This window comes from Bufo gargarizans, chromosome 2 (genome assembly GCF_014858855.1).
Source record: "Bufo gargarizans isolate SCDJY-AF-19 chromosome 2, ASM1485885v1, whole genome shotgun sequence".
NCBI lineage: Eukaryota > Metazoa > Chordata > Amphibia > Anura > Bufonidae > Bufo > Bufo gargarizans.
The window spans coordinates 244540315-244612403 of NC_058081.1; the positions used below are offsets into that span (position 1 = coordinate 244540315).

A 72089-nucleotide genomic window follows, 5' to 3' on the forward strand; every position below is an offset into this window, starting at 1 on the left:
TACGATATATCATGCATAAAACAACTAATTAATGACACGAACACAACAGGTATTCAACAGTGTTTTATTTTAGCACTTCAGGGTATGGATAACAAGGGAAGCAGCATAAGAATAACCCATATATAACAGTGCTGAATCAGAAATATAACAAAAAGATGGCGGATGCTAATGCGTGGATCTTTACTAAAAAAATAAAAATAAAAAAAAACCACAACACTTAATTCACCTACATTAAAGGGGTATTATAGTGTCAGCAAACAAAGGATATTCATTCTAAAAGTAAGGCCTCATGCACACGACTGTGCCGTTTTTTGCGGTCTGCAAAAAACAGAAGCCGCCCGTGTGCCTTCCGCAATTTGCCCATTGTAGAAATGCCTATTCTTGTCCACAAAACGGACAAGAATAGGACATGCTATATTTTTTTTTGCGGGGCCACGGAATGGTGCAGTAGATGCGGACAGCACACGGAGTGCTGTCCTCATCTTTTGCGGCCCCGTTGAAGTGAACATGCACACGACCACAAAAACGCTCATGTGCATGAGGCCTAAATGTTATGTTTTTTTCCAATATATTTTCTGTAGTAATGATATATGGCGGAGTCACCAGCATGCTGCACTCATTTCTATGGGGGTTCTGAAAACAACCACGCAAATGTGCACACTGAGAGTTGCAGTTTCACTACAGTTGGAGTGCCAAAGGTTGCTGATCCCTTCCTTATTTATAGTCTTCAATATCTCTGCTTGTTGTCGTTCAACAGTAAAGTTCATAGTTTTTTTTTGGCATGGATTTTGCCGAGGATTCTGCACCTAAAATCTGTGTGTTAAATGCGTTGATCCGCCAATGAGAAAGCTGCACGGTAATTTACATACAATGTTTCTCCCCCCCCATTTGTGGTTTGAAAAAACACACTGCAAAAAAAAAAAAAAAAAAAAGATCAAGAACTGAGCAGAATTTTGAAGCAGAGTCCATGTCCATCTTTTTCAGAGCAGAAGAAACCCTCTCAACTCAACGGGTACTACTGAATGACAACAAGCAGAGATCTTAAAACCCATGAGGAACTGATACAGAAATAATGGAGAACTGCATAACTCTTCATTAAACAATGAATAACATGTATGTGCTTAAACTGGGATAACCCTTTACGCGAGTCTAATAAACAGGTACAGACAAATAATGCATCACTAGTTGTAAAATAGAAAAGGTTCAAAGAGCGGTAAATAAAAAGCATGTGTGCAGAGCATGTCATTACAGAAAGGAATATTACAGCAGTTTGGCAATCTTAGTACAGTACATCGCAAGTTTTACACCAATTCAGCTATTTACATTAAGGCTGGAAAAGTACTTAGTGTTGCGTTAAGAATGCTATACTTATAATTAGTGTTGAGTGAATCGAGCTTCAGATCCAAGATAGAGATCCAGATCCATCTCCATACAGGATTCAAATGTATGGGCTCCGGTAAGGGAAATTTGTCATCACCGAAGTCTCCGAAGTGGTGAATAACTTTGCACTTCGATTTGCTCAACACTACTTATAATCTTTGGAAATTGGCTACAGTTTTATAATAGCCATGTTTCAAGAGAGAGGGGGAAAAAAAAGAAAGACTTCTCCACTGAGCCATCAAAATTCACTGCCCACCATAAGAAGATGGCAGGAGAGTAACAGAAAATTCCTGCAAAACGCACACTAATAGAATTACCCCTCACTGTCATTACTGGATGTAACCTATACTTTTGCATTTAAAAGATTTTCAGAGTCTAATTGGAAGTGATACGAAAAGAAAAAAAATTATGTGTGTAATATATATATATATATATATATATATATATATATATATATATATATATATATATACATACATACACACATGAACTGAGGTTTATAACATGTTAGGCAGATTACACTACAGTTGACCAGTTAGCCATTTTAGAACTGTGCTTTTCTTCTGTTATTCCTCCTGGCAATTTATAATAAACTTGTAGCAATGCCCAGTTGTGAAGAGGAATGACAGAAAAGCATACCACAGTTCACATGAATATCTGCTCCATAAGTGTCACTTATTGAGCATTGCGAGTATTTACGAAATCGGATGCGTCAGAAAAGGTGATGGGATTCATGGTGAATTCGGCCTTACACATGACCGTAATTGCTACACTCCCCACATTTTGCACACGATGTTACAAGTATTACAATTTCCATTCATTTGAAAGAACAGTTACCTGGATCATTATCTGAATCTGAGGTCTCACAAGTTACATTTTAGGTACTGATAGTGAGGGCTAGGTATTTTGACAACCTGCTGGTTTACCATGAAGACATGTACTGTACGGTATAATCACATTGTAGGCTTTTATATAAGAAGAACAAAAGTATCACAAGCCTGTAGAAAATTCCTACTTCTACCCATTTCTAGATCAACGTCTTCTTGGCTACCTGCACGTAAGAGACAAAATAGGCAGTGATAGATGGACGTCTGACTCTCTATTACTTGGAGGAAGGCGGTGGGCCTTGTTCCGGATCGGATGAGGGCGGCTGTGTATGGAGGTTTGTTTCCTTATAAACAAACCAAGCATTTCCTGCCCACAAAACCAAATTCAAGAACCCAAAAGCCTGAAAACCAAAAACAGACAATTAAAAAACTTCAGTTTAAAAAAATAAATAAAAATAATTCTTATCTGCAGCCATGTAAAATCTATATACGGTATTTAAAGCTAAGGAAAAAAATGGAGGATTCAGCCCTTACAAAGTACTGTAACAGTGGCCCACTTTGCTCTACTACTAATTTAATAGGAAACACACTGTCAGCTACAGATGACAGTGGATTGGCCTCATTTATTGAAAACAGTCAAAGTGGGAAAATGGGAATTGATAGGTGCAACTATTAAAGCGTACCGGAGTTTATTTAAAAAAAAAAAAAAAAAACTTGCATAATAATAATAATAATTTTGGGCTTTCCTAATGTATTTTCCAGCCATATAATTCTCTGTTTCAGCTGCACAGCCAGACCCAGCAGCAGGGGGGCATATCCCTTCAGCCAGCACTGTACTGCTGTGACGTCCTGCATAACGGAAGCAAGACGGATCTGTTATGCTTGGCCATAGACTTCTATTATGACGGATCAAAACGGAATGCCTCTTAAAGGCTTCCGTTCTGCATTCCATCCATGAATTCCATTATATTCCATTATAACGGAATCCATACTGAAATTTCGACACCACCCGAACCTGTAAAGTTTGGGTTCACTCATCCCTACTCATGAACTTACAGAATTTTTTAAAGTGGATATAGACATATTTTTTTTTAAATATAGTGATTTAGAAATTTTCCATTTACACTATTCTCTAGTAAATTAAATTTAGTAAAATTCAATTGACTCCAAGCCCTGCCCACTATTTTCTAATACATTAAAGGGGTTGTCCGGGTTCAGAGCTGAACCCGGACATACCCTTATTTTCACCCCGGCAGCCCCCCTGAGCCTAGCATCGGAGCATCTCATGCTCCGATGCGCTCCCGTGCCCTGCGCTAGATCACGCAGGGCACGGGCTCTTTTGTTTTCAATAACACACTGCCGGGCGGTAACTTCCGCCCAGCGGTGTGTTCGGTGACATCACCGGCTCTGAGGGGCGGGCTTTAGCTCTGCCCTAGCCGTTTTACTGGCTAGGGCAGAGCCAAATCCCGCCCATCAGTGCCGGTGACGTCACCAGGGTTCCTGTCAGCCCCATGGAGAGCCCCGGTATGTGACCGGAACTCTGAAAAATGCCTTTGCCCTGCGCGATTTAGCGCAGGGCAAAGGAGAGCATCGGAGCATGAACTGCTCCGATGCTCAAGTCAGGGGGGCTGCCTGGGTGAAAATGGAGGTATGTCCAGGTTCAGCTCTGAACCTGGACAACCCCTTTAAGGTGTGCAAAAAAAAAAAAAAAAAAAAAAAAAAAAAGAAGATGTTTAATCTATAAGGCATTTGACCAGAACAACATATTTTCCATCGCATTTATGCCAGAAAACTGTGTAAATACACAGCAAAATCCACCCCATAGTGTATAACTTATGAAATATTTCACTTTTCACACTGGCTACTAGAGCATACACAACAGACTAATATTTTCTTGTCTTCTGCAACTCACCTATGAGCTCTGGTGTGTAGCTTAGGGCAGAGTCTGCAGAGGGCATGTATGGAGTTGAAGCAAAGTGCAAACATGGTGCCAGCTCACACCCGCGTTTCAAACAGCAGAAACCTGCGGCTAATGACCGCGAACGGCAATAATGCCAAACAAGGTCGTTAAAGTCTAGATGCCATGATCAAGTGAGATCATAGCATCTAAAGGGTGTAAAACCCAGACACTTGCACATCTTGGCTTCTTACCGGCTTCCTCTGCGGCCAATGAGGATGTCGGTAATTGAATTCAATGAGCTGGGTCTCTGAGGAGACCCAGGGTATTGAAGCTGTAATTCTTATTTTGGCCACCAGGTGGCAGGCCCACATAAGAAATGAGCAATTCTGTACAGATAATAGATCCAAAAGACCCATGATTGTTCAGAATTAAAAAAAAAAAAATTAACTTAAAAATATATTTAAAAAATTAAAAATATAAAGTTAAAATCACCCCCCTTTCCCCCATTTATCTCTATACTTTGCTCTGGGAGGCAATACTGTACACTACGAGGCAGCACGACTCCTGGGATGGTTCACGGCAGTGAGCCACGCCCCTCTGCGCTGATTGGCCGTCTCGGCCAAGCCTCCCTTTTAACCTCCGTCCCTATTTAAACAGCAGAAAAAGCGTGGGTGCGTATGGCCATACCAGTGCTGGTACCGCCACATGCTCCACGTGCACTCTGACTGTTTGGCTACAATGCTATTATTATAACCGCATGCCCGACAAGCTTCTGATGAAAAGCCCGCAATAGGGTCTTAGAAACGTGTTGAGTAGGGTTAGCTGTTATTAGCCAGACTAGAGCTTAGTGAAAGGTAGGGCCCTTAATTGATCAGTGTATGATGTAAAATATCATAGGGATACAAGGAATAGGGCCCCTAGTGTTTATTTTTAATACCGCTCATCAATATCAGTGACTGTAGGTCACCCCCTTGCCGTAGGATAAAATAAATATATTTTTTTTATTTATGTATTTTTTTTATTCTACGGAAAGGGGGTGACCTACAAATGAAAATAATAAATCTTTATTACTATTCGGATTAAAAATTAGTTAATATAACTACAAAAAAAGAATATGGGGATGCAAAAAAAAATCCTTTTCTTCAAAGTTTACATTTAATTTTTCACTATTTAGACATAAAAACCTATACATATGTGTAGGGCTGCAGTAAACGAATATTTTTGTAATCGAGTATTCTATCGATTATATTTCTCGATTCATCGAGTAATCTAATAAGAAAAAGCTACTTAAAATAACATACGTAATTAGGTATGTATAAAGTTATTGGTTTAGAGGGGTTAATGAAGGCACCTCCAAGGTGCTTCCATTAACCCCTCCAAACCAATAACTTTATACATGCCCATTGGGTTTGGAGGGATTAATGGAAGCACCTTGGCATTAGGCATGTATAAAGTTATTGGTTTGAAGAGGTTAATGAAAGCACCTTGGAGGTGCCTTCATTAACCCCTCTCTAAACCAATAACTTTATACATACCAAGGTGGTGCCTGCAGCCTCCATTAACCACTCTCTCCATCTCCCTGCCCCCAGCCTCTGATCTGCCTCCCCCCCTCCAGCCTCTGATCTGCCTCCCCCCCCTCCAGCCTCTGATCTGCCTCCCCCCCCTCCAGCCTCTGATCTGCCTCCCCCCCCTCCAGCCTCTGATCTGCCTCCCCCCCCTCCAGCCTCTGATCTGCCTCCCCCCCCTCCAGCCTCTGATCTGCCTCCCCCCCCTCCAGCCTCTGATCTGCCTCCCCCCCCTCCAGCCTCTGATCTGCCTCCCCCCCTCCAGCCTCTGATCTGCCTCCCCCCCCTCCAGCCTCTGATCTGCCTCCCCCCCCCCTCCAGCCTCTGATCTGCCTCCCCCCCCCCTCCAGCCTCTGATCTGCCTCCCCCCCCCCTCCAGCCTCTGATCTGCCTCCCCCCCCCCTCCAGCCTCTGATCTGCCTCCCCCCCCCCCCTCCAGCCTCTGATCTGCCTCCCCCCCCCCCTCCAGCCTCTGATCTGCCTCCCCCCCCCCTCCAGCCTCTGATCTGCCTCCCCCCCCCCTCCAGCCTCTGATCTGCCTCCCCCCCCCTCCAGCCTCTGATCTGCCTCCCCCCCCCCTCCAGCCTCTGATCTGCCTCCCCCCCCCCCTCCAGCCTCTGATCTGCCTCCCCCCCCTCCAGCCTCTGATCTGCCTCCCCCCCCCCTCCAGCCTCTGATCTTGCCTCCCCCCCCTCCAGCCTCTGATCTGCCTCCCCCCTCCCCCAGCCTCTGATCTGCCTCCCCCCTCCCCCCAGCCTCTGATCTGCCTCCCCCCTCCCCCCAGCCTCTGATCTGCCTCCCCCCTCCCCCCCAGCCTCTGATCTGCCTCCCCCCCTCCCCCCAGCCTCTGATCTGCCTCCCCCCTCCCCCCAGCCTCTGATCTGCCTCCCCCCCTCCCCCCAGCCTCTGATCTGCCTCCCCCCCTCCCCCCAGCCTCTGATCTGCCTCCCCCCCTCCCCCCAGCCTCTGATCTGCCTCCCCCCCTCCCCCCAGCCTCTGATCTGCCTCCCCCCCCCCCCCCCCCATCATTGGTGGCAGTTTGCAGTTACGATCGGAGCCCCAGCAGTGTAATGCTGGGGCTCCGATCGGTTACCATGGCAGCCAGGAGTCACGCTACTTAAGCCCTGGCTGCCATGGTATGTTAGTGAGCAGAGAGCAGCGCATTATACTCACGTGCGCTGTGGCCGCCGGTCGCCCCTTCTCATAGGTCTGTGCGGCGCATTGCTAATGCTGTAAGCATTAGCAATCCGCCGCACAGACAGAAGAAGGAGCGACCGGCGGCCACAGCGCACGCGAGTATAATGCGCTGCTCTCTGCTCACTAACATACCATGACAGCCAGGACTTCAGTAGCGTCCTGACTGCCATGGTAACCGAACGGAGCCCCAGCATTACACTGCTGGGGCTCCGATCGGAACTGCAAACTGCCACCAATGATGGGGGGGGGGGAGGGGGACCCTGTGGGATATGGCCGGCAGATTCATTGGTAGTGCAGTGGCCACAGTCCCTCCCCTCCTCCTACTCCTACTCTGTCCTCATTGGTGTTCAGCGGCAGTCGCGCACAGTGGGGAGGGAGGGACTCCCTCCTCCTCCCTCCTCTGTGCCGGCCGGCTTAGTCCTGCCTCTCTGACCTCCGGAGGACACGGAAGCGGTGAGTGAGACGCTTAATTTCACTCCCGCTCCGTGATCACGTGGTGTAAACGATTCCTCGATGCAGGGAAACTGCATCGATGAATTTTTTGACTCGATTTAATCGAGTTATTCGAATAATCGTTTCAGCCCTACATATGTGGTATTGTTGTAATTCTACTGACCCAGAGAATGAAGGGCACGCAAAGGGAACAAAACCTGGAAAACGATGGAGGAATTACATTTTGTTTTCCAATTCCACCCCATTTGGAATTTCTTTCCTGTTCCCACTATATTGTATGCCATATTAGGCTACTTTCACACTAGCGTTCGGAGCGGGTCCGTCTGATGTTTCACCAGACGGATCCGCTCCTATAATGCAGACGTTTGCATCCGTTCAGAACGGATCCGTCTGCATTATAACTTAGAAAAATTTGTAAGTGTGAAAGTAGCCTGAGCGGATCCGTTCAGACTTTACATTGAAAGTCAATGGGGGACGGATCCGCTTGAAGATTGAGCCATATGGTGTCATCTTCAAGCGGATCCGTCCCCATTGACTTCCATTATAAGTCTGGACGGATCCGCTCGCCTCCGCATGGCCAGGCGGACACCCGAACGCCGCTTGCAGTGTTCAGGTGTCCGCTCACTGAGCGGAGCGGAGGCTGAGCGCTGGCAAACGGATGCATTCTCAGTGGATCTGCCTCCACTGAGAATGCATTAGGGCCAGGCGGCTGCGTTCAGGGCCGCTTGTGAGCCCCGTCAAACGGAGCTCACGAGCGGACACCTGAACGCAGGTGTGAAAGTAGCCTTAAATGGTGGCATTAGAAAGTACAACTTGTCCAGTAAAAAATAAGCCCCCATACAGATATGTGTACGGAAAAATAAAAAAGTTATGTCTCAAGGAAGATAGTGAAGAAAAATGAAAACACAAAACCTCAGATATCCTAAGGGTTAAAGAAATTAGCAGCTTCTTTTTTTCCTTTTATATTGAAAATCTGTTGAAAAATTGCTCATTGTTCGATTAGTCTGGAAAAGGTCTCAGTGCATCCCTATCCTAATCTGTATGCTCATAGTGTATGCCAGCATCTCTAAAAGACTGCTTTCCGCCACTCTTAACATGAAAAATTACAAACTCAATCCACATAAACATGAACCAATTAACATGTAATGGCTACTTTTTTTTTCAGATTTTTTTGGGCTCCAACGGGATTGTCCAAGATTTAAAGGGTTTCTACCACTTTGATTTCACATAATTAGGTGTCAGACACTAGCGATCCGCTAGTGTCTGCTCTGCCAAACAATCCTGCTATAATAGCTTTTGGGGCAGCCGTTTACCTAAAAAAAGAACTTATATTAATATGCTAATGACCCTCTAGGTGCTATGGGGGCGTCATTAGCACCTAGAGGATCGGTATACCGTCACAAGATGCCGCCGCCCAGCGCGTCCCTCCAGCCCGCCCATCTCCTCCGGAATGCGATCAAACGGACACTTCACGCGCATGCGCGGCTGTATTCGGCGCATGCGCAGTGAATGTCCGACCGCTTCCCTGCTCAGACATCTCCACTGCGCCGATGGAGCACTGTGACGTCATCGGCGCAGGCGCAGTGAAGATGTCTGAGCAGGGAAGCGGTCGGACATTCACTGCGCATGCGCTGAATACAGCCGCGCACGGCGCATGCGCGTGAAGTGTCCGTTTGATCGCATTCCGGAGGAGATGGGCGGGCTGGAGGGACGCGCTGGGCGGCGGCATCTTGTGACGGTAGACCGATCCTCTAGGTGCTAATGACGCCCCCATAGCACCTAGAGGGTCATTAGCATATTAATATAAGTTCTTTTTTTAGGTAAACGGCTGCCCCAAAAGCTATTATAGCAGGATTGTTTGGCAGAGCAGACACTAGCGGATCGCTAGTGTCTGACACCTAATTATGTGAAATCAAAGTGGTAGAAACCCTTTAAAAGGGTCTCATGTAAATGCAGCTGAAATGTTATACCAGACAGCCAATGGCCAAGAATAGTGCCGTTTCTGCAAACTACAAAAATAAACAGATACCAGGTGTGTGCGAACGGCCGGCCCTATTATAGAAATGCCTTTTCTTGTCCTCAATTGCGGACAAGAATAGGACATGTTCTATCTTTTTTGCGGGCAGCGGAACAGAAGTACAGATGTGCACAGCACACAGTGTATTATCCGCATCTTTTGCGGCCCCATTGAAAGGAGTGTGAATGGCCCTTAAACTGACTCCAGCTCAGTTTGCTTGTATATATATTCATTGCCTGCCTGGCTGCTGGTTTCTAAGAAGAAATTCCAGTCTCACAACTACCCAAAACCTTCACAAGCCTCAATCACAAGTGCTGCTCTCATAATAAGGAAAGCAAGAGTATAAAGTAAAAGCAACTAAACCACCAATGGAAACAAGGAATGGAGATAGATATTTCTATTTATGCAGGGTCCTCAAACTGCAGCCCTCCAGCTGTTGGAAAACGACAACTCCCACAATGCCCTGCTGTAGGCTGATACCAGTAGGCTGTTCGGGCATGTGCTGGGAGTTGTAGTTTTGCAACAGCTGGAGGGCTGTAGTTTGAGGATGCCCGCTATGCTAGCAGGTTTTATTTTCTGCCTAATCTTATCCAATAAAGCATGTTAGCTATCTACTTTCCCTCCCTGCACATTTACTAGGCTGGTGGTGGCAGCCACAGCACAGCATTATAAATGTAACTTTTGGGCTCAGAAACTAAGCATGCCCAATCCAGAGTAGATATAAGCTGTAACATAATCACAGACACCCCACTACAAGGGTCGGATCAGAGCTAACTCCAATCCTCGCCATTGAACGCCTTTGATGCTGCAGGCAATAGTGATCACAGCGCCTATACCGTTTTACAATCAGAAATTCCCCTGGCAACCCCACAGCACAACTCCGGAATGCCCATGAGTTGCGGTGGCAGCTGAGGTCCTAATAAAAGGCCTCCAGGTCTGCCATAGACATCGGCTTGTTTTTTGCAGGACAAGTTGTACTTTTTAATGCCACCACTTAATATGGAATACAATGTAGTGGGAAACAGGAAAAAAAAAAATTATGGGCTTTGTCCCTATGTGGCAAAACGGACCTGTGCCTTCCATTCTTTGGGCAGTTTGTGTTTTAATAAAAAAAAAAAATAAAAAAAATAGAATTAGCTTTTTTATGTTGCCATATTCTTAGTTTACTTTCACACTTGCGTTCGGAGCGGATCCGTCTGGTGTCTGCACAGACGGATCCGTTCAGAATGGATCAGTCTGCATTATATTTCATAAAAAAATCTAAGTCTAAAAGTTAGTCAGACGGATCCGTCCAGACTTTACATTGAAAGTCAATGGGGGACGGATCCGTTTGAAATTGCACCATATTGTGTCAATATCAAACGGATCCGTCCCCATTGACTTACATTGTAAGTCTGGACGGATCAGTTTGGCTCCGCACGGCCAGGCAGACACCCGAACGCTGCAAGCTGCGTTCGGGTGTCCGCCTGCTGAGCGGAACGGAGGCCAAACGGTGCCAGACTGAGGCATTCTGAGCGGATCCGCATCCACTCAGAATGCATTGGGGCTGTACAGATCCGTTCGGGGCCGCTTGTGAGAGCCTTCAAACGGAACTCGCAAGAGGAACCCCGAACGCAAGTGTGAAAGTAGCCTACCGCAATGTGTAGGGGTTCATTTTTGAGGGAGAATTTTTTTGGGGGGATAAGTTTGTTTTTTTTCCCCTCATTATGCCATTCGGCGTATGGGATAAATATTTATTTATTTTAATAGTATGTCTGTTTTTAGGCACGGGGATGCCCATAATGTGTATATTTTCATTATTTATGTATTTTGTTTTTATTCTAGGGAAAGGGGCACGATTTAAATGTTTATATTTTTTTTAAAACTTTTTGTTAGACCCTATAGGAGGCTACAATATTCACTAGATTGATTTTTCCCATAGAACTACAGTCCAAGCTGAATTTATTATTATCCTATGTTGGCCTGCAGGCCAACATAGAAACTGCAGCTCTAATACGCTGGGTGTCTTCAGAAAAACTCAGCTTATTAGATCAAAGGACCGGCTTCCCCCGATAGCCACACGGGGAAGCTGGTCTTAACCTATTCAGATTCCGTGGTTGGGCTTGACCATAGCATCTAAAGGGTTAAAGGCCTGCGATCAGCATTATTGCCGGTCGCAGACATTAGCCACAAGCCTTTGCCGTTTGAAACTGCAGAGGCCCGTCGGCTATGCACAAGCGGGCACTATGTTTAAAGCCCCTCCTAGAGCCATACATGTACAGCTGGGAGCCTAAGCGGTAAAGGGCATCTAGTAAAGGACAGATTTGCACTTAAAACTTGCTGACCTGTTACATGTGCGATTGGCAGTTGAAAGCATCTGTGTTGGACTCATGTACATATGTGCGCCTATTGCTGAGAAAAATTATGTTTTAATATATGCAAATGAGCCTCTGGGAGCAAAGAGTGTTGGCCTTACACCTAAAGACTCTGCCCTTTCTGCAACTGCTATGCCCTCGCCACTTTAATTGAAAGGGCCAGGCAGTGAAAACACATGTCAAAGTAGAGAGGGAGCAGCATTGGCAGAGAGAGCTGAGCCTCTAGGTGTAATGGAAATTCCCCACTTGCTTCTAGAGGTTCATTTCCATATATTAAAACCTTTTTTTTTCTCAGCAATTCAGACACATATGAACAGATGCCCTTTAAGTGTTTTCATTGTGTAAAAGGAATAAAACATGACAAGAACTATATACCTTTGATGTCCCTGTAATCATACTGACCCTAGGTATAAACTTATGTAATTTATACTTCACGGAGAACACTTTAAAAACAAAACAAAAACTGGATTTGCTGCCCCCCCACTAAGAAAAGCAAGCCCTCATATGGCAAACTTAAGAGCAAACTTCCAGCGGCACACATGCACTAGCGGCAGCACGGAGAAGGCTGCCGCTAATGTGAAAGTAGCCTAAAATAAAAATGTTATGACTATAGGAGATAGGAAAAATGTTTGCAACATTATCAAGTACAGAAATAGCTGCATCCCTAAGGGGTTAATATGCATTTCAAGACCACTTCTCAAATCCGCACTAAATATACATACCACAGAAGTGTTTAGACGTCCCATGTGCAATTCTGGACCTGGAGAACAGTAGAATTCTTTTGGGCATGTGACTGATGCTAGAATGCTTGGGCTGGTCACAGATTTAATATCAGTCAATCCTTTAGCCCAGGCAGATGAACTCACAAGCCACAAAAAGGTGAAAATGAGCGTTATGACAAAGTCCTAGAAAAGAAAGGTTCAACAACTGAAATTCATTTTTTCTTTTCAAGAGCACAGTACACCAAGCAATCTTGGATAAAGGGACATTTTAATATTTTTTTTCAATGTAGCAAACTATACGAGGCTATTATAGGTCAATTTTAAGGGACTATTCATACAACCTTATCAGTTTTTGAGAAATCAGAAATTGCAGATTCATAAAACACGGATATCAGACATGTGCGTTCCGCATGTTTAACCAGTATTTAGGGGTGGTGACTCAAATAGGGTACCAGGCCTCAACTATTTATGAGAATATGGTGAAGTGCTGCACTATCGCTACCTTTCTGATAGCAGGTCATACCCAAGCAATGATCAGTCGACTGTTGGATCTTCCATATGACCAATACCACCATCAACACTGTAGACTAAACCAGCTGACCAGGGAGGTTTTTTTTGGGGGGACTTCCATGGCAAATGTCAAATTTGATCAATGCTATTGAACATAATGCAGTTTCGACTGACAAAATACAAAAGCTTTTAGGCTACTTTCACATTAGCGTTTTCAATTCCGCTAATAAGACCCGTCATAGGATCTCAATAGCGGAAGAAAACGCTTCCGCTTTGTCCCTATTCATTGTCAATGGGGACAAAACTGAACTGAACGAAACAGAATGCACCAAAATGCATTCTGTTCCATTGCATCCCCATCACGGACAGAAAAACGCTGCTTGCAGCAGTTTTCTGTCCGCGATGTGGTGCGGGGCAAGATGGATTCTAACACAATTTAAGTCAATGGGGACATATCAGTTTTCTCTGACACAATAGAAAACGGATGCGTCCTGCATTGACTTTCAATGGTGGTCAAGACGGATCTGTCATGGCTATAGAAGACATAATACAACCGGATCCGTTCATGACGGATGCATGCGGTTGTATTATTGTAACTGAAGCGTTTTTGCAGATCAATGAAAAACCACTAACATAGCCTTAATCACAAAAAACACTAATGTAGCCTTAATCACATTTTTCAGCATACAAAAGACTGCCATTGGCCATGGCAAACAATTGGTTAATTTAGTATTTTAAAGGGAGTCTGTCACCAGCATTTCACTTTAACCTTTCCCACTGCTCTCTAGCATGCTTACAGTTAATAAAAACGTTACCTCTGGCATCTTTCCTGCTCTTATAAATCCGTCAAAAACGATCTTTAGAAGATATGCAAATGAGGGCTCGCAAGTGCCCAGGGGCGGCGTTACTCTCTTAGGTGCCCTGCTTGCTTAGCCTTTTCATTGCGTGCCGCCGCACCTTCCACCCGCCCATCCTTTCCCTCTGACCGTCTTTCTTATAGCTTGTAATTCCGTCGAGATCCCGCGCCTGCTCACTCCGTCCGGCGCATGCGCACTGCGATGCCCATTCCTTGTATGGCATCACAGTAACTATTGCGCATGCTCCGGCTAACATCAGCGCATGCGCATAAATTACTGTGATTCCATACAAGGAATGGGCATCACAGTGCACATGCGCCGGCCGACGGACAGAGTGCGCAGGCACGGGATCTTGACGGAATTACAAGCTATGAGAAAGATGGTCAGAAGGAAAGGATGGGCGGGTGGAAGGTGCGGGGGGACGCAATGAAAAGGCTGAGCAAGCAGGGCACCTAAGAGAGTAACGCCGCCCCTAGGCACTTGCGAGTCCTCATTTGCATATCTTCTAAAGATCGTTTTTGACGGATTTATAAGAGCAGGAAAGATGCCAGAGGTAACGTTTTGATTAACTGTAAGCATGCAAGAGAGCAGTGGGAAAGGTTAAAGTGAAATGCTGGTGACAGACTCCCTTTAAGTGACAGTTGATCTAAAAAGGCAGTTTTGTCAGACTTTAATCTGTTGGATGGCCAGCTGGTGTCTTTTGTCCCAAGCTCTAAACTGCTTACTGCTGCTCTCTGTATCCTGTGTATTTTCTTGTATATCCTGCGCATTTTGCTAATAGGAGTATGGACGTGTGTGCTGCCCGCACAAAAAGGTCATCCTATTCAGGTGACAGATCCATGTTAACAGGTAACAGCTAGTCTATTACATCATTTAGTTTCTTCTTTCATAGGAAATGTTAATAAAACACTTCGGCATTCAGTTCTTACTTACCACTGATATCCGTCATACAATCCATGCAGCAATAAGAAGGATGTAGATAATTAGTTTTATTTTAATTGTATAGGACCACTAAATATAGAAAACTCACAAATAATAAAAACACTACCCCACCAATGCCTCCTTCAATCTTCTCCGATGCTTGTTCGTCCCAAGTTGCAACTAATACTCAAAAATAAATAAAAATTGTCCATATTTGTTCAAGGACAACAACCATTAGCCCCTCTGTCTCCTGGCTGTAAGACAACTGGTTCCTGCCTTGCTGTGCCCCATCTGCAGAAGGGCTAAATGACTGGCAAGCCCCACCCCTCACCAGCCCAGAACGGAAGCGACTTGCAGAAAATTAATCCATGAAGCCTGTGAAGAATTTCTCTCCTCCAAAACTATTTATTTTCAAAGACATGCAGAAAATGCTACAGGGCGGCAAACAATGGGGGAGATTTATCAAACTGGTGTAAAGTAGAACTGGCTTAGTTGCCCATAGCAGCCAATCAGATTTCACCTTTCATTTTCTAAAGGAGCTCTGAAAAATGACAGGTGGAATCTGACTGGTTGCTACTTTAGACCAGATTGATAAATCTCCCCCAATGTGTTTACAGTTACTATCTTTTCTAGGTTTAGTGCAGTCCCATAGAAGTGAATGGAGATGTAAGCATGCATGTGTCCCACCGTTCAATTGTCATGAAGCAATTCAGGATCTCCTACTGCTGAGGGACCCAGAAGTTGGACTTATCACCTATGCTGTGTGAAAACTTAAAGGCATCTGTCAGCAGATTTGTACCTATGAGACTGGCTGACCTGTTACATGTGCACTTGGCAGCTGAAGGCATATGTGCTGGTCCCATGTTCATATGTGCCCATATTGCTGGGAGAATATATGTTTTAATATATGCAAATCAGCCTCTGGGAGCAACAGGAGTGTTGCTGTTACACCTAGAGGCTCTGCTCTCTCTGCACCTCTGGACTCTGACCAGGCCGGGTGTGATGACACTTTTACTGCCTGACCCTGTGCAGAGGGTGCTGCAGTTGCAGAGAGAGCTGAGCGTCTAGGAGTAACGTCAAAGCCCCCGTTGCTCCTAGAAGCTCATTTGCATATATTAAAACTTAATTTTTCTCAGCAATGCGGCACATATGAACATGGCACCAACACAGATGCCTTCAGCTGCCAAGTGCACACATGTAACAGGTTAGCAAGATTCATAGGTACAAATCTGCTGACAGATGCCCTTTAATATTAGCAGTCTACACATTCAGAGACTGTATGGGCTATTTGATGGTTTATGACTGTGCCAAATTACAAACATGGTGGCATGAGGACTGCTCTTATCCACGCATTTTACTTGATGATAAAACAATACAATTGATGGGTAAAAGCAATTTGTACTTCAAGGCTATGTACACCTTTGGGGGCATTTTTTTTTGTTTGCATTTGACTAATTTTGAGCTAAAAATCCTTTTTTCCAATTGGTCTTTATTAAAACATATTGAGCCGTCCTGGCAACATACCAAAAAAGAGAGAGAGATGGAAACAAGGTGGTGGCGCTCCTCGACAGGTGTTTAACGTGTGATCGCTTCCTCAGGCGGAGGAAGCGATCACACACGAAACGCGCGTCGAGGAGCGCCACCACCTTGTTTCAATCTTTCTCTTTATTGGTATGTTGCCATTCATGCTGCATGTGTAATTTAGCAAGTAAACCTGTTCGTTATTTTGCTGCTCTTGTTATGTACAGGTCACTTTCTGGGATACTTACCAATGCATACACACATAGAGATATAGATAGAGATATAGATAGAGATATATATATATATCTCTATCTATCCGTTTTTACCCTGTTATGGGATATGTTTTTTACATCTTCTGAGGTCGTTTTTCATTGCCGATTGCTATAGTCTAGAGACCATTAGAGAGGTGGTGTGCCACTGTGTTTTTGTCCCTACTTGTTCCCAAGTTTGTATTGTGGATAATATTTTTATTATTGCTATAAATATCATTTTATTATTCATTGATGGGGTGTTTTTGCACTCTTCCTTGTTGTAATTCTGGTTTTCTAGCTGGGTGAATCCTACTTTCATTTTCACTTTGTGTCAGTAATCTAATAACCCTCATCTCTAAATTACTAAAGGTAGATTTAGATGGGCCAACTGAACGAGCAGCCAACTGTCGGGAAGGAATGCTTCATCCCGACAGTCAGCTGCTCGTTCAGTGAAAGAGACTGCGCATTTCCATGTAGAGATCTCCTTCACTGTATGAGGATGGGGATCGTTCTAGTGATCCCTCGTCCTCGTACAGAATCATCGTTTCCGAGCAGCAGACCGCTGTTTAGACCGCACTTTCTGCTGCTCAGAAGCCATGATCGGTGGTGCGTGCATGAAAGACAGGATAACCCGATGAATGAGCGTTTCTCTTATTCATCGGGTGATCGGCTGCACATTTAGACGGCTGGATGACTGGGAACGAAAAATCCAGATAATCTGGGCGATTACTGGTGTATCTAAATGCACCTTAAGAGGTCATAAACACTTAGGAAGGCCACATTCTTATCAGTAAGATAGGGATTGAGCTTTAATGACTGTTTATAATGTCACAGAGCAGAGATAAGGAGCCCATCAGCTCTCCAACTGATGGAAAAATTAGAAAATCCAAATGCTGCCACTAGAACATCTGAGCTATATACAGAAAAAGGGGCTCCATATTTTTAATACAGACCAATTGAAAAAAAATAAGTACAATGCAATAAAAAAAATTAAATAAAATTGCCCCCAACGGTGTATATAGTCTTTAAAGAACTCTCACAAGATCTAAAGGCATACCACATTGCTGGTCTAATCTGAATCCAAGTTTATACTATGAAAACCTGCAATAAGAACTAATCTTAAGCTTTTTCACATTTTCATTTTGTAGGAGTGGAGACTAATGGAAGGAGAAGTATAAATCACATATTTAGTCTTCTCTTATGTGGATCCATTTCCAGACTTGGCTTTTAAAAAGAAAATCAAAACACTTGTATGTAAGAATAGCATCAAACTAGTAAATGTGAACTGGGCCATAACTGTTAAACATTTAAAAAATGTAACCAGTTCACAACCTTTGAAAAATGTATATGTTCTATATATTCAAATAACCCCCTTTCCCCAAAACAAAAGTACATAACCAATAAAAAACAAAAAAATAAAATAAAATACACATCTTGGGCATCACAGCGTGCGAAAACACCCGTACCAATAAAATATAACAATATTAAATCACATATGGTGAATGGCGTAATGGAAAAACAGCCCCACATTGTTGTAATTTCAACACTCCTACGTTTTTTTTTAAATAATAAGTGACAAAAAAAGTCACATACACTTCAAAATGGTATCACTGATAAGTACACATTGCCCTGTAAAAAGTGAGCCCTCACACAGCTCCTAACACATAACTCCAAAAAAAAGTTAAAGGGGTATGGTGATAAATACTTTTTTCAGTTTTTCCAGTATTAAAACACAAGAAAAACTATACAAGTGTGGTAATTGTTGTAAACGGGCTGACTTGGAGAATTAAGGTAACAGGTCAATTTTACCGCATAGTGAACCGTGTGAAAAAAATAATAATTTAAATACAAAATAAAACTGTGAAAGAATTGCGTTTTTCCCAATTCCACCCCATCTGGAATTTTTTTCCCCACGCTTTCCACTACATTGTATGCAACCGTAAATGGTGCCATTAGAAACTACAACTAGTCCACAAAATACAGGTCCTTCTAAAAAAAATTGCATATTGTGATAAAGTTCATTCTTTTCTGTAATGTACTGATAAACATTAGACTTTCATATATTTTAGATTAATTACACACCAACTGAAGTAGTTCAAGCCTTGTATTGTTTTAATATTGTTGATTTTGGCATACAGCTCATAAAAACCCAAAATTCCTATCTAAAAAAATTAGCATATTTCATCCAACCAATAAAAGAAAAGTGTTTTTAATACAAAAAAAGTCAACCTTCAAATAATTATGTTCAGTTATGCACTCAATACTTGGTCGGGAATCCTTTTGCAGAAATGACTGCTTCAATGCGGCGTGGCATGGAGGCAATCAGCCTGTGGCACTGCTGAGGTGTTATGGAGGCCCAGGATGCTTCGATAGCGGCCTTAAGCTCATCCAGAGTGTTGGGTCTTGTGTCTCTCAACTTTCTCTTCCCAATATCCCACAGATTCTCTATGGGGTTCAGGTCAGGAGAGTTGGCAGGCCAATTGAGCACAGTGATACCATGGTCAGTAAACCATTTACCAGTGGTTTTGGCACTGTGAGCAGGTGCCAGGTCGTGCTGAAAAATGAAATCTTCATCTCCATAAAGCTTTTCAGCAGATGGAAGCATGAAGTGCTCCAAAATCTCCTGATAGCTAGCTGCATTGACCCTGCCCTTGATAAAACACAGTGGACCAACACCAGCAGCTGACATGGCACCCCAGACCATCACTGACTGTGGGTACTTGACACTGGACTTCAGGCATTTTGGCATTTCCCTCTCCCCAGTCTTCCTCCAGACTCTGGCACCTTGATTTCCGAATGACATGCAAAATTTGCTTTCATCCGAAAAAAGTACTTTGGACCACTGAGCAACAGTCCAGTGCTGCTTCTCTGTAGCCCAGGTCAGGTGCTTCTGCCGCTGTTTCTGGTTCAAAAGTGGCTTGACCTGGGGAATGCGGCACCTGTAGCCCATTTCCTGCACACGCCTGTACACAGTGGCTCTGGATGTTTCTACTCCAGACTCAGTCCACTGCTTCCGCAGGTCCCCCAAGGTCTGGAATCGGTCCTTCTCCACAATCTTCCTCAGGGTCCGGTCACCTCTTCTCGTTGTGCAGCGTTTTCTGCCCCACTTTTTCCTTCCCACAGACTTCCCACTGAGGTGCCTTGATACAGCACTCTGGGAACAGCCTATTCGTTTAGAAATTTCTTTCTGTGTCTTACCCTCTTGCTTGAGGGTGTCAATGATGGCCTTCTGGACAGCAGTCAGGTCGGCAGTCTTACCCATGATTGCGGTTTTGAGTAATGAACCAGGCTGGGAGTTTTTAAAAGCCTCAGGAATCTTTTGCAGGTGTTTAGAGTTAATTAGTTGATTCAGATGATTAGGTTAATAGCTTGTTTAGAAAACCTTTTCATGATATGCTAATTTTTTTAGATAGGAATTTTGGGTTTTCATGAGCTGTATGCCAAAATCATCAATATTAAAAACAATAAAAGGCTTGAACTACTTCAGTTGTGTGTAATGAATCTAAAATATATGAAAGTCTAATGTTTATCAGTACATTACAGAAAAGAATGAACTTTATCACAATATGCAAATTTTTTTAGAAGGACCTGTACAAGCCCTCATAAGGCAATGTGAAAGGATAAATAAAAAGTTATGACTCTAGGAAGGCAGGGAGTGAAAAACGAAAACGCAAAAGCGGAAAATCGCAAGGGTCTCTAAGGGTTAAAAAAGAAATTGATTTGTCCAGTGGAGCAAAATGTTTAGTTAAGTGCTCACAGTGGTTTTATAAAAGTATCGGTAATCACCTCCACACCGATCCCCCGCAGATGCCATTTTGATGATTAATTGGGTTCCATGCTGGTCTATCCTTCTTTGTCTGGTTTCGACATGTAGGAAAAGTCAGAAAAGGCCAACTCAGCCAATCACTGATTGAAGAAAGTCATTCAGTAGTTTCTTGAACGTTCATCTACGGTCATTTCATATGTGACAGGACCAGGAAGCCTAGATTAGCGGTGACCTGGTAAGTGTTAAAATAGTGCAGTGGCCGGGTTTGGGGGTCATCCGGACACCGTCAAGGTGTCACGTGTTCCTGCTCTCCGGAAGGGTAGGTAAGGCGTGGTGCACCCCAGAGAGTCGGGGTCTGCAGTTAACCAGAGTGCTCGTTTACTGGAGGAATTCAGGTGAAACCACCTATATTAGAAAACCTAAAGCACACTGCAGATACAAATATTCAAGGTATTCCAAAATATATCTTTATTAGAATCTTAAAAAGTACATGGTAAAAAAACAACATGTAAAATGGCACTGACAAACACCACAAGAAGGTGCCGAAATGTAAGTATACACAAGTCAAATGAAGCAAGGATATACGTGCATAAGAGTATTCTACCTGCCATGTGGCGCACCCCAACAAAAAAGGAAAAAATATATCATCCAGAGAATGTAAAATACAAACCCAGATGGACGGCACCTCCAAGACAGCTGACCCCATTTCGGCACCTTCTTATGGTGTTAGTCAGTGCCATTTTACATGTTTTTTTACTATGTACTTTTTAACCCCTTAGGGACACAGCCTTTTTACACCTTAGGACCAGGCCATTTTTTGCAAATCTGACCAGTGTCACTTTAAGTGATGATAACTTTAAAACGCTTTGACTTATCCAGGCCATTCTGAGATTGTTTTTTCGTCACATATTGTACTTCATGACACTGGTAAAATAAAGTAAAAAAAAATTTTTTTTTTTGCATAAAAAAAATGTCAAATTTACCAAAAATTGGGAAAAATTAGCAAATTTCAAAGTTTCAGTTTCTCTACTTCTGTAATACATAGTAATACCCCTAAAAATTGTGATGACTTTACATTCCCCATATGTCTACTTCATGTTTGAATTATTTTGGGAATGATATTTTATTTTTTGGGGATGTTACAAGGCTTAGAAGCAAATCTTGAAATTTTTCTGAAATTTACAAAAACCCAATTTTTAGGGACCACTACAGCTCTGAAGTCACTTTGCGAGGCTTACATAATAGAAACCACCCAAAAATGACCCAATTCTATAAACTACACCCCTCAAGGTATTCAAAACTGATTTTACAAACTTTGTTAACCCTTTAGGTGTTGCACAAGAGTTATTGGCAAATGGGGATGAAATTTGAGAATTTCATTTTATTGCCTAATTTTCCATTTTAACCAATTTTTTCCACTAACAAAGCAAGGGTTAACAGCCAAACAAGACTGTATCTTTATTGCCCTGACTCAGCAGTTTACAGAAACACCCCATATGTGGCCGTAAACTACTGTACGGCCACACATCGGGGCGTAGAGTGAAAGGTGCGCCGTTTGGTTTTTGGAAGGCAGGTTTTGCTGGACTGGTTTTTTGACACCATGTCCCATTCGAAGCCCCCTGATGCACCCCTAGAGTAGAAACTCCATAAAAGTGACCCCATCTAAGAAACTACACCCCTCAAGGTATTCAAAACTGATTTTACAAACTTTGTTAACCCTTTAGGTGTTGCACAAGATTTAATGGAAAATAGAGATACAATTTCAAAATTTCACTTTTTTGGCAGATTTTCCATTTTAATATTTTTTTTCCAGTTACAAAGCAAGGGTTAACAGCCAAACAAAACTCAATATTTATGGCCCTGATTCTGTAGTTTACAGAAACACCTCATATGTGGTCATAAACTGCTGTACGGGCACACGGCAGGGCGCAGAAGGAAAGGAATGCCATACGGTTTTTGGAAGGCAGATTTTGCTGAACTGGTTTTTTTGACACCATGTCCCTTTTGAAGCCCCCTGATGCACCCCTAGAGTAGAAACTCCATAAAAGTGACCCCATCTAAGAAACTACACCCCTCAAGGTATACAAAACTGATTTTACAAACTTTGTTAACCCTTTAGGTGTTGCACAAGATTTAATGGAAAATAGAGATACAATTTCAAAATTTCGCTTTTTTGGCAGATTTTCCATTTTAATATTTTTTTTCCAGTTACAAAGCAAGGGTTAACAGCCAAACAAAACTCAATATTTATGGCCCCGATTCTGTAGTTTACAGAAACACCTCATATGTGGTCGTAAACCGCTGTACGGTCACACGGCAGGGCGCAGAAGGAAAGGAATGCCATACGGTTTTTGGAAGGCAGATTTTGCTGGACTGGTTTTTTTGACACCATGTCCCATTTGAAGCCCCCTGATGCACCCCTAGAGTAGAAACTCCCAAAAAGTGACCCCGTTTTAGAAACTACAGGATAGGGTGGCAGTTTGGTTGGTACAAGTTTAGGGTACATATGATTTTTGGTTGCTCTATATTACACTTTTTGTGCGGCAAGGTAACAAGAAATTGCTTTTTTGGCATCGTTTTTTTTTTTGTTATTTACACCATTCATCTGACAGGTTAGATCATGTGGTAATTTTATAGAGCAGGTTGTCACGGACGCGGCGATACCTAATATGTATACAATTTTTTTTATTTATGTACGTTTTACACAATAATTTCATTTTTAAAACAAAAAAAATGTTTTAGTGTCTCCATAGTCTAAGAGACATAGTTTTTTTCAATTTTTGGGCGATTATCTTAAGTAGGGTCTCATTTTTTGTGGGATGAGATGACGGTTTGATTGGCACTATTTTGGGGTGCACATGACTTTTTGATTGCTTGCTATTACACTTTTTGTGACGGAAGATGACAAAAAATTGCTTTTTTACACCGTTTTTATTTTTATTTTTTTACGGTGGTCATCTGAGGGGTTAGGTCATGTGATACTTTTATAGAGTCGGTCAATACGGACGCGGCGATACCCAATATGTATACTTTTTTTTTTATTTATGTAAGTTTTACACAATGATTTCATTTTTGAAACAAAAGAAATCATGTTTTAGTGTTTCCATAGTCTAAGAGCCATAACTTTTTCAGTTTTTGGGCGATTATCTTGGGTAGGGTATGATTTTTGCGGGATGAGATAACGGTTTGATTGTTACAATTTTGGCGTAGATGCGACTTTTTTGATCACTTTTATTACCTTTTTTTGGGAAGTAAGGTGGGCAAAATTCCAATTGCATCATCGTTTTTATTTTTATGGCGTTCACCGTTCGGCTAAAGTAACATTACCGTTTTATAGATCAGGTCGTTACGGATGCGGCGATACCAAACATGTGTAGGGAATTTAATTTTTTTCATTTTTAATCAGTGATAAATGTGTTTTTTGATTTTTACTTTATTTTCACTTTTTTCACTTTTTTTTTGGACCCAGACCCACTTGGTTCTTGAAGATCCAGTGGGTCTGATGTCTGCATAATACAGTACAGTACAATATATATAGTACTGTACTGTATTTTACTTACACTTTGTCTGAACAGATCTCTGCTTTCAGCACAGATCTGTTCAGAACCATGGACAGCAGGACGCCTGAGAAGGCGTCCTGTTGCCATGGGAACCTTCCCCGTCTGCTCAGTAGTGGCCAGAACTGCGCAGACGGGGAAGGGTAAGGACGGGGCTTGGGGGGCTGCCTGGAAGCTCTCTCCCTCTCCATTCGGGGGACTGCAAAGGCACAGCAGCCCCCCGATGGGAGAGGGAGGGAGCCCCCTGAGCTGTTAACCTTTTCCATACAGCGGTCCGTACGGACCGCTGTATGGAAAGGGTTAAACGGCTGACATCGCATCACCGATGTCAGCCGTTTATACCAGGGTGCCAGCAATGTGCTGGCACCCTGGTATACCCACTAGACGCCAACGATTACGCAATGGGAGGCGGGCGGGGGATCGCGATCCCGCCTACCGCACCGCCCGCCTCCCGCACCGCCCGCAACCCTCCCCCTGCACCTCCCACCATGCTCAAATAACTCAGGGGTGCAGGGGGGAGGGATACTGGAAACAATTTTTAATCCTAAAGTTTCTGATCCCCGCGGTCAGGGACCGCGGGGATCAGAAACTGCAGAAATCGCAGCAAACCGCAGGTCTGAATTGACCTGCGGTTTGCCGCGATCGCCGACATGGGGGGGTCACGGGACCCCCCCGCGCATTTAGCCTAGGTGCCTGCTCAATGATTTGAGCAGGCACCGGGTTCCGATCACTGCCAGCCGCACGGCAGTGATCGAAAATGCACAGGGCGTACATGTACGCCCTGTGTCCTTAAGTACCAGGGCACAAGGGCGTACCTGTACGCCCTGTGTCCTTAAGGGGTTAAGATTCCAATAAACAAAAAACACAAAAAGTGACAAAATGGGGTCAGCTGTCTTGGAGGTGCAGTCCATCTGGGTCTGTATTTTACATGCTCTGGATAATATATTTTTTTTTCCTTTTTGGGGGGGGGAGTGCACCACATGGCAGGTAGAATACTGCTGTTATGCACTTATCCCCTTGCTTCATTTGTCTTATGTATACTTACAGCTGACCCCATTTTGACACCTTCTTGTGGTTTTTTGTCAGTGCCAATTTACATGGTTTTTACTATGTATTTTTTAAGATTCTATCAAAGATATATTTTGGAATACCTTGAATATTTGTGTGTGCAGTGTGCTTTAGGTTTTCTAATATAGGTGGGTTTTAGCTTCTTAAGCACCTGTTGTTACTTTTTGTTTTATATTTTGGCCCTTTCTAAGATAGGTGTATTGGAGGAATTCAGGTCCAAAACAATACAGGCGAGGCATAGGGCTGGCTTCTCCAGTCTCCTCCCTGGCAGAAGAAGGGTTTGATGCTGAGGAAAGGCTAGCTTGCAAATACAGTGCAAATGAACAGGAGATATAGATTATATATCACAGCATACATATTAAATGCTGTGACACTGTATTAAACAGTGCAAGTTAACCCTTTCAAGTGAAATAAAGTAAGAAGCTTATAATTTTACATAGGGGAAACAGGAGCAAATAGGCAAATATCCACAAACGTCCAAACTTCTCAGTAACCCTACTCCACGGCACTACAATAGCAGCGGGGCAGGCGAGTTTAAAAAAAAATTATTTTAACCCGTTTGCGGCTTGTGCCATAAACACTTTATTCCCCCCTGTGCGATCAGCCCAAGTGCATCAGTTCCCCCCAGGGCCATCAGCTCCACTATCCCCTAGTGCCATCAGCTGCCCCCCTAGTGCCATCAGCTTGCCCCCGAAATGCCATCAGCTTGCCCCCTCAGTGAGCATGGAGTGCTGCTCTGGGTGACAGCCCCACTGGGAGCCGTGACATCAGCCACACAGGGCTGACACAGGGGTGTGCCAGGCCGGGGACACGGACCGGCTGCAGAGTACCCTGCCCCATCAGCCCCCTCATCACTTACTGTCCATGCCCGGGAAGGGGAGAGGTTGTGCCCCCAACTACTACTCTACAGCCAGCTCCAGGTCAAAGCGAATGTGATCCACACAAGCGATGAGCTCCTACATGGTGACCGAAGCGCAGATCTACCATCACACCGGGAACCAGCATCAGCCCTGCCTGGGACTCCGCAGATAATCGCTGTGCAGTGGCTGAATGGGCTATTGCAAGGCACTGTGGGAAGAGGAAAGCTACGGCGGTGCATCCTAGGTAACGTGACCTGTGACGGAGGACAGATGGCCGAGCGGCTGCAGGTACAGGACGCTGTGCACACTGGAGCCTAATGTTCTGCCGTTATCTGCCACAGTGACAACGTAAATTTGCATCGAGAATTTTTTTGTGTCGAATTACTCGATTTAATCGAGTAATTGTTTCTGCCCTAGGTATAATTATAAAAATACTACTATAAAAACAACCCAATTTGTTATTTCAATTATACATTGAATTTCAGTAGCAAGTCAGTTGAATGAATATTATATTTATAAAAAGAAAAATTATACTTACAATTAAAGCCCATTTCCTAGATTCCTCATAAACATGCCTGAATCCAAGATAGAAAACAAGTGCACCGATACAGTAAAGAAAGGCAAAAACTGCAATCGTAACATAAAATTCAGCTGATGAAGAATAGTCGCCAGTGAGGTGCCATTCTTCTTTTGTTCCACAGTAGTTGATATCGATTCCATTGAATTTGACATTATTTAACCTAAGGACACAAACATCAAACCAGATAAAAAGAGGAAAATATTGTAGCATTTAAAATACATACAACTAAAAATCTTGCTTACTACAAAGTTAGCATAAAAGCATTTACCGTAAATTGGCCTCTGATAATGTCACTGGATGGACAATCTGGTTATTAGCCATGTAGATCATTTCAAGAGTCTATAATAATTGGGGCCTTCACTCCTATATATGTATTACTGTATTGCGGCGGCAGCAGGGAGCGCACGGCGTCATAGCAACCAATAACACTGTGCGCTCCTGCTCTCGGCAGGAATCCAGCCCGTGGTTCCACGGACCGCTCACGGCCGTGAAAAACGGCAGTGTGCATTCGGCCTAAGGGTGTGTATGTTTAATTTTTGGGGTAAATAAAATTCCATTAATCCATTCACCATGTCATGCTCTTCCAGAAGTTTTTGCAAGATTATTGGTCAGTTTCTCTGCCTACAAGATATCACAGATGCTTGGTTTACTTTTTCAGTTCTCAAAACTGAATTTGAGATCACATGCCTCTTCTTCACAGCAAAAATGTTACAACATGAACAGAGTTGAGAAAAAGACCTTAAAGGGGTTCTGCACTTTGTTTTAACTGATGATCTAGCTTCTGGATAGATCATCAGCTTCTGATTGGCAGGGGTCCGACACCCGGGACCCCCGCCAATCAACAGTTTGAGAAGGCAACAGCGCCGCTGCCTTCTCACTGGTTAACGCCGGCCCAATGATGTCACGACTAGTATCCACTAGCGTTGGCGGGGCTAAACTCTGTTCACTTGAAGGGAGCTTAGCCGCGCCCACGCTAGTTTAAACTAGTCGTGACGTCACTGGGCCAGCGGTAAACAGTGAGAAGGCCACGGCGCTGCTGGAGCGCCACTGCCTTCTCAAACAGCTGATCGGCGGGGGTCCCGGGTGTAGGACTCCCGCCGATCAGAAGCTGATGATCTATCCAGAGGATAGATCATCAGTTAAAACAAAGTGCATAACCCCCTTAATCCTAACTTCTACAAACCCATGAATACAGAATCAACCTAATCAAACTAATAAGAAAAGTTGTTATTCTAAAAATCTTCATCTACTTGCATATTATAAGCTATACCAGCAAGAATTTGTCTTTATGTAGAAAACTATGATTCAAATCAAGCCTTACTGACTAGCGATTTAAATCGTTATTTAAATCAGTTTGATTTAAATCAAATCCACCCTGCTCTTACTAGTTTATGCTGTCTTCAGATGGGGCAACATTTTTTTGCACTGGATGATTTTCCAAAAAATAAACCCAAGATTGATTAATTTTACATTTCTTGATTTATTAATTTTCTGGCCATGAGCAGCTCCCACAGTTTCATTGTCCACCATCCAGACACTGGTGAAACGTTTTTTTACACACCCATCTCTGCCTGGACCATTTCAAGGCAGGAGGAAGTTTCGCCATTTATGTTTCCTGCATACCAGCCGTAACCTCTATTTGCAGTGGCGCAATGAACAAGAAAACCAGACTGCTATACAGACTGAAAACATATTGGACCTAATTTCTAATGTCTTTACTCCAAAATTCTGGCATCAAAAAGTCGCAAAATAGGGCTTTTGTGATTTTCTGGGCTCACTTGCGCTAAAATGTCTCACTCCAGTTTAGAAATGTAGGTGGGGAAATGGGTGTGGCTAGCTATGTTAATGAGTTTCATTTCAGATTTAACATTGAGATTTTTATAAAAGGAGCAAAAAATGTCTCAGTCCAGTAAAGGGCTCATGCACACGAACGTATTTTTTCCCTGTGTCTGCGCCATTTTGTTTGTGGCTCTATGCAAAACCTCACACTTCAATAGGCTGGCCCGTAAAAAATCCCCCAAAAAACGGAATTTACTTGTGCATTCCGTTTCCGTATGGCCACTCCGCAAAAGGATAAAACATGTACTATTATTGTCCGTATTACGGGCAAGGATAAAACAGGTCTATTATGGGCCGGCATCCGTGTTTTGCGGTTCCGCCTTTAAAACTGCCCATCGGTGGCTCAGTGGTTGACACTGGTGCCTTGCAGCGCTGGGGTCCTAGGTTCGAATCTGACCAAGGACAACATTTGCATGGAGTTTGGATGTTCTCCCTGTGTTTGCGTGGGTTTCCTCCTACACTCCAAAGACATACTGATAGGGACCTTAGATTGTGAGCCCCATTGGGGACATCTGTAAAGCGCTGCGGAATATAGTATCGCTATATAAGTGCATAAAATAAATAAATAAAATAGCAGTGCTATACACTGCCCACTTGAGCCAGTGACATCACCGTCTCCCTGCTAGGCAGAAGTCAGATCAAGCATCACAGATGCTTGCTGAAAACCGTGCAGCAGATGAAAGACACATCATCCTCACTTCCCACTGGTTGAGCATCAGCATCAACCAGTGGGATCCAGGCACACATTTCCTAAAAGTGTAAAATTTGATGAACACTTAAAATGTATGTCCACAAATGCCAGAAGTCTAGCAAGCAAAATGGGAGAGCTTGAGGCCTTGGTACTGGAGAAACATATTGATGTAATTGGTGTTGCTGAGACATGGTTGGACTCTTCTCAAGATTGGGCGGTACATGAAGCATTTACACTCTTTAGAAACGATAGGGCTAAACGCAAGAGTTGTAGTTTTACAGCAGCTGAAGAGCCGCAATTTGCCCATCCCTGTTCTAGGGGGAAGTAAAACTGGGAAAGTCATTGGTTGAGAAGGATCTGGGTGTATTAGTAGATCATAGACTAAATAACAGCATGCAATGCCAGTCAGCTGCCTCTAAGGCCAACAAAGTTTTGTCTTGTATTAAAAGAGGTATGGACTCGCAGGACAGGGATGTAATGTTGCCACTATACAAAGAGTTGGTGCGGCCTCAACTTGAATACGCGGTTCAGTACTGGGCACCAGTCCATAGAAAGGATGCCCTGGAAAAAGTACAGAGGAGAGCAACTAAACTCATAAAGGGCCTGGAAGATTAAATGAACTGAATTTGTTTAGTCTTGAAAAAAAAAAAAAAAGACGTCTAAGGGGGGACATTATTAACCTGTACAAATATATAAACAGACCATACAAAAATATCAAGGGAAGCTTCTCCAAGGGGCCACTCTACACCTGGAGAAAAAAAGATTCAGTCATAAGAAGTGGCAAGCATTCTTTACAGTAAAGACTATGAATCTCTGGAATAGCTTGCCACAGGAGCTGGTCACAGCAAATACAGTAGATGGCTTCAAAAAAGGTTTAGATGACTTTTTAATTCAAAATATCATTGAGGCTGTTGACAATGTATAGAAATATTGTTCTACACACCCTTTCCCTTTGGCCCAAACCTCTTTTTTTATGAAGATGGACATTGATCCAGGGATTTGTTCCGTGGATTGAGATAGTAGGATTACAGGTTGGACTTGATGGACTTTTGTCTTTTTCCAATCTTAACTATGTAACTAATCTACTGTTCAAAAGAAGTCTGACCAGAGGTGGTCTTCAGGGCAAAATTACAGTCAAAAAGCCATACCTTCTATGTAGAAACTTGGCTATACACAAAAATAGAGAGTCTGTCTTCAGACACAGAAAGATTTCAGCAAGTCTACATCCACAGAAGATGTTCTCAAATATGTTTGGGACAATTTCCCCCAAAGAACTGATGCTGTTTTGAGGGTAAAGGGTAGTCAGACCAAATATTGATTTGATTTAGATTTCTTGTTTCTACATTCACTTTGCATTTTGTTAATTGATACAAATAACCTGTTAACAATTCTATTTGTGAAAGCTTTCTTACTTGGCAGCAGGTTTTCCACACACTTTTGCATAGTACAATATATCATTTTTTTTCTCCATTTACTATTTTTGTTAACTCTTTTTAAAATATGTTTGACATTTTTAGTCCTCTTAGAGACTTGAACCTGCAATCTTTTGATTTCATGTATTACACACTGTAATACTTTGTATCACAGTGCATGTAATAGTAGGTGGGACAGATGGCCCCTAGCTGTTACGCCACTTAACCAGAAACCCGGATTTGAATTCACTGGGTTCTTATTAGAGGACAGTGGAGCCCCCTACTATTAATTGTTCCGATTCTGCAGTTGCTGTCAGAATCAGAATCATCTCTGAACCTAGCAGTGAGCTAGGCGCTAGCTGCAAGAAATGACGTGGGCAGAGCTCCTGAACCTGTGCAATTACCATGATGTACTATTACCAACTAGAGGAATAACTACTAGAGCTCTGTGCCATAATAATACTGCACAGAGCAGGAAAGTAAAATAAATTGAGATAATTTTTTAAAGCTTACTTATCGCTTCAGTTGACTTGTCAGAATAAGCTGTTATGTGGGTATATTTTTGCATTTCACACCAGTTTTCTGCTGTCTAGGCTCCATCTCTAATCAGTTTTGCCTGAGCCCCATCCAATCATCTGTTCTTATAACAGCCTGAATTCTACAAGGTGCTGTTAACATTCCTTACAGATTCTGGCCTCTGGTGACATAAAAGCAACACACAGCTGCTGAATATTTCCCACTTGTGGATTAATGCTGTAAACCTGCTACTAGATGCCAGACTGTGCAAGCTAGTCACATACCATTAACAGCAAGACAAAGTGGCATGTCAGAAATTTTGATCGATGGAGATCCAGGTACTGAGAAACCCACCAACTGCTAACATGAAGGGGCAAAACTACTCAGCATCTTTGGCTTTGAGCATCTCTGCTGGGATCTCCTCAGAGAGCAGAGCAAGCAGGGTAGGGGCTCAGAGAAAGTCTGAGTCTGCATGTTCCTCACCTGGCAATCCGAAGAGCCAAGCAGAGCTGATGGCAACTGAAAGAACACAGTGCCTAGTACTTCTGCCTCTCAATTCTAGACAGATACACTTTAAAGGTTTTGAGCAGTGTCATGATATTGATGCCCTGTCTTCAGAATGGGTCATCAATACCTGATCAGCAGCTCTGGCGTCAATATCACTCCCAGTACCCAAAATGATTAGCTGATCAAATGTTCATCCCATTCACTTGAACAAGAGAAGAAGCTGTTATTACCACTGCTACAATCTACACTGACCAAAAATATAAATGCAACACTTTCGGTTTTGCTCCCATTTTGCATGAGCTGAACTCAAAGATCTAAAACATTTTCTACATACACAAAAGACCCATTACTCAAATATTGTTCACAAATCTGTCTAAATCTGTGTTAGTGAGCACTTCTCCTTTGCCGAGATAATCCATCCCACCTCACAGGTGTGGCATATCAAGGTGCTGATTAGACAGCATGAATATTGCACAGGTGTACCTTAGATTGCCCACAATAAAAGGCCACTCTGAAATGTGCAGTTTAATCACACAGCACAATGCCACAGATGCTGCAACGTTTGGGGAAGCATGCAATTAGCATGCTGACTGCAGGAAAGTCTACCAGAGCTGATGCCCATGCAATGAATGTTCATTTCTCTACCATAAGCCATCTCCAAAGGCATTTTAGAGAATTTGGCAATACATCCAACCGGCCTCACAACCGCAGACCACGTGTAACCACACCAGCCCAGGACCTCCACATCCAGCATGTTCACCTCCATGATCGTCTGAGACCAGCCACCCGGACAGCTGCAGCAACAATAAGTTTGCATAACCAAAGAATTTCTGCACAAACTGTCAAGAAACCATCTCAGGCCTCTTGCACACAACTTTTTTCTTTTTTTTTTCCGTTTACGTTCCGTTTTTTGTGTTCCATATACGGAACCATTCATTTCAATGGATCCGCAAAAAAAAAAAAAAAAAAAAAAACGAAGGAACTCAGTATGTCTTCCGTTTCCGTATTTCCGTTCAGACAGACAAGGATAGTACTGTTCTATCAGGGGCCAGCTGTTCCGTAAAAAACTGAAAAAGCCATACGGTCGTGTGCAAGAGGCCTCAGGGAAGCTCATCTGCATGCTCGTCGTCCTCATCAGGGTCTGGACCTGACTGCAGTTAGTCGTCGTAACCGACTTGAGTGGGCAAATGCTCACATTTGATGGCGTCTAGCACGTTGAAAAGGCATTCTGTTCATGGATGAGTCCTGGATTTCACTGTTCAGGGCAGATGGCAGACAGCGTGTGTCGTCGTGTGGGTGAGCTGACGTCAACGTTGTGGATCGAGTGGCCCATGGTGGCGGTGGGGTTATGGTATGGGCAGGGGTATGTTATGCACAACGAACACAGGTGCATTTTATTGATGCCATTTTGAATGCACAGAGATACCTCGACGAGATCCTGAGGCCCATTGTTGTGCCATTCATCCACGACCATCACCTCATGTTGTAGCATGATGTCACCCATTGAGAATCTTTGGGATGCTCTGGATTGGCGTATATGACAGCGTGATCCAGTGCCTGCCAATATTCTGCAACTTCGCACAGCTATTAAAGAGGAGCGGACCAACATTCCACAGGCCACAATCAACAACCTAATCAACTCTATGCGACGGAGATGTGTTGCACTGCGTGAGACAAATGGTGGCCACACCAGATACTGACTGGTTTTCTGACTCCCCCCCAGTAAGGCAAAACTGTGCATATTTCAGAGTGCCCTTTTATTGTGGGCAGTCTAAGGCACACCTGTGCAATATTCATACTGTCTAATCAGCACCTCGATATGCCACACCTGTGAGGTGGGATGGATTATCTCGGCAAAGGAGAAGTGCTCACTAACACAGATTTAGACAGATTTGTGAACAATATTTGAGAGTAATGGGTCTTTTGTGTATGTAGAAAATGTTTCAGATCTTTGAGTTCCACTCATGCAAAATGGGAGCAAAACCAAAAGTGTTGCGTTTATATTTTTGGTCAGTGTAGATGTTGTGCAGGTAAATACTGAAGAGGACGTAGCACTCGCACAAGCACCATGGCCTCTTCAAACATCTGATCTGTGGGGGTGCCAGGAGTAAGACCTCCAACGATATGATATTCCTGACCAATCCTGAGGATAGTCATCATTATCATTCATGATACTGCACAACCAGGAGTATAAACCACTGAGACAAGACAGGCTGGGTCCATGTGGTACATACCAAATTATTACACTGCCATCTGCATGGAACAGCAGAAATTGAGATCCATCAAGCAAGGTAACGCAGTCCAATAATCAACTTTGCCCACTACCATAGTTCCCTGTTCTTAAAAAGGGATGCATAACATTTGTCTAATTTGAACTAGATACAGACACACACTTTTGTTCTAATCTGTTTTTATGTTCTGGTTCTACAGTTTTTTTGTATTTATTTTTTTACTTTGGTTTTATTTTGTACACGGATATGGAGGTAGCCAGGTCACTTGGAGTTTTCTAGTCCTCTTATACTGACTGTCTATACTCATGACAATCCATTGATATCTGATTGCCAATGTTTAGCTGTTCTGCAGTAGCTCCAGCAGCAGAACTACAGCTCTGTGCACTTAATTCAATGGCAGCAGCGCTGCAGTAACCATGCTGAGCAGTGGGGGGGTGAGACCACTGCCGATCAGATACTGATCACGAGGACAGGCCACAAATATAAAAAAAGACTGGCCCTTCAAAAAAGCACTCCAACATTTTCTTTGTGACATGATGTGAATAGTAGGGCAGGTGGTCTGATTACCAGCGGCTTTATTCAGGACATGGGAGCTCTGTTCCAGCCCTCCAAAGTACAATGGGACAGATATTCAGCCATAGGCCTAGTTCACGCTCGAGTCAGTTAACGTAAGCCAAAACCAGGAGTAAAGCCTACACAGGGATAAGATGTAGTGGAAAGATTTGCACCTGTTCTTTGATTTGGCTCACAATCACTGATGGAAAAATCTACACATAGAAACGACAAATTTCTGGCAGTGTTCAGTACTTGATAGATATTGGACATTGGGCATGGAAGGAAAAAGGGGACGCATCATATCCAGATTTGGTAATATTATTCATAAACAGGTAATTTAAATATTTGAACAAGAATGAGTTGGAGCCGGTGAAACCGGTTTTCTCAATGTAAAGATTTTAAAAATATTGTGTCTACCATGATAGGAACGTAAGGCTAATAGTTTACATATTCTAGGGCTTCACTCAGTCCAAAAGGGGCTAATGTATTAAGTCGATATATCCAGTACCTTTCCTTTCTGGAAAGTTGTTGGTAGGAATGTGGGACCCATTCTAGAAGAGTTAGGCCCCTTTCACACGGGCGAGTATTCCGCGCGGGTGCGATGCGCGAGTTGAACGCATTGCACCCGCACTGAATCCTGACCCATTCATTTCTATGGGGCTGTTCACATGAGCGGTGATTTTCACGCATCACTTATGCGTTGCGTGAAAATCGCAGCATGTTCTATATTCTGCGTTTTTCACGTAACGCAGGCCCCATAGAAATGAATGGGGTTGCGTGAAAATCGCAAGCATCCGCAAGCAAGTGCGGATGCGGTGCGATTTTCACGCATGGGTTCTAGGTGACAGTCTATTCACTGTATTATTTTCCCTTATAACATGGTTCTAAGGGAAAATAATAGCATTCTGAATACAGAATGCATAGTATAATAGTGCTGGAAGGGTTAAAAAAAAAAAAGTTAACTCACCTTATCCTCTTGATCGCGTAGTTCCCGGTCTATTCTTTGCTAGCTGTGGGCTAAAGGACCTGTGGTGATGTCAGATCACATGCTCCATCACCATGGTGATGGACCATGTGATTGGAGCATGTGATCTGACATCACCACAGGTCCTTTAGCCCACAGCTAGCAAAGAAGAGACCGGGAACTACGCGATCAAGAGGATAAGGTGAGTTAACTTTTTTATTTTTTTTAACCCTTCCAGCACTATTGTACTATGCATTCTGTATTCAGAATGCTATTATTTTCCCTTATAACCATGTTATAAGGGAAAATAATACAATCTTCAGAACATCAATCCCAAAGCCCGAACTTCTGTGAAGAAGTTCGGGTTTGGGTACCAAACATGCGCGATTTTTCTCACGCGAGTGCAAAACGCATTACAATGTTTTGCAATCGCGCATTTTCCCGCAACGCACCCGCCTCTTATCCGGGCAAAAAAACTGACGCCCGTGTGAAAGAGGCCTTACTGTGAGGAGGGAAGACTTGCTATTGTGGTATTCTAAAAAAATGTCTCGGAATACTGTGCGTTAGTGTCTTACAGTTGATATTTGAATGGTGTTGTTTCAGTCTCTCTCAGGGTTTGGGTAGTCCTGCCTACATATTGTAACTTACATGGGCACTGGAGTACATAGATTACATTTTGAGTTCCACAATTCATTAAGCGTTTAAGGACACATTTGTCATCAGAGGCGGGAACGTTTATATCTTTTCTATTGTGGGTGATCATATTGCAGCACTTACATCTTTTCAATCTACATTTGAAAGCCCCTTTTTCTTCCTGGTTAATGGTGTTTGTGTGGGGGAGTTTTTTGCCTTTGCAGGCTTGAGGACAGGAGGGTGCAAAGATGTTTTTCAAAGTTTGTGCCTTTCTAAAGGTTATGGATGGGAAAGGGGGTAATACACTTTTCAGGATGGGATCTTTCAAAAGTATCCCCCAATGTTTTGTTAATATCTGCCTGATCATTGCATGTTTGGCATTATATCTGGTGATGAGATTGAGTTGACGGTCTTTAAAATTATCGGTTTCATTTGATCTTTGTTTCAGAGCCTCTTTTTGTTCCAATTTTATGGTTCATTTTATGGACTCGTTGACAAGTATTTCGGGATAGCCTTTCTCCCTAAAGCAGTCTCTAAGAGTATAAAGATGTTGTTTCATAGTGTGGTTGTCGGAGCAGTTTTTTCTTATTCTTTTCATCTGGCTTAACGGAATGTTTTTCATCCACTTTGAATGGTGACAGCTATTGTAGTCTAGATAACTGTTCGCATCCACTTTTTTTAAATGTGTTTTCGTGGTTATTCTGTCAGATGGATATCAAGGAAGATGGCTTCATTGGGGTTATACTCAAGGCTGAAGGTTAGACCCCATTCGTTGGTATTGAGGTTTTCAATAAAGGATGTCAGTTCCTCCACATTACCCTCCCAAATGAATATGATGTCATCAATGTAACACAGCATTTTTGTATTAACTAGAAGTCTCTTTCTTAAATCCTTCCTATGAGGCTCATATTGATAACCTCAAAGGAATGAGCAGAAAAAGGAACTTGCAGTCTACACATAAGAGGCTAGAAGAGTCAGGGAGCTTGAATGTCCAACACATGTTTCAGTGGAGGAGTTCCTATCTCCACAATAAAGTCACTGGTAGGCACTACCTGCACTACTATTTACATAATGTAACTTAAAGGGGTTGTCTCATCTCATACATTGGGGGCATATTGCTAGGATATGCCCCAAATGTCTGATAGGTGCAGGTCCCAGAGGTGGAACCCGCACCTAACTTTAGAATGGAGGCAGCAAAGTGAAGGAGGGCACACTGCACATGCGCAGCCACCCTCGGCTATTTTTGGAAGTCCCATAGAAATGAATGGCAAGCGCGGTCACCGCGCCTTTCACTTCTAGGGCCACAGGGAATTGAGCTGTCCCTGTTGCACCCTGCTTGACCTACTATGACCCTAGTACCCTAACACGGGATCCGTGCCCCGCAAGGGGTGGTCCCGTCCGGAACCTTGCCCTGGTCTAAGGTCCCTATGAGAACCTGCCAGGGTAGTGAAAAGAGCACCTAATCTAGTGAAGCTAGAATAAAATATAGCAGAATCGTGGGTATGAAGAAGGTATGTTCATATGTCCCTACGCGTTTCCTCAATAGAACATACTCGAAAATGATAATATAATCAACCCCTTAATTCGTCCGGGGACAGGGGTTAGTATAAGTGACCGCTGCCTAAATCGCTTAGTGTCAGTGATGTACTGCTGAACACGGGTGGAAAAGGGGCAGACTGAAGTAAGTCACTCAAAATGCATTTTGAGTGACTTACTTCAGTCTGCCCCTTTTCCACCCGTGTTCAGCAGTACTTCACTGACACTAAGCGATTTAGGCAGCGGTCACTTATACTAACCCCCGTCCCCTTTTTATTACGCTTTCAAGCAGTACTTTGGGGAGAGGTGCGGTTTGCACCGTTCTCACCTTCAAAGGACAACTTTACTCCCTTTTTGAGTCTATAATACTACTTACCTAAAAGGATATGCAAAGCTGGCTTCAATACTTTTGTTGTCTGTCATATTAGGGCGGCAGGACACATTTAAACTGGTCTGTCCACTGTATCCACCACATGTAGCAAATGAGAAGATGGAAAAGAACTAGAGAAGAAAATAAAATATTTTATAATCATGTGACATATTAGATGAAACTGTGCTTTCTTTTGCATATATATTTTTAATGTTTCGATCAAACAATTTATCTGGTTACCATATTAAAATGGTTTTCACGTGAGTACATAAAAAATAAATAAAAATGGTCAGAAAGCGTTAAAAATGCAGCATTACTCACCACCACTTATCCCCACCAATCCCACACCAACATTAGCCCGGTCACCGCTGTTCTACACTTCCAGTTCTAGTCGATACACCAGAAATACTAGAAAAGGAACACTATGCCATCCACTGCCTGAGGCGGATCACCGCTAAGGCCACAGACTGGCTGTGCAGGCCGCTTCTGGCATTTCCAGAATGTTGAGCCAGGAAAGTAGTGGCAACCGGAACAGCAGTGGATCCGTGAAGGAGAATAATTATTATTTTTAACCCAATCTTGGCGTTTTGTATTTTGATTCACTCACAAGAAAAACTCTTAAGGGTCCATTCACATGTCCGCAAAATGGGTCCGGATCCGTTCTGCAACGTTGCGGAACGAATCCGGACCCATTCATTTTTAATGTGGCTGCAAAAGATGCGGACAGCACACAGCGTGTTGTCCGCATCCGCAATTCATTTCTGCGGCCCCGAACTTCTGGTCCATGGCTCTGCAAAAAAATAGAACGTGTCCTATTCTTGTCCACAATAGCAGACAAGAATAGGCATTTTCTATTATAGGGATCCGCAAAACACTTACGGACGTGTGAATGGACCCTTAAGAGGACAAGTAGCATTATGAGCAAGGTCCACAATCAGATTTACATCCAGTTTATATTTGTGGCTCTAGATTTGCATAGTAACTGATTTTGTGTCATCATTTTGCCCACATTTACTAGGCCTGTAGATATGATGAACGCAGACAGGCTGTGTAGCCCTGCACTGGATTTATCACTGGGGCTCAGGCTGGAGCAGGGATAGACACTTTTCTCTGACTCTGTACCAACTATTGGTTGGATTACTTTGAGACTGTTTTTACGCCAGAATTGTGATGAAGTTTTGGTGCAAAATAGTGCATCGTAAGCACTCACCCCTTCCTGTTAAGCCTTGCCCTTTGCCGAGCACGTCAGAAAAAGGTGTAGAAACCCTAGAGGCTTAAAAGGGGTTGTGCCACATCCATAGGCGTGCGCACGGGGTGTGCCTGGGCACACCCTAATCAGGACGACTTGAGGTTCTATCACCTCTGTGCTGCACCGCAGTCTCGTTTGTAAGTAGGGCCAGGAAGCGCTATACTCACCTCTTCCTGGTCCAAGACGCTCCACTGTGAAGGCTGCGCACAGTGCGAGGCCGCGTTGTGACCTCACACTGTGCGCACCCACACAGCAGACTGTACAAGAGGATTACTGAGCACGGGCAGTGAGGAGTGGCGGTGTCCGGAGCAGGAAAGGTACGTTTTTTTTTAATTTATTTGGGGGCTGATGGAGGCACTGGGGGGCTGAAGGGGGGCTGCTGGGAGGCTGATAGGAGGCACTGGGGGCTCTTATCTGAGGTCTGATTGGGGGTCAGTCACATTGGGGGTCTGATCTGAGGTCTTAGTAACATTGGGGGTCTTATTGGGGCTGTCAGCTGAGGTCTGATTGGGGGTCTGATCTGAGGTCTTATTAACATTGGGGGTCTTATTGGGGCTGTCAGCTGAGGTCTGATTAACATTGGGGGTCTGATTGGTGGTCTGACCTCTGATGTAATGAATAATATTTTTTTCTTATTTTCCTCCTCTAAAACCTAGGTGTGTCTTATAGGGCGAAAAATACAGTAAGTTTAAAAAGGATTTCTTCTCCCTTCATTATATTGATAATGCAATAGGCTGCGCACGCCTATGGCCACAGCCACAAGACAGGGGCATGAGGCACTGGTGGCCACTGTTGTACAGTGCTCACAGCAGTCCTATAGATGTGAATGGAGACGTGGTCACACGTGCGCATCACCACTCCATGGGGGCAGTTCGACACTTGTGGACCCTCGTTCTCATGGTCGCTCATGTCCCAGAGACCTCCTGTTATGTGGATAGGGGTTAAGTGTTATTAGTGGCACAACCCCTTTAAACTGGTTAAAGGGGGTTTTCTGGTTAAGTAAAGTTATCCCCTATCCACTAACACCTCTGTTTAGTTTGTGAGGCTGCGTGGGTACGGGGGCCACAAAGTAGATCCCCCACCGATCTAATAGTGATCCCTGCAATCCTTCAGTGGTGGTCGTGCTTGCACACTATAGAAAAAAGCACCTACCTATGTGAGCTCCCACGGTCCCGGCCACCAGAAAGCCTGACACTTTTTCCTATAGTGTACAAGCACGACCACCACTGATGGATTGCCGGGTGGTCGTAACCCCTGGAAACGAGCAATGTGATAGAAAAATGAATAAATCCAGCAAAGGAGGCAATACGGACAATCACGATACATTAGTAAGTGCCTTGTATTAACTTTCTCTACATGGTAAATGCCACTTGTTGAAGTGAGACAGCCCCTTTAACTGTTTTGATGGGGGCTGTGTACTTAGCAGCAGCAGCGCAGAGTATTACAGGTTTATACTGTTCACTGGGTACCCTGCACCACGGCTACTGAGTAGACAGCTCCATGAAAACAACCAAAAGGCTGCAGCACTGGCTTCAATCCCGCAGCCCCTTCAACAGCTGATCGGCAGGGGGTCTGCCCCCCACTGATCTAATAGTGACCACATGCCATCACTGTCTTGTAGTGAGAAAACCCCTTTAACTGAGCGGGATCAGTGGCCAGTATGAGCAGATCTGCCAGCTGTGCATCCAGAGCACATGCTAGCCCTGAGCCCAGGCATTAAAGGGTTAGAAGCTGGAGGTCCCGCAGGACAACCCCACGTCTGGACCCTGTGACAGCAGCTCCGCCCACACAACAGGACAGCCCAGCCAGCGCCCATCCAGCGCCCCGGCCGCACAGTGTGAGCGGGCTCCGACAGTCGGCCCGTCTGTCCCCGGTGTCATTGTCTGCACTTAGCAGGTCCGTCAGGGGCGCCCCTCATACTCACCCACTCCAGCACCTTGATGAAACCCAGAGGCTCCTTTAAGGGACTGAAGTTGAGCTGCAGGCCCGACATTGTCTGTGGGGAGAGAATGAGTGCGGGTTACAGCAGGGCTTCCGGAACACAGGCGGGTCTGACGGCCTCCCTTCCTACCTGAGTCAGCTACGTCAGGTCAACACCTCCTCGGGGAGGGAAAAGCGCAGAGTCAGGACTATGCAGCATCCCCGCCCTGCTGCGGTACGTCAGCGCGCCGGCGAGGGAACGTCGACGGTCGCCCTGACCAGTCACAGAGGCGACGAGCAGGAGCAGCTGAACGAGGGGCGTGGCCCGGCCTGAGCCCCGCCCCCTGTCACATGCTCCTCAGCGGTAACAGCTGTCCCTTCCTGTCAGCCGCTGCACAGCACATGACAATCAGGCGACATCCACGTCCCCAGCAGCATGCCTTCTAGTAGGGTTGGAGTGAGAAATGTGCGTCCACCGCCAAGAGGGCTGTCAGCTTCTCAGGCTACCTTCACACTGGCGATTTGGCTTTCAGGGCTCCGTTCAGGGCCCTCACAAGCGGTCCAAAACGGATCAGTTTGGCCCTAATGCGTTCTGAATGGAAAAGGATCCGCTCAGAATGCATCCGTTTGCCTCAGTTCAGTCACAATTCCGCTCTGGAGGCGGACACCAGAACGCTGCTTGCAGCGTTTTGGTGTCCGTCTGACGAAACTGAGCCAAACGGACAATGTGAGTCAATGGGGACGGATCCGTTTTCACTGACACAATATGGCACACTAGAAAACTGATCCGTCCCCCATTGACTTTTAGTGGAGTTCAAGACAGATCCGTCTTGGCTATGTTACAGATAATACAAACGGATCCGTTCTGAACGGATGCATGCGGTTGTATTCTCTGAACGGATCCGTCTGTGCAGATCCATGACTGATCCACACCAAACGCGAGTGTGAAAGTAGCCTTAAAGGGGTTCTGCAGTTTAAACTGATGAGCTATCCTATGGTACGGCACCCGGGACCGCCGATCAGCTGTTTGAGAAGGCAGCGGTGCTCCTGTTTAACACACACCCGATGACGTCACGACTAGTATCAACTGGCCTGGGCGCGGCTAAGCTCTGTTCACTTGAATGTGACGTCACTCAGCCTGCAGTAAACAGTGAGAAGGCCGCGGCGCCGTTGCCTCCTCATACAGCTGATCAGCGGGGGTCCCGGGTGTCGGACCCCTGCCAATCAGATGCTGCTGATCTATCCAGAGGATAGATCATCAGTTTAAACAAACTGCAGAACCCCTTTAAACTGAAGAGATGGGATTGGTGTGACACCTTCTAGCTTGCCATGTGCCACCGTGAGCAATAAAGCTGCCAAGTTTAGGGTACATAGGGGGTGTCACCAACACCCGTAGTTTAACCATCTCCCGTCTGCTCGTTGACTATAAACACCCGGGAGGTGGATCTCTATCGTTTCTGAACATCCATTCAGAGATCGCAGCTGCTGAGCAGACGGCCCACTGTCAGTGACAGCAGGGCAACACAGAGAGAAGGGAGGGACAGTTTCCAGGTGTCTCTACCTTCTAGATCGCTGTATACACAGTGCTCAATGAGCGCTGTGTATACAGAGCAAGAAGCACTATGCGCTGCTTGTCCCGGCCCGGTGGTCATGTGACCGCTGGGGCCAGGAGAGTGCAGGAGCTGTCGTGTCTTCTACAGACCTCGATAAGCCCTGCACTGAGGCTGCACAGCGTTGTATAGTGCTGTACAGCCTCTCTGGGGGGTGAAATGTAATTGGGGCTACTTTGTCAGCCCCATTTACAAGAGAAATCAATAGGGGGGGGGGATAAGTTAAATGTCCCCCAGAGGTCTTGTATGACCGTATGGGGGACGGAAAGTGTAAAATAAAAAATAAAGTGTTAAAATAAAAAAAAGGTTTCACATGTAAAAAAAAAAATCCCCAAGTAAGGAATAATAAAAAATGTATAAAATTTGGTATTGCCGCATCCGTGACGGTCGGCTCTATAAATATATCATATGATCCACCCAGTCTGATAAACAGTATAAAAAATTAAATAAAAAAATCACCTTACATCGCAAAAAGTGCAACATCAATTGATCAAAAAGGCGTATGTCCCACAGAATGGTACCAATAAAACAGTCACCTCTTCCCGCAAAAAATGAGCCCCTACAGAAGAAAATCGCTCAAAAAATTAAAAAAAACTATAGCTCTCAGAACATGGACACATTAAAACATAATTTTTTTGTTTCAAAATTGCTATTATTGTGTTAAAGTGAAATAAATAAAAAAAAGTATACATATTGGATATCGCCACATCCGTAACAACCAGCTCTATAAAAATATCACATGATCTAACCCCTCAGCTGAACACCGTAAAAAATACAAAAACTTACATCATATAAAGTGCAACACAAAGCGATCAAAAAGGTGTATGCCCCCAAAATAGTACCAATCAAACCTCATTCCTGCAAAAAAAAAAATAGCTATGGCTCTCAGACTATGGAGACACTAAAACATCATTTTTTTTGTTTCAAAATGCTATTATTGTGTAAAACTTAAATAAAGAAGAAAAAGTATACATATTAGGTATCGCTACGTCCGCAGCGATCTGCTCTATAAAAATGTCACATGACCTAACCCCTCAGGCGAATGCTGTAAAAATAAATAAATAAAAACGGTGTTATAATGAACGATCAAAAAATCATATGTACCCAAAAATGGTACTGTCACAGGGCACCGGCTTCGCACTTCTTCTCCTCAGCACCACCGGTGCCCTGCGGTCTCCAGAGCAACAGGGGGCGGGGAGGACCCGTCCGCGCATGCCTCCTTAGCGTGGCCGGCGTCCTCCGCTCCCATGGTTACTGTTAAGAGTCTGAGCTCTGCTGTATGCAGGGGGACGAGTCATGTACGCTGGCCACATCACATGACTTCTTCCCTCCTCTATTTAACAGGCAGCCTGCTGGCCACAGGTTGCCTGTGATTAAGGACCTTGTGTATCTTCCTCTGTGACATTGCTGTTTTGGTATTTGAATCTCGGCTTGTTTTTTTACTTCGACCCTCGCTTGCTCCTTGTGTCCGGTTGCATCTCCTGGTATTTGACTCCTGCTAAGACTTTGACTTGTCCGTGCCTGCTCCCTGTGTTTAAGTAGCTTCTCCTGGTATTTACTCCTGGTTTGTGCATTGACTTTGCTTCTGCTTGCCCCCTGGTACCGCCTTGACCTCCTGGTTTAAACCTTGCTTGTTTGACTACTCTGTGTTTGTCTGTCTTGTTTGTCCCTCCCGCACTTACTCAGGTTAGGGATCGCCGCCCAGTTGCGCTCCGTTACTTAGGACAGGTAAGTGCAAGTAGGCGGGGACAGATGTGTGGGTGGAGTTAGTTTTGCACCTTTCCCCACCCCCTTTCTCGTGACAGAATCACAGGCCTAAATTACTTTACTATGGATCCGTTGCAAACTCTCACGGATCATGTCCAAAACCTGGCCCAAATTGTCCAGGAGTTAAGGGAGATGTTACAAGTGCAGGAACCTGTCCGAAACCTCTTTTTTTCTTCTTCGTCCGCACTACAGGCAGAACCCCATGTTAAGCTTCCAGATTGGTTCTCGGGGGATTGCAATCGTTTTTTAGCCTTTAAGGAGAGCTGTAAACTATATTTCAGTCTGCGGCCCCATTCTTCTGGTTCTGATCAACAAAGAGTGGGAATTATCTCCTTATTACAAGGCGACCCCCAGGAGGAGACTTTTAGTGTCTTAGATCAGTTGACACGTTTTTTCAGGCCCTTGGGGTTCTGTATGATGGACCAGACAAAGCAACTGTAGTGGAAATACAGCTAAAATCTCTTGTGAAGGGTGACCGACCTGTAGAAGACTACTGTACTCAGTTTCAAAAATGGTGCGTCCCCTCTGATTGGAATGAACCTGCTCTCAAAAGCCAGTTCAGGTCTGGCCTATCTGAGACCTTTAAAGACGTTAGTATGTTATCCTTCTCCTGGGACCTTGGAACAAACCATGACTTTTGCTGTGAGACTGGACAGACGCATTAGGGAGAGAAAACGGGAGCATTCATTTTTTCCACAGGTTATGTCTAAACCAGAGTCGAGTCTTGTGGGGGTCAAGTCCGAGCCTTGTACTGATGAACCTATGCAGCTTGGTATGACCAGAAGAGACCAACGCCACCGCAGTGGTATATGTTTCTACTGTGGTGACTCCGAACATTGTATCCGGCAGTGTCCCAAGGTCCCTCCTTCCGGAAGATCATCTAAACCAGAGGGATCTAAAGACAAGGTACTCCTCGGGGTGGTTAAAAATAAATTATTAGTACCTATTACTATTTTGTTAGGATTAAACAGGGGGTTAGGTAGTGATTCTGGGTCAGCCTCTAACTTTCCTGATCTTCAGTTTGCTCTTAAGGTGGGGATACCTATTTTAGCCCTTCCCAGCCCTATTTACATTGTAGCCATTGATTCCACCCCGCTTGTAGGGAGGAACTGATATGTTTTGCATACCTGAAATAACTTTGACTGTAGGGGTGAGTCACACTGAGAATTGCTATTTTTTGATCTTGGAGAATGGTTTTAGGTGTGCCCTGGCTCCAATTGCACAACCCTGTCATTAATTGGACCAGAGGAGAGGTTGAAAACTGGGGTCCTAAATGTAACTCTTGTTTACCCATTGTACAGGCGGGTGTCTCTTCAGAATCTAAGACTTTACCTTCATATATCGAGGAATTTGCTGATGTGTTCTCCTCATCTGACCCGGAGAGTCTGCCCCACATAGATCTTATGACTGTGCTATTGATTTAGTGGTGGGATCCAGGTTTCCTAAGGGTTGAATATATAATTTATCTGGTCCAGAGTGCAATTCCATGAGGGAATATATTAAGGAAAGCCTAACTAAAGGCCACATTAGACCCTCTGTGTCCCCTTTTTGTTAAAAAGAAGGATGGAGGCCTCAGACCCTGTATTGACGATCGTGAATTTAACAAAATCACCATTAGAAATCAATATTCTCTTCCATTGATCCCTGATCTGTTCAATCAGGTTCTGGGTTTACAAATTTCAATTTCTCTACTTTTAAAATAGATAGTAATATCTCAAATAGTTTTTACTTTACCCCATATGTCTACATTTTCCTTTAATTCTTGTTGAACACCTAAAGGGTTAAAGTTTGTAAAATCAGTTTTAAGTAACTTGAGGGGTGTAGTTTCTACAATCGGGTCATTTATGGGGGTATCCACTAAGCTCCACAAAGTGACTTCAGACCTGAACTGGTCCTTAAAAAGTGGGTTTTGGCAATTTTCTTAAAAATTGCTTCTAAAATTCTAATGTCCTAAAAAAATAAAATGACATTTACAAAATGATGCCAACATGAAGTAGACATATGGGGAATGTTAAGTAATAAATATTTTATGAGGTATCACTTTCTGTTTTAAAAGCAGAGAAATTAAAATGTTTAAAATTTAGGATTTTTTCATAAATAAAGGTGAAATATATTGACTCAAATTTACCAGTGTCATGAAGTACAATGTGTCACGAGAAAACAATCTCAGAATGGCCTGGATAAGTAAAAGCGTTCCAAAGTTATTACCGCATAAAGTATAGCAAAATAAATGTCAGATTAGCAAAATTAGGCCTAGTCAGGAAGGAGGCAAATGCCCCGGATGTGAAGTGGTTAAAAGAAAAACTAAAGTTTTTCTGCCTGTTTTGGGCCTTACTGACCAAGCCTTTTTCTCCTTTTTTTTCATCGTCGCGTCCCAAGAGCTATAACTTTTTTTATTCCGTCTATATAGCTTTATGAGGGCTTGTTTTTTGTGGGACAAGTTGTAGTTTTTAATGGCGCCATTTTGGGGTACACATAACTTTCTGATGAACTTTTATTAACTCTTTCTAGGAAGGAAATGGGAAAAACAGCAACACTGACACTGCGCTTTTACGTTATAAATTTTACGGCGTTCATTTTTCGGTATCAATAACATAATATCTTTATTCTCTAGGTCAGTAAGATTACAGTGATACCAAATACATATAGTTTTTTTGCGTTTTTCAACTTTTTTGCAATAAAACACCTTTTTTTAAAAGAAAAAAATGTTTTTGCATTGCTGCTTTCCCATAACTTTTTTATTTTTCTTTCTATGGAGTTGTGTGAAGGCTTGATTTTTGCGGGCCGACTTTTATTTTTCATTGGTATCATTTTGGAGTAAATGGCGCTTTTTGATCGCTTGTTATTATATTTTTTGGGTGGAAACTAAGAATAAATTAGCAATTCTGTATTTTTTTTATTATATTTTTTTATGCGTAGGGCATAATTTATGTGATATTTATGTAGTCTGGGTTGTTACGGACATGGCATTACCAAACATATGGGGGAGATTTTTTTATTTTTATTGTAAAGTGTAATTTCAATGGAAAAAAGTGAAGAGAATTTTTTTAATGGGATTTTATGTTTATTTTTTTTACCACTATATCAGACAACATTCTGATTGATTTTTAAATGCAATGCATTATCCTTATAGTTGCTATTCTGACATTGACCAGCAGGCTGCGCCAGAGAAGATCGGGGGGCATCCTGCTATTACCGGCAGGCATCCATGCCGGCAGGGCCGGTTTTAGACAAAATGTGGCCCTGGGCAAAATCAAAAGTGGGGCCCCGAATCTATTATAATGTCACAGTCCAATGTCCAACATCTGACACACCTGCTGATCAGCTGTTTGAGCAGATGGCACGTGTTGTCCACTACTGCTTACAGCTATTAGGGCATGCTGGGAGTTGTAGTTTTGCAACAGCTGGAGGGCCGCACTTTGGACATGCCTGATATAGTATATATACCCTGTAGTGCCAGTATATAATGCTTCTCCATTCCTCCCCAGTAGTGCAAGGTATATATGATCTCCTTCCCCCCTTCCCTGGTGCCCCAGCAGTGTGGACATTTAGAAAAAAATTAAAAAAAACTTTCTCCCATTTTCCCTGCTGCTCTCTGAAATGCAGACCACAGTGTTATCTGTAGCTTGTGTTGCTGCGTCCTGATGCATGCAATCCCAGTGACATCACCACTACTGCTAGAGGTCTCACGTGATCATGTCATCATGAGAGACTCAGCGCAGGAGGGTGCATTGATGTCATTGCTGCTTCTTACGCTGTTCTAATGCCTCACAGACTTGAGACCTAGCGGCATGAGGCTTGTGAAGTTGGACGGCCATGAGTGCGCCCCCCCTTTATGGGTGGCGAAGTGGCACCCTAGGCGGATGACTACCCTTGCCTATCCATCGTCCCGGCCCTAATTCAGAGCACATTACTGCAGGAGGTATAACAGGAGAGGACTATAACTCCCAGCATGTCTAAGCCATTATTATTTTATATCAGAGCACATTACAGGGGGACGTATAAGAGGATGGGACTACAACTCCCAGCATGTCCAAGCCGTTATTATGTAATATCAAGAGTACATTATAAAAGGAAGTTTAAAAGGAGAGGACTACAACTCCCAGCATATCCGGGGTGTTGTAATGTACTCTGATATTACATAATAATGGCCTGGACATGCTGGGAGTTTTAGTCCTCTCCTCATGCCTCTTCTTGTAATGTACTCTGATATTACATAACAGGAGGTTTAAGAGGAGAGGACTACAACTCCCAGCACTTCCCTGGCACTTTTGCTGCACTGCTTAGTTCTGCCTCCTGTTCTGATCACATGATGGTGAGGTCCTTCATCCCCCTCTTCTCTGCTGAGGTCCGCCTCCTGCAGGTGACATCATGGCAGGTCCTACAGCTCCAGTAGAAGAGTGCTGCTGGTGTTTAGAGCTGTCAGTTTGCAGAGCAGCACTATGGTAATGACTTGTGTTACGTGTACAGGGAGGGGGCCTTACACTGCATTGTAAAGTGCAGCTTTTCAGCTGTCCGTCTGACCGCTTCCAGGGACGTTCAGCTGAACAGCAGCACTGAAGCAGGGGGCCCCTTAGAGGGTTGTCAGTGTTTGGCGTCCCCTGCCAGTGCGGTGATTGGCTGGAACAGCGCTCCAGCCGATGGCTGCGCTATAGCAACACAGGAAAGGGATGAACCTGTCTGTAGGCAGCCATTCTAGCTGGTGACTGGTGCAGAGAGGTTCTGTGCTTTTCTGTACTGCTTGTTGGTTTCCTGGGACTTGTGGTGCACCAGCACTGCTTCCTGGTACCTGTGAAAAGAAGAACATCTGATGCAGTGATTTTTTATTTTTTTGCAGCAACAGAAGTTTCAGATCCCTAATCCAACCCCCCTTCCCAAGCCCTAATCCCTGTCCCTATCCGTATCCCTACCAGCCCCCCCCCCCCCACCCATCCGATTTTGCCTACGGCGAACAAATTGTGACTTTTTTTCCCCTTCTCTGCACCACTTTTTCTGTGTGCGAGCTGTGAACGCCAAGCACTGATTAGTCTGTAATTCACTGTTCAGCACCTGGGCTAATTTTTTGGTGCAGATATTTTCTTTTTCATCATTTTTATTTTTTTTAAGTAATAGTTAGAATCTCATATTGATTTTTAGATAATGTTCTTTTTGTATCTGCAGTAATTAAAAAAATAAAATAAAACTGTTTTTCTCTACTCCTTTTCTCTATATTTTACATTTATTACAAGCCCCTTCAGGTGTGAAAACACAGCATACACACCCCTCACACTAAATAAAGGTTTACATATTTCACACATCACACCCCAATAAAATAAAAATGGCCCGTCTGTCCCAACGAGTTTACTGAGCTGAAGAGGCATACGCCATTCTTGCCTCCGATATTGAGTCTGCCAGTAAGGGAGAAGAGGATGCCACTTTCCTCTACTCCTCTACCCCCTCCATCATCATCTGCTGATGAGGGGGCCCTCTAGAAGGCTCCCCAGAGCAACAGCTGAGGCAGCCCCCCAGAGTGAGCCCGTATGGACCCCACCCCCCTGCCAATTATCAGCCCCAAATTCCGGATTTTGAGGGCAGCTCCGGAATACAGATAGATTGTGTGCGCTTCACTGAACTAGATGTTTTCAAAATCTTGTTCTCTGAAGATTGTGTAAATTTAATGATGGCTCAAACCAATTTATATGCCGAACAATTCATTGATCAGAACCCTACATCGGCATACGTTAGACCCCTAGGTTGGACCCCAGTAAGTGCAGCAGAGATGATGACATTTTGGGGACTCTTGCTGCATATGGGCTTAGTAAAGAAGCCAAACATCAGACAATATTGGAGTTCGGACATTTTCTACCAGACTCCAATTTACAGTAACACCATGACCCGGAAGCAATTTGAGTCAATTCGGAAATTCCTACACTACAACGACAATACACAGTGCCCACCCCAAAACCGTCTGTTCAAGGTTAGGCCTGTCATTGACTACTTTAACACCAGGTTTGCCGAGGTGTACACCCCTGATAAATATGTCAGTGTAGATGAGTCCCTATTACTTTTCAAAGGGAGGGTTAGCTACTCCCAAACCATTTTGTATCCTGGACTACAATAAGCTCATGGAAGAGTTGGATCTTTCAGATCAACTTATGAAGCCCTACAGTGCCACACGAAAAACAAAAGTGTGGTACAAGAAGCTGGCCGTACACATTGTACAGATGGCAATGTACAATGCGTACATGCTATTTCAATCTGCAGGCCACAGAGGAACTTTCCTTTAGTTCTGAGAGGTGGTTACCAAGGCCCTAATTTTTCAAATCCAGGCCGGGGAGGGTCCTAGTACTTCAGGGAGTCATGGTGCCCGTGTTGTACCAGGGCAACAGTTTCCAGGTCAAGTTCCCCAGACAGCAAGGAAGGGAAGGACCCAAAAAAGATGCAGGGTGTATTACAAAAGGGGGATAAGGAAAGACACCATTTACAACTGCGAAATCTGCCCTAAAAAACCTGCCTTGTGCATGCAGGATTGTTTTAAAATCTACCACACATCCATGGAGTATTATTTTCATTTCATCCATGATGTACCCTGTAGTTTTACCACCTAATATCTCTGATTTAGTCCGCATAGCTTACAGATCCACTTTTCACCCACCACTACATAGTAATTTCTGTGAAACACCTGTTAGGTAAAAAGTACCCTTTCCACCCTTTAAAATGTTCGTACGGTGTGCACTTTCCAAAATGGGATCACTTCTTAGGGTTTTTAATTTTTGGGGACCTCAGGAATTTTTTTTATGTGACATGGCACCTAAATTCCATGTCTGCCAATCCAGGCCTGCCAGCAAAATACATATTTTGCTGTTCACCTGCCGTGCGCCCATACAGCAGGCTACAAGCACATATGGGGTGTTTCCTGAATAAGGAGTAAATGGGGAACACATACTGGGGTGCATTTTCTCCTTTAACCCCTTGTGAAAGTGAAACATAGGGGTCTTCTAGTAATTTTTCATTTTGACAAATGTGTGCTTTGAGATCCTTTAACAAGTGTTTCTGTCTTCTGTCAGACACCTGTTTGCTGAAAAGTACACTTTCCACCACTTAAAATATTCGTACGGGGGTGCTCTTTCCAAAATGGGGGCACTCCTTGGGGTTTTTAATCCCTGGGGACCTCAGGAATCTTTTTAATGAGACATGGCACCTAGAATCCATGTCTGCCAATTCAGGTCAGTAAAATCCATATTTTGCTGTTTGACTCTACAGCCCTGCTGTGCGCCCATACATCATTTTATTAGCACATATGGGGTGTTGGTATATTCGGGGGAAATGGGGAACTAAATGTGGGGTGCATTTTGTACTGTCCTTTGGGAGAGTGAAAAATGTGGGTGTAAAGCCACTTTTTCTAGAAAAAGATGATTTTTTAAATTTTCTAGGAAACAATTTTTTTAATTTTCTAGGAAACAGTTTTGAGGTCAAAGTGCTCACTACACACCTTGAAAGATTCTTTGAGGGGTGTAGTTTCCAAAATGGGGTCACTTTTTGGGGGTTTCCACTATAGGGTCACCTCAGGGTGTCTTCATATGCGACATAGCTCCCAATTACCATTCCAGCTAAATCCGCTCTCCTAACGCCATATGGTGCTCCTTCCACTCTGAAGTTTGCTGTGTGCCCATACATCATTTTTTGAGCACATATGGGGTGTTGCCTTATTCGGGGGGAAATGGGGAATTCCGTATTTTTTTTATAAATAAAAATGAAATATGTTGACTCAAATTTACCACTGTCATAAAGTACAATATGGACAAGAAAACAATCTCAAAGTGGCCTGGATAAGTAAAAGCGTTTTAAAGTTATCAACACATAAAGTGACACATGTCAGATTTGCTAAAAATGGCCTGGTCTTTAAGGTGAAAAATGGCAGGGTCCTGAAGGGGTTAAGAACCAGTTCAGGTCTGAAGTCACTTTGTGGGGCTTACATAATAGAAACCACCCATACATGACCACATTTTAGAAAATACACCCTCGGGTTATTCAAAACTGATTTTACAAACTTTGTTAACCCTTTCGGTGTTCTACAAGAATGAAAGGAAAACGGAGATTACATTTTTAAATTTCACTTTTTTGGCAGATTTTCTATTTTTTTCTTTAACACATTGAGGGTTAACAGCCAAACAAAACTCAATATTTATTACCCTGATTCTGCGGTTTACAGAAACACCCCACATGTGGTTGTAAACTGATGTAAGGGCACACGGCAGGGCGCAGAAGAAAAGGAGGCAGATTTTAATGAACTGGTTTTTAGATACCATGTCCCATTTGAAGCCCCCCTGATGCACCCTTACAGTAGAAACTCCCAAAAATGTACCCCATTTTGGAAAAGACCCATTGCTTGTTTGACTTCTCCTCTGCCTCATCCCTCATCGGTCCTGCACTGTCGCTCCTGGTTACGGCTCAGTCTGCTGACTACGATTGTACTTTGGGTACCTTGCACCGGTACCCCCAGGTCCGCCTGGACCAGCTGCCTCGTGTTCCAGTCCTCCTCAAGAGGAAGCAACCTGGTGTTCCCCTCGGGAAAGTCTATCCCCACCATCAGGAGTATTGCGAAGAACGATGGGTTCACTTAGAAAATGCCCTTAGAGGAGGTTGGTCACATGGCACAGTGGGTTCACACCCGCTGGTTCGTGACATTCTGCATTGGGAACCTCATTGTCATTCCTGCTATTTGGCAATGGTACAACCATCAATTCCTCTACAAGTTCCCCAGAATGTACAAGGTTTCCACTGATCCCTGATATATCTTCAACAAAAAGACTGATTGTTCCATTGATCTGTTGCCAGCGACTATTACTCTTCCTGGCCGAGTCTATCCTTTGTCTCTACCCAGAGGCTCAGGCTATATCAGAATATGTCAGGGAGAACCTGGAAAGAGAGTTCATATGGAAGTCTTCCTGTCCAGTAGGAACTGGGTTGTTCCTTGATAAAAAAAAAGAATGGCCGTGCATTGACTACTGCAGCCTGAATAAAATTACCATTAAGAACAAGTACCCTCTGCTGCCAGTCTCCAAACTCTTTGACAGGTTCCATGGAGCCAAGACCTTTATGAAGTTTTGCCTTCAGGGGCCTTACAGTTTAATTCAGATATGTGAAGAGGACGATTAGTGCCGGTGACGTCATCGGCAACACTGGTAGGTGGAAGCCTCCGCCTAGCAGAGACCAGGTATGTCACTGGATCTAATGAAAAAGCCCTTATCCTGCGCAATGCAGAGCTTCGGCTGCCTGGGTGAAGAAAGGGATATGTCTGGGTTCAGCTCTGAACCTGGACAACCTCTTTAAAATTGATAATTTACCGGTTTACAGTTTTAAGTGGTGTTTAATGAAAGAATGTTTTATGGGACAGTGGGTAGCAATTAGGGATACCTGCTGCTTTCAGCAATAGGAATTTGTATATATAGATACTAGTGTTGATCGAGCACCGTAGTGCTCAGGGGAAAAATGTCAGAAATTGATGGAAACACCACTGAAATGGTTCTGGAACAGCATGGAGAGGATGTCTGGATGCATCTTGTACTCACAGGTCGCTGCTGGGAATGATGTCCGAATAGTACGCCACTTTTACAGACTGACAATAATACGCACCAAAGAAAAAAAATCAATTTTAGAGGAAAAATTTATAGGAAACATTCTTTCCTGTATATTTATTTGTATATAAAGTGCAAGTGCTGCCAAAAATTACAAGGAAGAAGCACTCCGATAAAACCTGTATATCACATAAAGGAGGGCCTCATTCACATTGTGATACAATTGTTCATGTAGTGGGACTCCTACACTCATAAAGCCTATGCACTAAGTGAAAGGGCTGCCAAAAATTACAAGGAGCCGGCACTCCAATACACCATTTGTTACACATAAAGGCGGGCATCATACACAGCCTTGAAAAATTATGATTGATGGCCTGCTGGTGACCCTCAAAAACATTTGGAGCAAGGGCCTGCTGATCTGACCATCTAAAACATTATGGGCGAGGGCCTGTTGCCGCTTTGGTGACGCTAGATAACCTGGGGATGATCGCACGTCCCCATGACGGCGACCATCCATTCGGATGTCTGCCCTATCAACTTTCAATGTTATTTTCAGCCCAAACCATGTAGACCATGGGTAACGGGGGAATCATGATTCAATTCCCGAGAGGGAGCCTGAGAAACAGCTACGTCTACCACATCCAAGCACGGCAGCATGCACGCAAATTACCTATTAGGTATAATTAGGTGAGGGCCTGCAAGTGAGCTGACCCTGTAAAAGATTTTAGGTGCGGGCATGCTTTTGAGCTGACCCTGTAAAAGATTTTAGGTGCGGGCCTGCTGGTGAGCAGACCCTCTAAAACATTATATGCGAGGGCCTTCAGGTGAGCTGACCCTGTAAAACATTATATGCAAGGGCATGCAGATGAGCTGACCCTCAAAAAAAATTATATGCGAGGGCCTGCTGGTGAGCTGACCCTGTAAAAGATTTTAGGTGCGGGCCTGCTGGTGAGCAGACCCTGTAAAAGATTTTATGTGTGGGCCTGCAGGTGAGCTGACCCTCTAAAAATTTTTATTTATTCTCAAGCCCTCTCTTATAACAGAATTTATCCAGGGACTGTTGGAGATCTTCTGCCATTGATGGGAAAAGAAATACAGACGACCACCTACTGGGGGCCTGGCATCATTGGGGTTGTTTCTTTGAGGCATCTGACCCGGAAAAAAGAAACCCCTTAGGCTTTTTAGCACCTCCTGCATGATGTTTTGCCCTTTCCTTCCCTTTGAAACTCTCCCTATTAAACCTGGGACGGAAATACCTCCTAGGGGGGCTGCAAACTGGTACAGGGGAAGCCCTTTTTTTTAAAATCTGAGGCCTTCTCGAGCAAATCAACCAAGACAGGCCCAAATAAAAATGTGCCCTTACATGGAATGGCATAAAGCTTAGCTCTTGAACTAGCGTCCTCATTCCAGCCCTTCAAACAAATCACTCTACAGGCAGAGTTAGACAGGGCCGAAGCTCTTGACATCAGCCAAAAATCCAAAGCATAAAGATATTTATATATCAAAAAGATATTTACGATTATCAGAGAAGGTAATAAAAAAATTATTTTTTTAGCCGGTTTCTTCCACTCTTTGGAAATGACTGCCTGAATATTTTTATGTACGTCAAAAAGCTTTCTCTTTCTAGGACCTAGGTCCTCAAACATAGAGTCCTGAACGGATTGTGGTAATTTCTCATCATCTAAACCCATAGAAGCTTTAACTGCTTTAACCAGGGCATTAGTGTTCTTCTCCATATGGAAGAGCGGCTTTCCTGCAGACTCGTCCTCAGAAGAATCGTTAGGAGATTGCCATTCCCCGTCTTCCTCCAAACCAGATAATAAATCACTGTCACTGGAGGGAGGGGGCCACAGAGGTACTAGGGTGATTTTTAAGCAGGCCGCTAACAGATTCTTTAACTTCATCACAGATCATCTGCTAGATACTGCCTATCAGAGACGGAGCTTCCTCCCTCATTAACTTGCTTATGCATGCTTGACACAGGGGTTTAACCCAGGCAGATGGTAACTTTCTTTTACAAAGAGCACATCCCTTCACCTTTATCTGGAGACCTTCCTAGAAGACTTAATATCTAGGCATAGAAGATGGCCCACATGAGCAAATACATAACACTGATGTTAATGGGGAACAACCCCTCTTAGCCTCACCGCTGAGCCTGCTCCATAATCATAGAGCAATACAGCCATAATGGAGGAACTGTCAGCCTCTTCTCCACCAGCATGACAGTGAGCTGTCTGGGCCTTTCTCCTGGTGCGCGTGTGCCGGCTCCTCCCCACTACCAGTCTGCAGCAAGCACTTCCTCTCTCTACCAACCAGAAGCGACGTCCATTCTACAAGTGCTGGCAGCCGGACATGCGAAACACGGCCCTCAGAGGTCCGCTGCACCCAGGAAGGCCGTAACCCGCCCAGGTCAGGAAGGAGACCAGAGTGGGGTAGGAAGAGAAGGGAGCCCAGTCTTGTCGCAGCGGCTCTTTAGAGGAGGCTTACGCCGCCCGGGGTAACCCTACTAATACTTGAAAAAGCTGGGGCCCCCACAGCTCTGATTCCTTCAAACAACGATTCAAATTCCACCTGTCCCTTAGGACAGGAAACAGAACTGGGGATAGAGGGGGTGGACTCTCTTTTAAATGATTCTGTTCCCTGTCCTGAGGAGGAGAAGGCAGTCTCTCCAGCGATGCTGTCATATGCGAAGAGGAAATGGTAGTACCAGGTCAGCAGTCCGAGTGGGCCAAGATGGTATGCAGGTTCTTCTGGTAGTTCCATCTTAGGCCTGAGCAAATTGTTATGGCCGTGGGTGTGGATTGTCAACCAACAGATTTGACTTTAGGCTACTCCTAAGAGTGTTATCCTGACAGTCCCCTGGGTTTTACCCTTATAACCCGTATAAAGGAATCTGAACTTCTCTGCACGGGAACCACTAGGATGCTACCTCCTGGAGTAGTATCTGTAGGATTGACAGATTATCTACACGGGTCAGAGATGCTGGTCCATAGCAGAGAAGGGTCAGGCAGAATCATAGTCAGGGACAGGCCAAGGTCAGGGCAAGCAGAGTCTGTACTATATGGTAAATCCAAGGTCAGGGCAGGCAGGAAGTAGTCAATACCGAGGACAACAAGATATAGCACATTTTTACAGGAACTAGTAGACTAAACATTTCTCAGGCACATTCCCACAAGATTTCCAAACCACAAGAACCTATCTCCCCTTTCAAGTTCAAGGATAATCAGACCCTTGACTCCAAGGTTGTTCAGGGCAGACTTGACTATGTATTTGATTGGAAGAATTACATATCAGAAGAGGGGTCTCCTGATTAAGGACAAACAAAGGATCTGTTGGGAGATTGCAATAATTGGGGGCTACTGTTATATATCTCTCTCCACAACTCTGCTGCACCTCCTCCATTCGCCAATGTATACACCATGTTGCCATGGTCACTAGGCACTCAGCATTGATGTCAAGTTGATGATAAATCAATGGTACATGTGAATATAAGAATCTTTGAGGTTTATCTTAGGGCTCTTTCACACCTGCGTTATAGTCTTCCGGCATAGAGTTCCGTCGTCGGGGCTCTATGCCGGAAGAATACTGATCAGGATTTTCCTAATGCATTCTGAATGGACAGTCCGTCCTTCAGGATGCATCAGGATGTCTTCCGTTCCGGAACGGAACGTTTTTTGGCTGCAGCAAATAGCGCAGCATACTGCGCTTTTTGCTCCGGCCAAAAATCCGGAACACTTGCCGCAAGGCCGGATCCGGAATGAATGCCCATTGAAAGGCATTGATCCGGATCCGGCCTTAAGCTAAACGTCGTTTTGGCGCATTGCCGGATGCGACGTTTAGCTTTTCTCAATGGTTACCATGGCTGCCGGGACGCTAAAGTCCTGGCAGCCATGGTAAACTGTAGTGGGGAGCGGGGAGCAGCATACTTACCATCCGTGCGGCTCCCGGGGCGCTCCAGAGTGACGTCAGGGCGCCCCAGGCGCATGGATGACGTGATCGCATGGATCACATGATCCATGCGCATGGGGCGCTCTGACGTCATTCTGGAGCGCCCCGGGAGCCGCACGGATGGTAAGTATGCTGCTCCCCCGCTCCCCACTACTACTATGGCAACCAGGACTTTAATAGCGTCCTGGGTGCCATAGTAACACTGAAAGCATTTTGAAGACGGATCCGTCTTCAAATGCTTTCAGTACACTTGCGTTTTTCCGGATCCGGCGTGTAATTCCGGCAAGTGGAGTACACGCCGGATCCGGACAACGCAAGTGTGAAAGAGGCCTTATCAGGAAGAAAAATGCCTCTTTCTCCACTCATGAGTTACTTGTCTTCTCCTTTCATCTTGCACTGATCATTCACTCAATTTTGTGCCGAACTCCATCTTCAGATTATCAGCTCACTAAGGCCTTGTTCACATTTCCGTTTTTCACTGACCCATTGATTTTAATGTGTTTATTCACACATTAGTAGCTTTTTACTGACTGTGGGTTACTGACCACTGTTCAGAGATGCTTTGAAAATACATTTTTAGCTGAGCTGTGTCTGCAAAATACGGGTGACACACAGAGGGTAAAAAAATAGACAGACAAAACACGGAGCCTGACGGCTCTGGTTAAATGTTTCCCAAAGAAGCAGTTGCAAAGTGAGATGAGGCAGAGACAGCGATATATACAAATGCTTCAGACATTTTCCATGTCACCCTAGTGATTAATTCAGTAGCTTACTGAGAGTGTGCTACAGAGATAGGGGAGTAGGATCTTCTCTCTATGTATTGTGTATGGGAGGCATCAGGGCAGCTCCTTAGAGCTGAGCTATGAGACAACTGACAAAACTGGGGAGAAAATGCAGGATACAAGTGATAGTATAGTATAAACACACGACAGCTTATTAAAAGGTCACCTGAAATGACAGGTACCAAATAATACAATAAGTCATATTCACTGCACAAGCAAAAAATCATATTCACTGCAGTGAAGAGAAAACAGAGCTATAATGAAATTATGAGCAAAGTTTTCTACAGTAGCCATGTCCGTAGCCAGGGCTCGAGTCCTGCGGGAACGTGTGGGAACGGCGTTCCTGCACTTTCTTCATAGCAGGAACGCCGTTCCCTTTCAGGGCCGCCAGTCTTTAACGCCGGGCAAAAGGACCAGGAAGCGGTGAAGGCTTTGTACTCATTGCTTCCTGGTCCTCGGCTGTTGGCTGTGCAGGGCTGCGCACCGGCATGAGGGCTGAGGCGCTCTGTGACGTCACACTCACAGCACAACCGACAGCAGGATCATCGCGTAGGAGTGGTGGTATCCTGGAGCAGGAGAGTGTAAGTGTTTTTATTTTATGAGGCTGATGGAGAGGTACTGACTGGGGGCTGATGGAGAGGCACTGGCTGGGGGGCCTGGGGGCTGATGGAGAGGTACTGACTGGGGGCTGATGGAGAGGCACTGACTGGGGGCTGATGGAGAGGCACTGACTGGGGGGCCTGGAGGCTGATGGAGAGGCACTGACTGGGGACTGATAGAGAGGCACTGACTGGGGGCTGATGGAGAGGCATTGACTGGGGGGCTTGGGGGCTGATGGAGAGGCACTGACTGGCGGCTGATGGAGAGGCACTGAGTGGGGGGACTGGGGGCTGATGGAGAGGCACTGACTGGGGGGGCTGATGGAGAGGCACTGACTTGGGGGCCTGATGGAGAGGCACTGATTTGGGGGCCTGGGGGTTGATGGAGAGGAACTGGGGACTGATGGAGAGGCACTGGGGACTGATGGAGAGGCACTGGGGGCTGGTGAGAGTCACTGGGGGCTGATGGAGAGGCACTGGGGGCTGCTATAAGGCTACTGAGGGCTGATATATGGCTACTGGGGCTGCTATAAGACTACTGGGGGCTGCTATGAGGCATGGGGCTCTTATCTGAGGTCTGATTGGGGGGGTCATTCATATTGGGGTCTGAGCTGAGGTGTGATCTGAGGTCTTATTGGGGTCTTATTAACATTGGGGATCTTATTGGGGCTGTTAGCTGAGGTCTGATTAACATTGGGGGTCTGATTGGTGGTCTGACCTGAGGTGTAATGAATTTTTTTTTTTCTGGAGCAGCTTGGAGAAAAAAGGCCACACAGTCTCCCACACTCCTTCTGCCCGGCCAAGCGAGCCAGCACCCCTGAGGCCAAGCCTGTCAGCACCCCTGAGTCTTCAGAACTGTAAGTAAATTACATATAAGGGGAGCTTATAATATGAAAGAGACGAATTACGCCTGAACAGACATATAGCACAAATTCTAGTTTTCGTTTACGTTTTCTGAATTTTCTGCGAAATATATATATATATATATATATATATATAATTTTTATTTTTTTGGTGGGGGGAGTTGGGGTGGCAGTGGATCTTGGGTGAGTTCCCACACTTTTTTCCCCAGGACCCCTGTCCGTAGCCACAGATAAACATGTCTAGGTTCCGATGGCTGTGGGCTGTACAAAATTGTACCCTTGTGATGAAGCGCTCATCTTACAGAAGTGAATAAATACAGTGCTATTAAAGCGTTAGATACCTACTTATTGTTTTGATAAGATTCATTTTATGTAATGATGAAGGTTTACATAGGCAATTATAAAACCTCCATAGAAAAATTGTGTCAAATTATTTGTAAGACTGTTGCAATTGAGGTCCATGCCCACTGCAGTCCCGTCCCCTCGGATGGGAATGGACAGTGTCGGATTACAATAGGGACGTTCGGGTTGGCAGCCCCGGGCCCAGCACCGCTGGGGGGCCCAACGCCGACCCGAACACCCACATATTGCGGCGGGGGACGGGAACGCATAGCTCCCTGTCCCATCGCCGATCACCGCCATAGGCTTCAGGCCTAGTAGGCCTGAGGCCAGTGGCAGATTACAATAGGGACGTTCGGGTCAGCAGCCCCGGGCCCAGCACTGCTGGGGGGCCCAACGCCAACCTGAACGCCCTTATACTGCGCATAGCTCCCTGTCCCGTCGCCGATCACCGCCATAGGCTTCAGGCCTAGTAGGCCTGAGGCCTATGCGGTAGTGAAATCCCAGCGCAGGCGTGCGTGATGACGCAACGCGCGTCTGTGCCAGGACACAGCACTGTGACGTGTGCGCGCCTGCCTCATCCCGCCTTCCTCTGCGAGCAAGCCCCTGGCCCTGGACATAGGTGAGTATTTAGCTTTTCATTTTTTTTCATTTTTTATTTCATGTGCCTAATTTGGGGGACATGTGGGGACACACACACACAGGAGGACATATTAGGGAAGAGACATCGAGTACATGGGGAAGAAGTGTGGGGGCACTGTAGGGGCAATTCTATTATTTTTGGGGACCCTATACAGAGATTATTTCCTGGAGCACAATAGAGGGTGGTATTATTACTCGGGGCACTCTAGGGGACATTATAGCTGCTGTGGACACTATAGGAACATTTGGGGTAATTTATCAAACTGGTGTAAAGCAGAACTGGCTTAGTTGCCCATAGCAGCCAATCATATTCCACCTTTCATATTTGACAGCTCTTTTGGAAATCCAGTTCTACTTTACACCAGTTTGATAAATGACTCCAATTATGTCTATTAGAGTCACTATTTTTTCAGCAGTATAGTACCTTGGATATTGGGGAGCAAAACAGATGACACTGTGGGGACACCAGGATGAGGAGGTTGATGGAAAAATTTAGAAATCTAACGTGTCTGTGTTACAAACTGTAGAGACGAAATGTGGCTGAAATAATTTGCCATGGTGCTCTGGGTCAAATGGAGGAGAAGAGGAAAGAGAATATCTACATGACAGAAGAAGTCACTGGATGTAAGAGGTATGTGGTGCAAATACATAATTATATGTATTTTAAATTTGGCGACCAAATTTTTCAGTTTAGGACCCAATTTGGGGTATTTTTTTTACTCTGAAGATGTCATATGGCCTAGGAAGAGACTGTGGCGCTCGTGAAGCTCTTTATACAAAAAAAAACTGAATTTCACTCACCCTTCTTCTCTTTCTCTACCTGCAGCCCACACCCACTAGCCCTCCGCTGCCCACCAGTAGCGGGTCCAGCCGCCGGTGTCCCTAATGGCTTCTGCAGGCAGCAGCCTCCACTTCTCAGTAAAGTCCCCCAAGGCTGTTTCTAGAGCATGCACGTCCTGGCTCTTAAAGGGCCAGCACATGTGCAACCTGGTTTCCTCCAGGCAATGACTGGTCAATTACGGGTCTTTAAGGCACCTTCCCCTTAAAGGTACCTGAGCTTTATGTTTACTAGTAATCAGCAGTGATAAGCGGCAGGAGCAATATTCGAATTCGCGATATTTCGCGAATATTTGGGCAAATATTCGTCATATATTTGAGAATTCAAGATCTCCAGTCATTATTTTCTTGTTTGCGAAAAATCGGCAATCGGAAAACTCCTAAAGTCGAAGATATTGCAGCCTTCTCATTGGCTCACAAGCAATAAGCAGTGAGGGATCATGGGTACTGATGCAAAAAATCTAGACTATTCGCGATTACGAAGATATAGCACTATATTCTAGATATTTGCGAATTCTCAAAGTGCCAATATTCATAATAAAAATTTGTAATCAACACTAGTAATCAGTGTAGATGTGCTGTTCTACCAGTGTTTCAACCTCTGCCTGTTAACAAGCTCTGACCGTTTGTTGCCACAGTGGATCCACACCCACTGCTTGTAACATATGTACCACTTTGGCTGGTTCTCCCTTGCTGAGGTGGTTATTCTTTCTTTAGAAAAAAATGTAGTTAGCTATTCATGCAAACTGTGTTTTTAAAGGTTTGTATTTGATCATGTTTGTGTGGAGCCATACACTAGTTGCTTTAGTAACAAATTGTGACAGAAACCTTCCAGACAAATGTTGCTAATCTGACATTGGTCACTTTATTTAGTAATAACTTTGGAATGATTTAACTAATCCAAGCCATTCTGAAACTGTTTTCTCGTGACACATCATATTTAATGTTAGTGGTGAATTTGAGTTAATATGTTTCTTCCTTTTTTTACCCCCCCCCCCCCACCCCAACATTAAAAACCACAGATGGTGATACCACATATAACATTAAACAATGACCCCAGCTGGCCGACAATCCCTATACTGCGTATGTAAGGGAGCGACACACAAACAGGGAATAAACAAACAGACATAATTTGAGCAGCCATACGGTACCAAAGTCAAAAGCAAGTCGGTTAACGAAGTGCCAAGAACGCCAGAAGTCAAAAACCAGAAGAGCAATACAAGACCAAATTGATCCAAAAGTCACAGCCAAAGTAAACGCAATACCACCAAGAAACAGCAGGGGGAGCCTGAGGAACAGAAATTCACCAGCAACTGTACCCACAGGAGCCAGACTTATCTCCAGCTGGCTTCCCTACACATCGGATGGAGCTGTGAGCTGAACGCTGGATGCTCTAATGCTCTGACATGCACCTTCATTAGACGCAGGCTGAGAGGGCTGCATCACAATGTCGATTCCCCTGGCCACTGCACGCCTCTCCCATATCAAGGCAGCACCGGCCAGGGGAACTGTGACATGCGTATTGTAGTCCAGGATGCAGTCTAGCTTGTGGGTAGTGGTACCTCATACTCTGGCAGGAGAGGTAGTGTTTCCCTGAATTGCGGTCAGTACAAGGACATCCTGCTTCTCCTTATACTTAACCAAACGCATGTTCTCATTGAGGAGAACCTTGCTTTTGCCCTTCCTGAGTGGTTGCCTGGGCAGGGACCTAGGGAGGCCTCTCAGATTTTTGTGTACATTGCCACACGCTACACTACCTCTGGAATTTAGGGACTCAAACAGGGTTACCCAGAACCTGTAGGTGTACCCAGAGGTACTCTCACACAGCTTGTACATTTTAGTGCCATACCTTCCCTGCTTGCTGGGAAAGTACTGGCAGAATGTTATCATCCTTAGTATTAGGGAATCATCTATGCAGATATTTTTATTTTTTTTGGGGGGGGGGGGGGGGGAGTGTACAACTCAGCAAAATTGGTGCTAAAGGGGTCGAGTACTGGTCTAATTTTAAATAGATGGTCAAATCTTGGGTTGTTTTGGGGTGGGCATTGTGCATTATCATCAGAATGTAAAAATGTCTGTATTGCTTCGAATCCTTGCTGGGTCATGGCCATATTCCAATGCTCAAAACGTCATCAATTCTGTTGCATTTACAGGGGTCCTACTCAAAGGTCGAGCAAAAATCCTGCCCATAAACTCCAGAATTTGAGGTTGATAATCCACATATGGAATCACTCTGGGGGAGCTGTTTCAGCAGTTGTCCAGGGGGTCTTTTTTAAAAGGTCCCTCGCCACTGGATGAGGAGGAAGAGGAGTAGAAGAATGTGGCATCCTCTTCTCCCTTGCTGGCAGTATCAGAGGCAGTAACTATTTACCAGTAAATAAAATTATTTTATTTTTTTTTACACCAAAAAAAAAATTTGATTAGGTGCAGTGACTAGAATTTTGTTGCACCGTGTAGAGTGCGGGTCTAGAACTCTCTGCCATCAGTGCCGTACATATACTGCACAGGTCCGGAAGAGTTAAACTTCACTTTCTGTAAATTTTCCAACCACATCTGCTGGAAGCTTGTTCCAAGCATCTCCTATTTTAGTAAAATAATATTTTCTGACATTGCTTCTGAGCTTCCCACCTAGCTAATTTCAGATTGTTCTTGTATTCACTTTCTTATTAAAATCACTTCTCTCCTAGATCACATTTAATCTTTTGACATATTTTTTCATGTTCCTTTTTTTTCTTTCCATGTTAATATGGAAATTAAAGGGCTTGTGCAGGCGATATATATTGATGGCCTATCCAAACAATAGGTCATCAATATCTGATCGTCGGGGGTCCAACACCAGGCACCCCCGCTGATCAGCTGTTTGAAGAGGAGGTGGCACTCCATGGGATCGCTGCTTCCGCTTCATTACACTGCCCCTTTTCTCCCTTACTACGGTGGTGTAGTGTAATTGTAAGTACGCCGAAGCTGCCAAGTGCCGACTGTTTTAGGGCTTTTTCACACAAGCGAGTCCATTGTGGGAATCACGCTCCATGTGTGATCCTCCGCTCTGGACTTGCAGGAGCGCGCGGCATTATCATGATTTATAATGCTATGTGCCTCTGCTTGACCTTATTTCTACAGAATCATACTGACAGCTTTATGTCACTATGATTCTGTGGAAAAAAGGCCATTCAGAGACACATAGCATTATAAATCAAGATAATGCCATGTGCTCCTGCAAGTCCAGAGCGGAGGATCACACTCACACACGGAGCGTGATTCCCGCAATGGACTCGCTCGTGTGAAACAGCCCTAAAACAGCAGAGGCCTAGAGGCAATATCCATGATCAGCGATAACGGCATTAATGAACATTTAATCCCTTAGATACTATGATCAGTTGTGACCACAGCATCTGAGAGGTCTTTCCCTGGGAGTGTTGCGAGTCTGGGGCCCAAATGGCTCCCCTGCGTGGCGATGGAGGGAGCCATTTGGTTGCTATGGCAGCTTTGGACCTTCTGAAGGATTTTCCCATAGTTACATAGTTAATATGGTTGAAAAAAGACATAAGTCCATCAAGTTCAACCTAGGGATGGGTGGGGATGTGAATTTTAGAAAAAGGGGAGTGAGACCCAGATTTTTTTTAAATACCGTAAGTGTCAAAGTAAAAAATAGTTTTTTTAAATATATTAAAAAAATATAACATTTCAAATTACACCCTTTTCCCCATATTAAAAATAAAAAAAATAGAGATCATAGACATTTCTGCATCACAAAATGCCTGAACTATTAAAATATAAATGTATTTGTCCCATATGGTGAACACAGTAACAGAAAAAAATCAAAATGGCCAATTCACAATTTTTTGGGTGGCTTCACTGATGTAAATATAAAAAAGTTATGGGTGTCGGAATACGGCGATGCAAAGAAAAAAAAATTCAAAAGTTTTTAGTATTAAAACACATGAAAAACTATATAAATGTTGTTGCTGTACTGACCCAGAGAGTAAAGGTAACAGGTAAGTTTTATGCCTTAAAGGGAACCTGTCATCTCATTTACGGCTTGTTTACACAAACGTATGGGTTCCGTTGCCGTATTGCGGACCGCACATGCGGATCTGCAATAAACGGACACCGTTCCGTGTGCATTCCGCATCACGGATGCAGACCCCATTCACTTGAATGGGTCTGCAAATCAGGAGATGCGGAACGGAAGCACGGAACAGAAACCCATGGAAGCACTACGGAGTGCTTCTGTGGGGTTCCATTCCGTACTTCGTTTCCGCACAAAGATAAAACATGTCCTATCCTTTTGCGGAACGGAGGGATGCAGAACCCATTCAAGTTGAATGGGTCTGGATCTGTCCCGGAGGCCTCGCGAACGTTCTCCGTGCATTGCAGACCACAAATTGCGGCCCCAAAGCATGGAATGGAACCCATATGTTCGTGTCAACAAGTTCTTATGCTGACCGTACTGAAGGCAGCATAAATTAGCGACAGAAATGCTGATGTCAGCGGTGTGTCACTCATGAGCTAAAAGTAAGTGGTTGCCGAGAACCAGAGCTTCATAACTGTTGCAGCCCAGGCCTTGAAAAGAGTCAAACCTACCTGAGAAGAGTCACGGTTATACATAATCTCCTGCTCCCCCTGCCCATCTGCTGATGATTGGCAGGTCTCTCCTAGAGAGAAAGGGAGAAGACTCTCATTCATCAGCAGGTGGCAGGGAGAGGAAGAGAGTATGAATAACCAGGACTCTTCTCAGGTGGCTGTGGCTCTTTTCCAGGCCCAGTCTGCAATGATTGTGATGTTGGTTCTCGGCAACCGCTTACTGTTAACTATTAAATGACAGACCGCTGAAATCAACTCACCTGTCTCTTCTTTATTCTGCAGTTAGTATGGGCAGCATAAAGTTGATGACAGGTTCCCGTTAAAGCCTTAAAAATGAAACTCATAAAACTATGGAATAGCGTTTTTTTTTTTCCAGATCCTCCCCATTTGAAATTTTTTCCACCTTCCCACTAGAAAGTGCAACTTGTCCTGCAAAAACAAGACCTTGTACTGATATGTGAATGGAAAATAAAAATGTTATGGCTCTGCAAAGACTGGGAATAAAAAACTAAAACTCAAAAACGGAAAATCGATGTGTCGGGAAGCGGTTAAACTGCCCCATCCCTACAGTCACCTCTGAATAAAATGCTCTCGTCATATCATGGACTCAGCTCTACTGTATATATTGTAAAATTTAAAATGTCCACTAGATGTCACTGTTTCAAATTTGATTAGCTTGTAAACCTGAAACACAAAGAGAAAACACTAGAAGCAACTTTTCAACAATTAAAGTGTTCTACAATGTGATGAGTTCTACTGTAAATACACTTATTAATTTAACCCATTCCCCTTTTGCGCCATAGTAGTATGTCTTAACGGAAAGGTAGATAATGCTCTCCAATGCCTTATTATGGCACTGGGATAACACGGGGAGAGGAGCCATGCTTGTGTTACCACTTGTGGGTGGTGTTCATTAAACCTCTCAGATATCAGGGTCAATGCTGACTGCGGTAACTTAGTTCTCACAGAAAGAAAGGGAGTTCTTTCTCACACTCCAAATAAAAAATTCAATAAAGGAGAGAAAAGAAAAAAAAATGCGGCACTCACCAAAAAATACGGTACTCTTTGCAGCTTTAGGGCTCTTTCAAACGGTCGTTCCGGATTTGCTCTGGATGCGTCACGTGTGCATGGCGGAAAAACCGCGCGAGTAGGCACACAATTGCAATCAGTTTTGACTGTGATTGTGTTCCGATGTTTAGTTTTTTCTGCGCAAGTGCAATGCGTTTTGCACGCGCGTGAGAAAAAACTGAATGTGGTACCCCCAGACCCGAACCTCTTCACTTCACTTCGGGTTAGGTGTTCTATTAATTTTATTATTTTCCCTTATAACATGAATATAAAGGAAAATAATAGCATTCTTAATACAGAATGCTTACTAAAATGTGGCTTGAGGGGTTAAAAAAACAAAAAAACTAACTCACCCCATCCTATTGAACCATGTTATAATGGAAAATAATAAAATGAATAGAACACCTAACCCGAACTTCAGTGAAGAAGTCCGGGTTCGGGTCTGGTTACCACATTCCGTTTTTTCTCACGCACCTGCAAAACGCATTGCACTTGCGCGAAAAAAACTAAACATCGGAACACAATCACAGTCAAAACTGACTGCAATTGCGTGCCTGCTCGCGCAGTTTTCCCGCAATGCACACGCGACGCATCCGGAGAAAATCTGGAATGCAAGCGTGAAAGAGGCCTAAAGCTGCAATCATATATACGATTTAATCTCATATTTTCTATCCAATCACATTCAACGATTTAGTCTCATTCCTACAATCCAATCTCATTCCTACATCCAATCTAGGGTGAGCCTTACACCGTGAACACTGAGGCCAGGCCCCGGCCACCAATGCACTGATCCCTGAGCCTGCTTTCTTCAAAAACTGTAAGTACTTAAATGACAGTAATTCACAAAAAATCTATTACTTAGTTGTTTTATGGGGTAAGGGGGTTGGGTAGTTAGAGGGGGGAGAATTAGGGAGGGGTTAATACTGTACTATCTCTAGCTGTACATTGTTTTTTGAAAAATAAAAAGTAATCTGTAAAATACATTTAGAAGTTGTGCTTTTTTAAATTTTTAGAATAATGATACAGCCATTTTATTTAATGTATTTTTGCTAATTTCTATGCTGTTGGAGGGGGTGGGGGGTGAGGAGCAGTATTACACAATCTTTATATATTTTTTTTAAACATATACAGATTGTGTAATACTGCCCCTCACTCCCCTCCAACCAACACAGAAATTAGCACATATGTATTAAATAAAATGGCTGCCTGTATCAATATTCGAAAATATATATTAGGGAGGTGCCCGAGTTTAGTCTCGCCTAGGGCAGCACAAAACCAAGATACACCACTGCATAGTGCGCTAAAATGTATGGGCTCCACTAAGGCCTGGAAAATCTTGCTGCAAATAATGCGAGACTTGCTTCGTCTCCAGGGGCGTAGCTAGAAATGACTGGGCCCCATAGCAAAATATTTTAATGGGCCCCCCCCTTCCCTTCCGGATCTCCCACCCCCACATACCTCTCAGACTTCGCTGCTACATCCGCAGCTCCTCATGCGCTTGCAACGGTTACGTGTAGGATTGAGCACAGACCGTTGGTCACTGGCAACGCATTTGTGCCAGTGTAGGAAATGTATGAATCTAAATGTCTGTGTATAAGAGTCCATTCACATGTCCGCAATTTTGTTCCGCATTTTGTGGAACAGAATTGCGGACCCATTCATTTCTATGGGGCTGCTTATAGCAATGCGCTGCACAGACCTGTGACGAGTTACAAGAAGGAGGAGTGCCAGGCGGCCACAGCACATGTAAGTATGCTGCAGAGTAACTGACCATGGCAGACAGGACTTCAGTAGTGTCCTGGCTGCCATGGTAACCGAGCAGAACCCCAGCATTACACTGCTGGGATTCCGATCGGAACTGCCACTGCCACCAATGAAGGTGGGGGGGGCCCCTATCGCACCGCCACTCAAATTACTTTTTTTAATCCCTGAGCCGGCAGCCCGGGCCCCATAGCCATTGCTATGGCGATCCCTACGCCACTGCCCCCCTTACAAGATCTGCCCTACCCTGAAATAAAATAAAAAGCCCCTGATCATCCCCGGCCTGTGCTGTGTGATGTCACTCCATGGCCCCTGCTGCTGGGGAGCGCACAGACGCTGATGGCTCTCTGCTTCACTATTCGGCTGTCCCTGCTGCATCCTCAGGACACAGAGACAGTAGATATGACTCTGCCCTCCTGGAACAGTGGCCGAAATCCAGGAGGCCTGACTGCATCGATCAGTACAGCCACACATTAGGCTGCTTTCATACTGTGTTTGCAAAGGGCATAAGTCAGGCGGAGGCCATGAGAGCGTCCACTCCTCCCCCCAGGATGTGCTGCAGTGTTTTTTGGGCAGTATTGTAAAGTGCAGTGGACGGTGCTGCTCCTGTACAATTCTTCTTTTACAATGGTAGCCTAAGGGCGACACTGCCCTCACCTCACTGCTCACTCGTCCTCTTCCGGCCAGTACAACTCTGCCTCGGCCGCAGGGAGCGGGACCACTCCCTCTCCTGCACACACGGCTCTTCCAGGCTCCGCCCCCTATGTGAAGCCACCCGCAGCCCGGGCCGTGCAGGTATAGTTAAATAGGGCTTTACTCTCTGTCTTTCCTGGAGGGGGCCCCTATAGCTACGCCACTGTTTGTCTCATGACTATAACGTTACACTTCGTTTATGCACATAAACTACTGTTCCAAAAACCGAAGCTGAACTCAGGGCCCTAGTTATATGGTGGAATTACTTTTATTTTAACTCTTTAACTCCTTAAGGATCCGTGACGTACATCATAACTGGACAGTGACTTAAGGACCAGTGACGTACATGTAAGTTACGAGGTCCGTGGGGTTCTGCCATGGTGCTGAACCGCCCTTCCTGCAGCCCCGATCGCTGCTATTGGCTGTATTCTTCAGGCATGTGCATCGCAGCTCTGGCTGCGATACAGAGCTGCAGGGGGGGTGTCATGTGGAGGTGACCGGTGCTGAACAAGTTAGCACCTGTCTCCTCCTAGGTCAGGCAGGGGGCACCAGTGTTTTGGGTCCCCTGCCAGCGCTGCTATTGGCTGGAACAATGCTGATGAGAGACCCTCTAGAAGAAGCCCCAGGGTAGCAGAGGAGGCAGCCCCCAGAGTGAGCCCACATGGACCCCCCATGATGATTATCAGCCCCAAATACCTGAGTTTGTGGGCAACTCAGGAATTCAGATAGATTGGGCAGGCTTCACTGAGCTAGATTTTTTCAAAATCTTCTTCTCTGAAGATTTTGTACATTTTATGGTGGCCCAAACCATTTTATACACCCAACAATTTATTGATCAGAACCCTACTTCGCCATACGCTAGACCCCTAGGCTGGACCCCAGTAGATGCAGCAGAGATGATTAAGTTTTGGGGACTCGTGCTGCATATGGAGGCAATATTGGAGTTCTGACATTTTCTACCTGACTTAAATTTACAGTCAGACCATGACCCGGAAGCGATTTCAGTCAATTAGGAAATTTCTACACTACAATGACAATTTACAGTGCCCACCCCAAAATGACCCAACATTTGACCGTCTGTTCAAAGTTAGGCCTGTCATTGACCACTTCAGCACCAAGTTTGCTGAGGTGTACAACCCAGAGAAAAATGTATGTGTAGATGAGTCCCTATTACGGTTCAAAGGGAGGGTTAGATTCCGCCAGTACCTGCCTATCAAACGGGCAAGGGATGCCATGAAAATATACAAACTCTGTGAGAGTAGCTCCGGGTACACCCACAAGTTCTGCGTTTATGAAGGGAAGGATTCCAGGATAGAACCCCCAGAATGCCCCCCATTCTAGGAGTTAGTGGAAAGATTGTGTGGGAGTTACTGCACCCACTGCTGGATAAGGGTTACCACCTCTATGTGGATAACTATTATACCAGCATACCCCTATTCTGGTCCCTGACTGCCAGAGGTACTGTGGCTTTGCGGAACAGTGCGCAAAACTCAGAGAGGCCTCCCTACATCCCTGGTAGGGCAACCACTGGGAATGGGTGAAAGTAGGGTTCTTCTCCATGATAACATGCTGTGGTTAAGTACAAGGACAAGAGGGATGTCCTTGTACTGACCACCATTCACATGCCGCTGTACAAGGTACCACTTCCACTGTCCCCAAACCAAGTTTGCATCCCTGATTACAACAGGCACATGGGAGGGGTGGATCTTGCAGATCAACTTATGAAGCCCTACAGTGCCACACGAAAAACTAAAGTGTGGTACAAAAAGCTGGCCGTACACATTGTACAGATGGCAATGTGCCATGTGTACATCCTATTTCAATCTTCAGGCCACAGAGGAACTTTCCTTCAGTTCTGAGAGGTGATTATCAAGACCCTAATTTTTGAAACCCAGGCCGGGGAGGGTCCCAGTACTTCAGGGAGTCATGGTGCCAGTGTTGTACCAGCGCAACATTTTCCAGGTCAAGTCCCCCAGACAGCAAGGAAGGGAAGGACCCAAAAAAGATGCAGGGGTGTTTCAAAAGGGGGATAAGGAAAGGCACCATTTACCACTACGAAACCTGCCCTGAAAAACCTGGCCTGTGCATGCAGGAGTATTTCAGAATATACCACTCATCCATGGAGTATAAATTTAATTTTATCCTTTATGCTCCCTGTAATATTTTCACTTTATATCTCTGATTTAGTCCACCTCCCTTGCATATCCACTTTCCAACAACCACTCCATATTTTGTTCTGTGAGACAACTGTTAGGTCAAAAGTGCCCTTTCCACCCCTTAAAATGTTCGTACGGGGGTGCTCTTTCCAAA

The 72089-nt window shown here is 44.5% G+C and overlaps 1 protein-coding gene across 1 annotated transcript; it reads right to left on the minus strand.

Annotated features, from left to right (window-relative positions):
* Positions 1 to 571: 571 nt before the first annotated feature.
* On the minus strand, positions 572 to 41049 carry SYPL1 (synaptophysin like 1). The gene is made up of 6 exons (XM_044280181.1): positions 40881 to 41049; positions 40734 to 40805; positions 37567 to 37691; positions 26265 to 26466; positions 12416 to 12598; positions 572 to 2608 (listed from the first exon to the last, which is right to left on the minus strand). The coding sequence occupies exons 2-6, from the start codon at positions 40800 to 40802 to the stop codon at positions 2483 to 2485; spliced, it is 705 nt and encodes a 234-aa protein (XP_044136116.1). The 5' UTR covers positions 40803 to 40805; positions 40881 to 41049; the 3' UTR covers positions 572 to 2482.
* Between the last annotated feature and the right edge of the window lie 31040 nt (positions 41050 to 72089).

What these genes read in the sequence shown, in the direction of transcription:
- SYPL1 (XM_044280181.1), bottom strand. Translation starts at nt 40,802, where the DNA reads ATGTCGGGCCTGCAGCTCAACTTCAGTCCCTTAAAGGAGCCTCTGGGT. An exon ending in AGCTTTGCATATCCTTTTAG is followed by an intron (nt 26,467 to 37,566) that starts GTAAGTAGTATT and finishes TTGTGTCCTTAG; the next exon opens with GTTAAATAATGTCAAATTCA. An exon ending in GACGTCTAAACACTTCTGTG is followed by an intron (nt 2,609 to 12,415) that starts GTATGTATATTT and finishes TTTGGTTTTCAG; the next exon opens with GCTTTTGGGTTCTTGAATTT.